The sequence below is a fragment of the Colias philodice genome, chromosome 23, assembly GCF_061535455.1.
Source record: "Colias philodice isolate Cphi_HAF_F1 chromosome 23, ilColPhil1 Martin Lab GWU primary, whole genome shotgun sequence".
NCBI classification, from domain to species: domain Eukaryota; kingdom Metazoa; phylum Arthropoda; class Insecta; order Lepidoptera; family Pieridae; genus Colias; species Colias philodice.
Window position 1 is genome coordinate 1,727 of NC_143108.1, and position 72,089 is coordinate 73,815.

The window sequence follows — 72,089 nt, forward strand, 5'->3', positions numbered from 1 at the left end:
GTTAGTTTAGGTTAGGTTAATGTCAAAGTTAGGTTAGTTTAGGTTAGGTTAATGTCAAAGTTAGGTTAGTTTAGGTTAGGTTAATGGCAAAGGCTTAGGTTTCTGCCTGGGTAGGCCTCTTTAACAACTTAAAAAAAAAAAAAAAAAAAAAAAAAAAAAAAAACCTAACCTAACCTAACCTAACCTAACCCTGCAGAGCATATCGGACCGTCTCCCTGAACTCAGCTATGCTGTTGGCTGGGATACTCCCCCTTGACCTCAGAATACTCGAAGTCTCGAGATTATATGAGATCAAGAAGGGGGTGTCGCACCCAGCGTTGGGAGACAGGGAGGTGGAAAGAATGGCTCCGGCGATTGAGGACCCACATCCGGCAGAGCAGGAAGGGCTGGGGTTCGGGCTGGTGGACGAGGACTCGTATTCCGACGTGGCTAATAGCCACGTACATAGGATCTACACGGACGGCAGCAAGATTGAGGGTCGAGTCGGAGCCGCCCTTTCCGTATGGGAGGGGGAGGCCGAGACGAAGGCCGTCAAGCTTGCTTTGCCGCCGTATTGCACCGTCTACCAGGCCGAACTCCTAGCGCTCCAAAGAGCAGTAATAAGAGCCTGCAAGAGTGGAGTGGCGAAAGTCGGCATCTTCAGCGACTCCAGATCGGCCCTCCAGGCAGTCACACTCGGTTCCCCCCCACCCCCTTGCTGTGCAAACAAGAGCGGCCCTCCGAAAAGCTGCTTCGCAGAGGCGGGAGGTCGCTCTGTTTTGGATCAAGGCGCACGCAGGGCTAAGGGGGTACGAAAGAGTGGACCAGTTAGCCAAGGAGGCCGCTCTGGGGTCGAAGAAGAAACCCGACTACGATCTGTGTCCTGTTTCATTCGTCAAGCGTATCCTGAGACGGGATACGATCGGGGAATGGGACAGGAGATATGATGTGGGGAGACGGCTGGAGGCACGAAGCTCTTTTTCCCAAGCGCTGCTGCTGCATACAAAATAGTTCGGAAAATAGACATCACACACCACGCCACACAAGCACTGACTGGACACGGTGGATTCGCCTTCTACTTGAACAGATTCAAGCTGAAGGAGAATCCATCGTGCCTGTGTCAGCCCGGAGTCGACGAGACGGTTTCTCACCTGTTGCTCGAGTGTCCGATTTTTGCAAGAGATAGATATGTTATTGAGCAAAAATTGGGCATCGCGATGACGGGTGAGAATCTGCCTGCGGCCCTGGGGGATGATACGAGAACTGAATTCTTGGAATATTGTAAATACATTGTTGGGGTGGTTAACAAACGAAACTGTTGAAAAGTTAGGTTGGTGTAGGTGAGGTTTCTATAATAGTTAGGTTAGTTTTGGTTAGGTTTCTACAAAAGTTACTTTAGTGTACGTGAGGTTGCTGAAAAAGTTAGGTTAGTGTGGTTGAGGTTTCTATAATAGTTAGGTTTCTACAAAAGTTAGGTTAGTTTAGGTGAGGTTGCTGAAAAAGCTAGGTTAGTGTAGGTGATGTTTCTAATATAGTTAGGTTTGTTTTGGTTAGGTTAATGTGAAAGTTAGGTTAGTTTGGGTTAGGTTTCTATTAAAGTTAGGTTAGGTTAGGTTAGGTTTCTGTATTAGTTAGGTTAGTTTAGGTTAGATTAATGTCAAAGTTAGGTTAGTTCAGGTTAGGTTAATGTCAAAGTTAGGTTAGTTTAGGTTAGGTTAATGTCAAAGTTAGGTTAGTTTATGTTAGGTTAATGTCAAAGTTAGGTTAGTTTGGGTTAGGTTTTTTTAAAGGTTAGGTTAGTTTAGGTTAGGTTAATGTCAAAGTTAGGTTAGTTTAGGTTAGGTTAATGTCAAAGTTAGGTTAGTTTAGGTTAGGTTAATGGCAAAGGCTTAGGTTTCTGCCCTGGGTAGGCCTCTTTAACAACTTAAAAAAAAAAAAAAAAAAAAAAAAAAAAAAAACCTAACCTAACCTAACCTAACCTAACCCTGCAGAGCATATCGGACCGTCTCCCTGAACTCAGCTATGCTGTTGGCTGGGATACTCCCCCTTGACCTCAGAATACTCGAAGTCTCGAGATTATATGAGATCAAGAAGGGGGTGTCGCACCCAGCGTTGGGAGACAGGGAGGTGGAAAGAATGGCTCCGGCGATTGAGGACCCACATCCGGCAGAGCAGGAAGGGCTGGGGTTCGGGCTGGTGGACGAGGACTCGTATTCCGACGTGGCTAATAGCCACGTACATAGGATCTACACGGACGGCAGCAAGATTGAGGGTCGAGTCGGAGCCGCCCTTTCCGTATGGGAGGGGGAGGCCGAGACGAAGGCCGTCAAGCTTGCTTTGCCGCCGTATTGCACCGTCTACCAGGCCGAACTCCTAGCGCTCCAAAGAGCAGTAATAAGAGCCTGCAAGAGTGGAGTGGCGAAAGTCGGCATCTTCAGCGACTCCAGATCGGCCCTCCAGGCAGTCACACTCGGTTCCCCCCACCCCCTTGCTGTGCAAACAAGAGCGGCCCTCCGAAAAGCTGCTTCGCAGAGGCGGGAGGTCGCTCTGTTTTGGATCAAGGCGCACGCAGGGCTAAGGGGGTACGAAAGAGTGGACCAGTTAGCCAAGGAGGCCGCTCTGGGGTCGAAGAAGAAACCCGACTACGATCTGTGTCCTGTTTCATTCGTCAAGCGTATCCTGAGACGGGATACGATCGGGAATGGGACAGGAGATATGATGTGGGGGAGACGGCTGGAGGCACGAAGCTCTTTTTCCCAAGCGCTGCTGCTGCATACAAAATAGTTCGGAAAATAGACATCACACACCACGCCACACAAGCACTGACTGGACACGGTGGATTCGCCTTCTACTTGAACAGATTCAAGCTGAAGGAGAATCCATCGTGCCTGTGTCAGCCCGGAGTCGACGAGACGGTTTCTCACCTGTTGCTCGAGTGTCCGATTTTTGCAAGAGATAGATATGTTATTGAGCAAAAATTGGGCATCGCGATGACGGGTGAGAATCTGCCTGCGGCCCTGGGGGATGATACGAGAACTGAATTCTTGGAATATTGTAAATACATTGTTGGGGTGGTTAACAAACGAAACTGTTGAAAAGTTAGGTTGGTGTAGGTGAGGTTTCTATAATAGTTAGGTTAGTTTTGGTTAGGTTTCTACAAAAGTTACTTTAGTGTACGTGAGGTTGCTGAAAAAGTTAGGTTAGTGTGGTTGAGGTTTCTATAATAGTTAGGTTTCTACAAAAGTTAGGTTAGTTTAGGTGAGGTTGCTGAAAAAGCTAGGTTAGTGTAGGTGATGTTTCTAATATAGTTAGGTTTGTTTTGGTTAGGTTAATGTGAAAGTTAGGTTAGTTTGGGTTAGGTTTCTATTAAAGTTAGGTTAGGTTAGGTTAGGTTTCTGTAATAGTTAGGTTAGTTTAGGTTAGATTAATGTCAAAGTTAGGTTAGTTCAGGTTAGGTTAATGTCAAAGTTAGGTTAGTTTAGGTTAGGTTAATGTCAAAGTTAGGTTAGTTTATGTTAGGTTAATGTCAAAGTTAGGTTAGTTTGGGTTAGGTTTTTTTAAAGGTTAGGTTAGTTTAGGTTAGGTTAATGTCAAAGTTAGGTTAGTTTAGGTTAGGTTAATGTCAAAGTTAGGTTAGTTTAGGTTAGGTTAATGGCAAAGGCTTAGGTTTCTGCCCTGGGTAGGCCTCTTTAACAACTTAAAAAAAAAAAAAAAAAAAAAAAAAAAAAACCTAACCTAACCTAACCTAACCTAACCCTGCAGAGCATATCGGACCGTCTCCCTGAACTCAGCTATGCTGTTGGCTGGGATACTCCCCCTTGACCTCAGAATACTCGAAGTCTCGAGATTATATGAGATCAAGAAGGGGGTGTCGCACCCAGCGTTGGGAGACAGGGAGGTGGAAAGAATGGCTCCGGCGATTGAGGACCCACATCCGGCAGAGCAGGAAGGGCTGGGGTTCGGGCTGGTGGACGAGGACTCGTATTCCGACGTGGCTAATAGCCACGTACATAGGATCTACACGGACGGCAGCAAGATTGAGGGTCGAGTCGGAGCCGCCCTTTCCGTATGGGAGGGGGAGGCCGAGACGAAGGCCGCAAGCTTGCTTTGCCGCCGTATTGCACCGTCTACCAGGCCGAACTCCTAGCGCTCCAAAGAGCAGTAATAAGAGCCTGCAAGAGTGGAGTGGCGAAAGTCGGCATCTTCAGCGACTCCAGATCGGCCCTCCAGGCAGTCACACTCGGTTCCCCCCACCCCCTTGCTGTGCAAACAAGAGCGGCCCTCCGAAAAGCTGCTTCGCAGAGGCGGGAGGTCGCTCTGTTTTGGATCAAGGCGCACGCAGGGCTAAGGGGGTACGAAAGAGTGGACCAGTTAGCCAAGGAGGCCGCTCTGGGGTCGAAGAAGAAACCCGACTACGATCTGTGTCCTGTTTCATTCGTCAAGCGTATCCTGAGACGGGATACGATCGGGGAATGGGACAGGAGATATGATGTGGGGGAGACGGCTGGAGGCACGAAGCTCTTTTTCCCAAGCGCTGCTGCTGCATACAAAATAGTTCGGAAAATAGACATCACACACCACGCCACACAAGCACTGACTGGACACGGTGGATTCGCCTTCTACTTGAACAGATTCAAGCTGAAGGAGAATCCATCGTGCCTGTGTCAGCCCGGAGTCGACGAGACGGTTTCTCACCTGTTGCTCGAGTGTCCGATTTTTGCAAGAGATAGATATGTTATTGAGCAAAAATTGGGCATCGCGATGACGGGTGAGAATCTGCCTGCGGCCCTGGGGGATGATACGAGAACTGAATTCTTGGAATATTGTAAATACATTGTTGGGGTGGTTAACAAACGAAACTGTTGAAAAGTTAGGTTGGTGTAGGTGAGGTTTCTATAATAGTTAGGTTAGTTTTGGTTAGGTTTCTACAAAAGTTACTTTAGTGTACGTGAGGTTGCTGAAAAAGTTAGGTTAGTGTGGTTGAGGTTTCTATAATAGTTAGGTTTCTACAAAAGTTAGGTTAGTTTAGGTGAGGTTGCTGAAAAAGCTAGGTTAGTGTAGGTGATGTTTCTAATATAGTTAGGTTTGTTTTGGTTAGGTTAATGTGAAAGTTAGGTTAGTTTGGGTTAGGTTTCTATTAAAGTTAGGTTAGGTTAGGTTAGGTTTCTGTAATAGTTAGGTTAGTTTAGGTTAGATTAATGTCAAAGTTAGGTTAGTTCAGGTTAGGTTAATGTCAAAGTTAGGTTAGTTTAGGTTAGGTTAATGTCAAAGTTAGGTTAGTTTATGTTAGGTTAATGTCAAAGTTAGGTTAGTTTGGGTTAGGTTTTTTTAAAGGTTAGGTTAGTTTAGGTTAGGTTAATGTCAAAGTTAGGTTAGTTTAGGTTAGGTTAATGTCAAAGTTAGGTTAGTTTAGGTTAGGTTAATGGCAAAGGCTTAGGTTTCTGCCCTGGGTAGGCCTCTTTAACAACTTAAAAAAAAAAAAAAAAAAAAAAAAAAAAAAAAACCTAACCTAACCTAACCTAACCTAACCCTGCAGAGCATATCGGACCGTCTCCCTGAACTCAGCTATGCTGTTGGCTGGGATACTCCCCCTTGACCTCAGAATACTCGAAGTCTCGAGATTATATGAGATCAAGAAGGGGGTGTCGCACCCAGCGTTGGGAGACAGGGAGGTGGAAAGAATGGCTCCGGCGATTGAGGACCCACATCCGGCAGAGCAGGAAGGGCTGGGGTTCGGGCTGGTGGACGAGGACTCGTATTCCGACGTGGCTAATAGCCACGTACATAGGATCTACACGGACGGCAGCAAGATTGAGGGTCGAGTCGGAGCCGCCCTTTCCGTATGGGAGGGGGAGGCCGAGACGAAGGCCGTCAAGCTTGCTTTGCCGCCGTATTGCACCGTCTACCAGGCCGAACTCCTAGCGCTCCAAAGAGCAGTAATAAGAGCCTGCAAGAGTGGAGTGGCGAAAGTCGGCATCTTCAGCGACTCCAGATCGGCCCTCCAGGCAGTCACACTCGGTTCCCCCACCCCCTTGCTGTGCAAACAAGAGCGGCCCTCCGAAAAGCTGCTTCGCAGAGGCGGGAGGTCGCTCTGTTTTGGATCAAGGCGCACGCAGGGCTAAGGGGGTACGAAAGAGTGGACCAGTTAGCCAAGGAGGCCGCTCTGGGGTCGAAGAAGAAACCCGACTACGATCTGTGTCCTGTTTCATTCGTCAAGCGTATCCTGAGACGGGATACGATCGGGGAATGGGACAGGAGATATGATGTGGGGGAGACGGCTGGAGGCACGAAGCTCTTTTTCCCAAGCGCTGCTGCTGCATACAAAATAGTTCGGAAAATAGACATCACACACCACGCCACACAAGCACTGACTGGACACGGTGGATTCGCCTTCTACTTGAACAGATTCAAGCTGAAGGAGAATCCATCGTGCCTGTGTCAGCCCGGAGTCGACGAGACGGTTTCTCACCTGTTGCTCGAGTGTCCGATTTTTGCAAGAGATAGATATGTTATTGAGCAAAAATTGGGCATCGCGATGACGGGTGAGAATCTGCCTGCGGCCCTGGGGGATGATACGAGAACTGAATTCTTGGAATATTGTAAATACATTGTTGGGGTGGTTAACAAACGAAACTGTTGAAAAGTTAGGTTGGTGTAGGTGAGGTTTCTATAATAGTTAGGGTGTTGTTTTGGTTAGGTTTCTACAAAAGTTACTTTAGTGTACGTGAGGTTGCTGAAAAAGTTAGGTTAGTGTGGTTGAGGTTTCTATAATAGTTAGGTTTCTACAAAAGTTAGGTTAGTTTAGGTGAGGTTGCTGAAAAAGCTAGGTTAGTGTAGGTGATGTTTCTAATATAGTTAGGTTTGTTTTGGTTAGGTTAATGTGAAAGTTAGGTTAGTTTGGGTTAGGTTTCTATTAAAGTTAGGTTAGGTTAGGTTAGGTTTCTGTAATAGTTAGGTTAGTTTAGGTTAGATTAATGTCAAAGTTAGGTTAGTTCAGGTTAGGTTAATGTCAAAGTTAGGTTAGTTTAGGTTAGGTTAATGTCAAAGTTAGGTTAGTTTATGTTAGGTTAATGTCAAAGTTAGGTTAGTTTGGGTTAGGTTTTTTTAAAGGTTAGGTTAGTTTAGGTTAGGTTAATGTCAAAGTTAGGTTAGTTTAGGTTAGGTTAATGTCAAAGTTAGGTTAGTTTAGGTTAGGTTAATGGCAAAGGCTTAGGTTTCTGCCCTGGGTAGGCCTCTTTAACAACTTAAAAAAAAAAAAAAAAAAAAAAAAAAAAAAACCTAACCTAACCTAACCTAACCTAACCCTGCAGAGCATATCGGACCGTCTCCCTGAACTCAGCTATGCTGTTGGCTGGGATACTCCCCCTTGACCTCAGAATACTCGAAGTCTCGAGATTATATGAGATCAAGAAGGGGGTGTCGCACCCAGCGTTGGGAGACAGGGAGGTGGAAAGAATGGCTCCGGCGATTGAGGACCCACATCCGGCAGAGCAGGAAGGGCTGGGGTTCGGGCTGGTGGACGAGGACTCGTATTCCGACGTGGCTAATAGCCACGTACATAGGATCTACACGGACGGCAGCAAGATTGAGGGTCGAGTCGGAGCCGCCCTTTCCGTATGGGAGGGGGAGGCCGAGACGAAGGCCGTCAAGCTTGCTTTGCCGCCGTATTGCACCGTCTACCAGGCCGAACTCCTAGCGCTCCAAAGAGCAGTAATAAGAGCCTGCAAGAGTGGAGTGGCGAAAGTCGGCATCTTCAGCGACTCCAGATCGGCCCTCCAGGCAGTCACACTCGGTTCCCCCCACCCCCTTGCTGTGCAAACAAGAGCGGCCCTCCGAAAAGCTGCTTCGCAGAGGCGGGAGGTCGCTCTGTTTTGGATCAAGGCGCACGCAGGGCTAAGGGGGTACGAAAGAGTGGACCAGTTAGCCAAGGAGGCCGCTCTGGGGTCGAAGAAGAAACCCGACTACGATCTGTGTCCTGTTTCATTCGTCAAGCGTATCCTGAGACGGGATACGATCGGGGAATGGGACAGGAGATATGATGTGGGGGAGACGGCTGGAGGCACGAAGCTCTTTTTCCCAAGCGCTGCTGCTGCATACAAAATAGTTCGGAAAATAGACATCACACACCACGCCACACAAGCACTGACTGGACACGGTGGATTCGCCTTCTACTTGAACAGATTCAAGCTGAAGGAGAATCCATCGTGCCTGTGTCAGCCCGGAGTCGACGAGACGGTTTCTCACCTGTTGCTCGAGTGTCCGATTTTTGCAAGAGATAGATATGTTATTGAGCAAAAATTGGGCATCGCGATGACGGGTGAGAATCTGCCTGCGGCCCTGGGGGATGATACGAGAACTGAATTCTTGGAATATTGTAAATACATTGTTGGGGTGGTTAACAAACGAAACTGTTGAAAAGTTAGGTTGGTGTAGGTGAGGTTTCTATAATAGTTAGGTTAGTTTTGGTTAGGTTTCTACAAAAGTTACTTTAGTGTACGTGAGGTTGCTGAAAAAGTTAGGTTAGTGTGGTTGAGGTTTCTATAATAGTTAGGTTTCTACAAAAGTTAGGTTAGTTTAGGTGAGGTTGCTGAAAAAGCTAGGTTAGTGTAGGTGATGTTTCTAATATAGTTAGGTTTGTTTTGGTTAGGTTAATGTGAAAGTTAGGTTAGTTTGGGTTAGGTTTCTATTAAAGTTAGGTTAGGTTAGGTTAGGTTTCTGTAATAGTTAGGTTAGTTTAGGTTAGATTAATGTCAAAGTTAGGTTAGTTCAGGTTAGGTTAATGTCAAAGTTAGGTTAGTTTAGGTTAGGTTAATGTCAAAGTTAGGTTAGTTTATGTTAGGTTAATGTCAAAGTTAGGTTAGTTTGGGTTAGGTTTTTTTAAAGGTTAGGTTAGTTTAGGTTAGGTTAATGTCAAAGTTAGGTTAGTTTAGGTTAGGTTAATGTCAAAGTTAGGTTAGTTTAGGTTAGGTTAATGGCAAAGGCTTAGGTTTCTGCCCTGGGTAGGCCTCTTTAACAACTTAAAAAAAAAAAAAAAAAAAAAAAAAAAAAAAACCTAACCTAACCTAACCTAACCTAACCCTGCAGAGCATATCGGACCGTCTCCCTGAACTCAGCTATGCTGTTGGCTGGGATACTCCCCCTTGACCTCAGAATACTCGAAGTCTCGAGATTATATGAGATCAAGAAGGGGGTGTCGCACCCAGCGTTGGGAGACAGGGAGGTGGAAAGAATGGCTCCGGCGATTGAGGACCCACATCCGGCAGAGCAGGAAGGGCTGGGGTTCGGGCTGGTGGACGAGGACTCGTATTCCGACGTGGCTAATAGCCACGTACATAGGATCTACACGGACGGCAGCAAGATTGAGGGTCGAGTCGGAGCCGCCCTTTCCGTATGGGAGGGGGAGGCCGAGACGAAGGCCGTCAAGCTTGCTTTGCCGCCGTATTGCACCGTCTACCAGGCCGAACTCCTAGCGCTCCAAAGAGCAGTAATAAGAGCCTGCAAGAGTGGAGTGGCGAAAGTCGGCATCTTCAGCGACTCCAGATCGGCCCTCCAGGCAGTCACACTCGGTTCCCCCCACCCCCTTGCTGTGCAAACAAGAGCGGCCCTCCGAAAAGCTGCTTCGCAGAGGCGGGAGGTCGCTCTGTTTTGGATCAAGGCGCACGCAGGGCTAAGGGGGTACGAAAGAGTGGACCAGTTAGCCAAGGAGGCCGCTCTGGGGTCGAAGAAGAAACCCGACTACGATCTGTGTCCTGTTTCATTCGTCAAGCGTATCCTGAGACGGGATACGATCGGGGAATGGGACAGGAGATATGATGTGGGGGAGACGGCTGGAGGCACGAAGCTCTTTTTCCCAAGCGCTGCTGCTGCATACAAAATAGTTCGGAAAATAGACATCACACACCACGCCACACAAGCACTGACTGGACACGGTGGATTCGCCTTCTACTTGAACAGATTCAAGCTGAAGGAGAATCCATCGTGCCTGTGTCAGCCCGGAGTCGACGAGACGGTTTCTCACCTGTTGCTCGAGTGTCCGATTTTTGCAAGAGATAGATATGTTATTGAGCAAAAATTGGGCATCGCGATGACGGGTGAGAATCTGCCTGCGGCCCTGGGGGATGATACGAGAACTGAATTCTTGGAATATTGTAAATACATTGTTGGGGTGGTTAACAAACGAAACTGTTGAAAAGTTAGGTTGGTGTAGGTGAGGTTTCTATAATAGTTAGGTTAGTTTTGGTTAGGTTTCTACAAAAGTTACTTTAGTGTACGTGAGGTTGCTGAAAAAGTTAGGTTAGTGTGGTTGAGGTTTCTATAATAGTTAGGTTTCTACAAAAGTTAGGTTAGTTTAGGTGAGGTTGCTGAAAAAGCTAGGTTAGTGTAGGTGATGTTTCTAATATAGTTAGGTTTGTTTTGGTTAGGTTAATGTGAAAGTTAGGTTAGTTTGGGTTAGGTTTCTATTAAAGTTAGGTTAGGTTAGGTTAGGTTTCTGTAATAGTTAGGTTAGTTTAGGTTAGATTAATGTCAAAGTTAGGTTAGTTCAGGTTAGGTTAATGTCAAAGTTAGGTTAGTTTAGGTTAGGTTAATGTCAAAGTTAGGTTAGTTTATGTTAGGTTAATGTCAAAGTTAGGTTAGTTTGGGTTAGGTTTTTTTAAAGGTTAGGTTAGTTTAGGTTAGGTTAATGTCAAAGTTAGGTTAGTTTAGGTTAGGTTAATGTCAAAGTTAGGTTAGTTTAGGTTAGGTTAATGGCAAAGGCTTAGGTTTCTGCCCTGGGTAGGCCTCTTTAACAACTTAAAAAAAAAAAAAAAAAAAAAAAAAAAAAAAACCTAACCTAACCTAACCTAACCTAACCCTGCAGAGCATATCGGACCGTCTCCCTGAACTCAGCTATGCTGTTGGCTGGGATACTCCCCCTTGACCTCAGAATACTCGAAGTCTCGAGATTATATGAGATCAAGAAGGGGGTGTCGCACCCAGCGTTGGGAGACAGGGAGGTGGAAAGAATGGCTCCGGCGATTGAGGACCCACATCCGGCAGAGCAGGAAGGGCTGGGGTTCGGGCTGGTGGACGAGGACTCGTATTCCGACGTGGCTAATAGCCACGTACATAGGATCTACACGGACGGCAGCAAGATTGAGGGTCGAGTCGGAGCCGCCCTTTCCGTATGGGAGGGGGAGGCCGAGACGAAGGCCGTCAAGCTTGCTTTGCCGCCGTATTGCACCGTCTACCAGGCCGAACTCCTAGCGCTCCAAAGAGCAGTAATAAGAGCCTGCAAGAGTGGAGTGGCGAAAGTCGGCATCTTCAGCGACTCCAGATCGGCCCTCCAGGCAGTCACACTCGGTTCCCCCCACCCCCTTGCTGTGCAAACAAGAGCGGCCCTCCGAAAAGCTGCTTCGCAGAGGCGGGAGGTCGCTCTGTTTTGGATCAAGGCGCACGCAGGGCTAAGGGGGTACGAAAGAGTGGACCAGTTAGCCAAGGAGGCCGCTCTGGGGTCGAAGAAGAAACCCGACTACGATCTGTGTCCTGTTTCATTCGTCAAGCGTATCCTGAGACGGGATACGATCGGGGAATGGGACAGGAGATATGATGTGGGGGAGACGGCTGGAGGCACGAAGCTCTTTTTCCCAAGCGCTGCTGCTGCATACAAAATAGTTCGGAAAATAGACATCACACACCACGCCACACAAGCACTGACTGGACACGGTGGATTCGCCTTCTACTTGAACAGATTCAAGCTGAAGGAGAATCCATCGTGCCTGTGTCAGCCCGGAGTCGACGAGACGGTTTCTCACCTGTTGCTCGAGTGTCCGATTTTTGCAAGAGATAGATATGTTATTGAGCAAAAATTGGGCATCGCGATGACGGGTGAGAATCTGCCTGCGGCCCTGGGGGATGATACGAGAACTGAATTCTTGGAATATTGTAAATACATTGTTGGGGTGGTTAACAAACGAAACTGTTGAAAAGTTAGGTTGGTGTAGGTGAGGTTTCTATAATAGTTAGGTTAGTTTTGGTTAGGTTTCTACAAAAGTTACTTTAGTGTACGTGAGGTTGCTGAAAAAGTTAGGTTAGTGTGGTTGAGGTTTCTATAATAGTTAGGTTTCTACAAAAGTTAGGTTAGTTTAGGTGAGGTTGCTGAAAAAGCTAGGTTAGTGTAGGTGATGTTTCTAATATAGTTAGGTTTGTTTTGGTTAGGTTAATGTGAAAGTTAGGTTAGTTTGGGTTAGGTTTCTATTAAAGTTAGGTTAGGTTAGGTTAGGTTTCTGTAATAGTTAGGTTAGTTTAGGTTAGATTAATGTCAAAGTTAGGTTAGTTCAGGTTAGGTTAATGTCAAAGTTAGGTTAGTTTAGGTTAGGTTAATGTCAAAGTTAGGTTAGTTTATGTTAGGTTAATGTCAAAGTTAGGTTAGTTTGGGTTAGGTTTTTTTAAAGGTTAGGTTAGTTTAGGTTAGGTTAATGTCAAAGTTAGGTTAGTTTAGGTTAGGTTAATGTCAAAGTTAGGTTAGTTTAGGTTAGGTTAATGGCAAAGGCTTAGGTTTCTGCCCTGGGTAGGCCTCTTTAACAACTTAAAAAAAAAAAAAAAAAAAAAAAAAAAAAAAACCTAACCTAACCTAACCTAACCTAACCCTGCAGAGCATATCGGACCGTCTCCCTGAACTCAGCTATGCTGTTGGCTGGGATACTCCCCCTTGACCTCAGAATACTCGAAGTCTCGAGATTATATGAGATCAAGAAGGGGGTGTCGCACCCAGCGTTGGGAGACAGGGAGGTGGAAAGAATGGCTCCGGCGATTGAGGACCCACATCCGGCAGAGCAGGAAGGGCTGGGGTTCGGGCTGGTGGACGAGGACTCGTATTCCGACGTGGCTAATAGCCACGTACATAGGATCTACACGGACGGCAGCAAGATTGAGGGTCGAGTCGGAGCCGCCCTTTCCGTATGGGAGGGGGAGGCCGAGACGAAGGCCGTCAAGCTTGCTTTGCCGCCGTATTGCACCGTCTACCAGGCCGAACTCCTAGCGCTCCAAAGAGCAGTAATAAGAGCCTGCAAGAGTGGAGTGGCGAAAGTCGGCATCTTCAGCGACTCCAGATCGGCCCTCCAGGCAGTCACACTCGGTTCCCCCCACCCCCTTGCTGTGCAAACAAGAGCGGCCCTCCGAAAAGCTGCTTCGCAGAGGCGGGAGGTCGCTCTGTTTTGGATCAAGGCGCACGCAGGGCTAAGGGGGTACGAAAGAGTGGACCAGTTAGCCAAGGAGGCCGCTCTGGGGTCGAAGAAGAAACCCGACTACGATCTGTGTCCTGTTTCATTCGTCAAGCGTATCCTGAGACGGGATACGATCGGGGAATGGGACAGGAGATATGATGTGGGGGAGACGGCTGGAGGCACGAAGCTCTTTTTCCCAAGCGCTGCTGCTGCATACAAAATAGTTCGGAAAATAGACATCACACACCACGCCACACAAGCACTGACTGGACACGGTGGATTCGCCTTCTACTTGAACAGATTCAAGCTGAAGGAGAATCCATCGTGCCTGTGTCAGCCCGGAGTCGACGAGACGGTTTCTCACCTGTTGCTCGAGTGTCCGATTTTTGCAAGAGATAGATATGTTATTGAGCAAAAATTGGGCATCGCGATGACGGGTGAGAATCTGCCTGCGGCCCTGGGGGATGATACGAGAACTGAATTCTTGGAATATTGTAAATACATTGTTGGGGTGGTTAACAAACGAAACTGTTGAAAAGTTAGGTTGGTGTAGGTGAGGTTTCTATAATAGTTAGGTTAGTTTTGGTTAGGTTTCTACAAAAGTTACTTTAGTGTACGTGAGGTTGCTGAAAAAGTTAGGTTAGTGTGGTTGAGGTTTCTATAATAGTTAGGTTTCTACAAAAGTTAGGTTAGTTTAGGTGAGGTTGCTGAAAAAGCTAGGTTAGTGTAGGTGATGTTTCTAATATAGTTAGGTTTGTTTTGGTTAGGTTAATGTGAAAGTTAGGTTAGTTTGGGTTAGGTTTCTATTAAAGTTAGGTTAGGTTAGGTTAGGTTTCTGTAATAGTTAGGTTAGTTTAGGTTAGATTAATGTCAAAGTTAGGTTAGTTCAGGTTAGGTTAATGTCAAAGTTAGGTTAGTTTAGGTTAGGTTAATGTCAAAGTTAGGTTAGTTTATGTTAGGTTAATGTCAAAGTTAGGTTAGTTTGGGTTAGGTTTTTTTAAAGGTTAGGTTAGTTTAGGTTAGGTTAATGTCAAAGTTAGGTTAGTTTAGGTTAGGTTAATGTCAAAGTTAGGTTAGTTTAGGTTAGGTTAATGGCAAAGGCTTAGGTTTCTGCCCTGGGTAGGCCTCTTTAACAACTTAAAAAAAAAAAAAAAAAAAAAAAAAAAAAAACCTAACCTAACCTAACCTAACCTAACCCTGCAGAGCATATCGGACCGTCTCCCTGAACTCAGCTATGCTGTTGGCTGGGATACTCCCCCTTGACCTCAGAATACTCGAAGTCTCGAGATTATATGAGATCAAGAAGGGGGTGTCGCACCCAGCGTTGGGAGACAGGGAGGTGGAAAGAATGGCTCCGGCGATTGAGGACCCACATCCGGCAGAGCAGGAAGGGCTGGGGTTCGGGCTGGTGGACGAGGACTCGTATTCCGACGTGGCTAATAGCCACGTACATAGGATCTACACGGACGGCAGCAAGATTGAGGGTCGAGTCGGAGCCGCCCTTTCCGTATGGGAGGGGGAGGCCGAGACGAAGGCCGTCAAGCTTGCTTTGCCGCCGTATTGCACCGTCTACCAGGCCGAACTCCTAGCGCTCCAAAGAGCAGTAATAAGAGCCTGCAAGAGTGGAGTGGCGAAAGTCGGCATCTTCAGCGACTCCAGATCGGCCCTCCAGGCAGTCACACTCGGTTCCCCCCACCCCCTTGCTGTGCAAACAAGAGCGGCCCTCCGAAAAGCTGCTTCGCAGAGGCGGGAGGTCGCTCTGTTTTGGATCAAGGCGCACGCAGGGCTAAGGGGGTACGAAAGAGTGGACCAGTTAGCCAAGGAGGCCGCTCTGGGGTCGAAGAAGAAACCCGACTACGATCTGTGTCCTGTTTCATTCGTCAAGCGTATCCTGAGACGGGATACGATCGGGGAATGGGACAGGAGATATGATGTGGGGGAGACGGCTGGAGGCACGAAGCTCTTTTTCCCAAGCGCTGCTGCTGCATACAAAATAGTTCGGAAAATAGACATCACACACCACGCCACACAAGCACTGACTGGACACGGTGGATTCGCCTTCTACTTGAACAGATTCAAGCTGAAGGAGAATCCATCGTGCCTGTGTCAGCCCGGAGTCGACGAGACGGTTTCTCACCTGTTGCTCGAGTGTCCGATTTTTGCAAGAGATAGATATGTTATTGAGCAAAAATTGGGCATCGCGATGACGGGTGAGAATCTGCCTGCGGCCCTGGGGGATGATACGAGAACTGAATTCTTGGAATATTGTAAATACATTGTTGGGGTGGTTAACAAACGAAACTGTTGAAAAGTTAGGTTGGTGTAGGTGAGGTTTCTATAATAGTTAGGTTAGTTTTGGTTAGGTTTCTACAAAAGTTACTTTAGTGTACGTGAGGTTGCTGAAAAAGTTAGGTTAGTGTGGTTGAGGTTTCTATAATAGTTAGGTTTCTACAAAAGTTAGGTTAGTTTAGGTGAGGTTGCTGAAAAAGCTAGGTTAGTGTAGGTGATGTTTCTAATATAGTTAGGTTTGTTTTGGTTAGGTTAATGTGAAAGTTAGGTTAGTTTGGGTTAGGTTTCTATTAAAGTTAGGTTAGGTTAGGTTAGGTTTCTGTAATAGTTAGGTTAGTTTAGGTTAGATTAATGTCAAAGTTAGGTTAGTTCAGGTTAGGTTAATGTCAAAGTTAGGTTAGTTTAGGTTAGGTTAATGTCAAAGTTAGGTTAGTTTATGTTAGGTTAATGTCAAAGTTAGGTTAGTTTGGGTTAGGTTTTTTTAAAGGTTAGGTTAGTTTAGGTTAGGTTAATGTCAAAGTTAGGTTAGTTTAGGTTAGGTTAATGTCAAAGTTAGGTTAGTTTAGGTTAGGTTAATGGCAAAGGCTTAGGTTTCTGCCCTGGGTAGGCCTCTTTAACAACTTAAAAAAAAAAAAAAAAAAAAAAAAAAAAAAACCTAACCTAACCTAACCTAACCTAACCCTGCAGAGCATATCGGACCGTCTCCCTGAACTCAGCTATGCTGTTGGCTGGGATACTCCCCCTTGACCTCAGAATACTCGAAGTCTCGAGATTATATGAGATCAAGAAGGGGGTGTCGCACCCAGCGTTGGGAGACAGGGAGGTGGAAAGAATGGCTCCGGCGATTGAGGACCCACATCCGGCAGAGCAGGAAGGGCTGGGGTTCGGGCTGGTGGACGAGGACTCGTATTCCGACGTGGCTAATAGCCACGTACATAGGATCTACACGGACGGCAGCAAGATTGAGGGTCGAGTCGGAGCCGCCCTTTCCGTATGGGAGGGGGAGGCCGAGACGAAGGCCGTCAAGCTTGCTTTGCCGCCGTATTGCACCGTCTACCAGGCCGAACTCCTAGCGCTCCAAAGAGCAGTAATAAGAGCCTGCAAGAGTGGAGTGGCGAAAGTCGGCATCTTCAGCGACTCCAGATCGGCCCTCCAGGCAGTCACACTCGGTTCCCCCCACCCCCTTGCTGTGCAAACAAGAGCGGCCCTCCGAAAAGCTGCTTCGCAGAGGCGGGAGGTCGCTCTGTTTTGGATCAAGGCGCACGCAGGGCTAAGGGGGTACGAAAGAGTGGACCAGTTAGCCAAGGAGGCCGCTCTGGGGTCGAAGAAGAAACCCGACTACGATCTGTGTCCTGTTTCATTCGTCAAGCGTATCCTGAGACGGGATACGATCGGGGAATGGGACAGGAGATATGATGTGGGGGAGACGGCTGGAGGCACGAAGCTCTTTTTCCCAAGCGCTGCTGCTGCATACAAAATAGTTCGGAAAATAGACATCACACACCACGCCACACAAGCACTGACTGGACACGGTGGATTCGCCTTCTACTTGAACAGATTCAAGCTGAAGGAGAATCCATCGTGCCTGTGTCAGCCCGGAGTCGACGAGACGGTTTCTCACCTGTTGCTCGAGTGTCCGATTTTTGCAAGAGATAGATATGTTATTGAGCAAAAATTGGGCATCGCGATGACGGGTGAGAATCTGCCTGCGGCCCTGGGGGATGATACGAGAACTGAATTCTTGGAATATTGTAAATACATTGTTGGGGTGGTTAACAAACGAAACTGTTGAAAAGTTAGGTTGGTGTAGGTGAGGTTTCTATAATAGTTAGGTTAGTTTTGGTTAGGTTTCTACAAAAGTTACTTTAGTGTACGTGAGGTTGCTGAAAAAGTTAGGTTAGTGTGGTTGAGGTTTCTATAATAGTTAGGTTTCTACAAAAGTTAGGTTAGTTTAGGTGAGGTTGCTGAAAAAGCTAGGTTAGTGTAGGTGATGTTTCTAATATAGTTAGGTTTGTTTTGGTTAGGTTAATGTGAAAGTTAGGTTAGTTTGGGTTAGGTTTCTATTAAAGTTAGGTTAGGTTAGGTTAGGTTTCTGTAATAGTTAGGTTAGTTTAGGTTAGATTAATGTCAAAGTTAGGTTAGTTCAGGTTAGGTTAATGTCAAAGTTAGGTTAGTTTAGGTTAGGTTAATGTCAAAGTTAGGTTAGTTTATGTTAGGTTAATGTCAAAGTTAGGTTAGTTTGGGTTAGGTTTTTTTAAAGGTTAGGTTAGTTTAGGTTAGGTTAATGTCAAAGTTAGGTTAGTTTAGGTTAGGTTAATGTCAAAGTTAGGTTAGTTTAGGTTAGGTTAATGGCAAAGGCTTAGGTTTCTGCCCTGGGTAGGCCTCTTTAACAACTTAAAAAAAAAAAAAAAAAAAAAAAAAAAAAAACCTAACCTAACCTAACCTAACCTAACCCTGCAGAGCATATCGGACCGTCTCCCTGAACTCAGCTATGCTGTTGGCTGGGATACTCCCCCTTGACCTCAGAATACTCGAAGTCTCGAGATTATATGAGATCAAGAAGGGGGTGTCGCACCCAGCGTTGGGAGACAGGGATGGAAAGAATGGCTCCGGCGATTGAGGACCCACATCCGGCAGAGCAGGAAGGGCTGGGGTTCGGGCTGGTGGACGAGGACTCGTATTCCGACGTGGCTAATAGCCACGTACATAGGATCTACACGGACGGCAGCAAGATTGAGGGTCGAGTCGGAGCCGCCCTTTCCGTATGGGAGGGGGAGGCCGAGACGAAGGCCGTCAAGCTTGCTTTGCCGCCGTATTGCACCGTCTACCAGGCCGAACTCCTAGCGCTCCAAAGAGCAGTAATAAGAGCCTGCAAGAGTGGAGTGGCGAAAGTCGGCATCTTCAGCGACTCCAGATCGGCCCTCCAGGCAGTCACACTCGGTTCCCCCCACCCCCTTGCTGTGCAAACAAGAGCGGCCCTCCGAAAAGCTGCTTCGCAGAGGCGGGAGGTCGCTCTGTTTTGGATCAAGGCGCACGCAGGGCTAAGGGGGTACGAAAGAGTGGACCAGTTAGCCAAGGAGGCCGCTCTGGGGTCGAAGAAGAAACCCGACTACGATCTGTGTCCTGTTTCATTCGTCAAGCGTATCCTGAGACGGGATACGATCGGGGAATGGGACAGGAGATATGATGTGGGGGAGACGGCTGGAGGCACGAAGCTCTTTTTCCCAAGCGCTGCTGCTGCATACAAAATAGTTCGGAAAATAGACATCACACACCACGCCACACAAGCACTGACTGGACACGGTGGATTCGCCTTCTACTTGAACAGATTCAAGCTGAAGGAGAATCCATCGTGCCTGTGTCAGCCCGGAGTCGACGAGACGGTTTCTCACCTGTTGCTCGAGTGTCCGATTTTTGCAAGAGATAGATATGTTATTGAGCAAAAATTGGGCATCGCGATGACGGGTGAGAATCTGCCTGCGGCCCTGGGGGATGATACGAGAACTGAATTCTTGGAATATTGTAAATACATTGTTGGGGTGGTTAACAAACGAAACTGTTGAAAAGTTAGGTTGGTGTAGGTGAGGTTTCTATAATAGTTAGGTTAGTTTTGGTTAGGTTTCTACAAAAGTTACTTTAGTGTACGTGAGGTTGCTGAAAAAGTTAGGTTAGTGTGGTTGAGGTTTCTATAATAGTTAGGTTTCTACAAAAGTTAGGTTAGTTTAGGTGAGGTTGCTGAAAAAGCTAGGTTAGTGTAGGTGATGTTTCTAATATAGTTAGGTTTGTTTTGGTTAGGTTAATGTGAAAGTTAGGTTAGTTTGGGTTAGGTTTCTATTAAAGTTAGGTTAGGTTAGGTTAGGTTTCTGTAATAGTTAGGTTAGTTTAGGTTAGATTAATGTCAAAGTTAGGTTAGTTCAGGTTAGGTTAATGTCAAAGTTAGGTTAGTTTAGGTTAGGTTAATGTCAAAGTTAGGTTAGTTTATGTTAGGTTAATGTCAAAGTTAGGTTAGTTTGGGTTAGGTTTTTTTAAAGGTTAGGTTAGTTTAGGTTAGGTTAATGTCAAAGTTAGGTTAGTTTAGGTTAGGTTAATGTCAAAGTTAGGTTAGTTTAGGTTAGGTTAATGGCAAAGGCTTAGGTTTCTGCCCTGGGTAGGCCTCTTTAACAACTTAAAAAAAAAAAAAAAAAAAAAAAAAAAAAAAACCTAACCTAACCTAACCTAACCTAACCCTGCAGAGCATATCGGACCGTCTCCCTGAACTCAGCTATGCTGTTGGCTGGGATACTCCCCCTTGACCTCAGAATACTCGAAGTCTCGAGATTATATGAGATCAAGAAGGGGGTGTCGCACCCAGCGTTGGGAGACAGGGAGGTGGAAAGAATGGCTCCGGCGATTGAGGACCCACATCCGGCAGAGCAGGAAGGGCTGGGGTTCGGGCTGGTGGACGAGGACTCGTATTCCGACGTGGCTAATAGCCACGTACATAGGATCTACACGGACGGCAGCAAGATTGAGGGTCGAGTCGGAGCCGCCCTTTCCGTATGGGAGGGGGAGGCCGAGACGAAGGCCGTCAAGCTTGCTTTGCCGCCGTATTGCACCGTCTACCAGGCCGAACTCCTAGCGCTCCAAAGAGCAGTAATAAGAGCCTGCAAGAGTGGAGTGGCGAAAGTCGGCATCTTCAGCGACTCCAGATCGGCCCTCCAGGCAGTCACACTCGGTTCCCCCCACCCCCTTGCTGTGCAAACAAGAGCGGCCCTCCGAAAAGCTGCTTCGCAGAGGCGGGAGGTCGCTCTGTTTTGGATCAAGGCGCACGCAGGGCTAAGGGGGTACGAAAGAGTGGACCAGTTAGCCAAGGAGGCCGCTCTGGGGTCGAAGAAGAAACCCGACTACGATCTGTGTCCTGTTTCATTCGTCAAGCGTATCCTGAGACGGGATACGATCGGGGAATGGGACAGGAGATATGATGTGGGGGAGACGGCTGGAGGCACGAAGCTCTTTTTCCCAAGCGCTGCTGCTGCATACAAAATAGTTCGGAAAATAGACATCACACACCACGCCACACAAGCACTGACTGGACACGGTGGATTCGCCTTCTACTTGAACAGATTCAAGCTGAAGGAGAATCCATCGTGCCTGTGTCAGCCCGGAGTCGACGAGACGGTTTCTCACCTGTTGCTCGAGTGTCCGATTTTTGCAAGAGATAGATATGTTATTGAGCAAAAATTGGGCATCGCGATGACGGGTGAGAATCTGCCTGCGGCCCTGGGGGATGATACGAGAACTGAATTCTTGGAATATTGTAAATACATTGTTGGGGTGGTTAACAAACGAAACTGTTGAAAAGTTAGGTTGGTGTAGGTGAGGTTTCTATAATAGTTAGGTTAGTTTTGGTTAGGTTTCTACAAAAGTTACTTTAGTGTACGTGAGGTTGCTGAAAAAGTTAGGTTAGTGTGGTTGAGGTTTCTATAATAGTTAGGTTTCTACAAAAGTTAGGTTAGTTTAGGTGAGGTTGCTGAAAAAGCTAGGTTAGTGTAGGTGATGTTTCTAATATAGTTAGGTTTGTTTTGGTTAGGTTAATGTGAAAGTTAGGTTAGTTTGGGTTAGGTTTCTATTAAAGTTAGGTTAGGTTAGGTTAGGTTTCTGTAATAGTTAGGTTAGTTTAGGTTAGATTAATGTCAAAGTTAGGTTAGTTCAGGTTAGGTTAATGTCAAAGTTAGGTTAGTTTAGGTTAGGTTAATGTCAAAGTTAGGTTAGTTTATGTTAGGTTAATGTCAAAGTTAGGTTAGTTTGGGTTAGGTTTTTTTAAAGGTTAGGTTAGTTTAGGTTAGGTTAATGTCAAAGTTAGGTTAGTTTAGGTTAGGTTAATGTCAAAGTTAGGTTAGTTTAGGTTAGGTTAATGGCAAAGGCTTAGGTTTCTGCCCTGGGTAGGCCTCTTTAACAACTTAAAAAAAAAAAAAAAAAAAAAAAAAAAAAAAACCTAACCTAACCTAACCTAACCTAACCCTGCAGAGCATATCGGACCGTCTCCCTGAACTCAGCTATGCTGTTGGCTGGGATACTCCCCCTTGACCTCAGAATACTCGAAGTCTCGAGATTATATGAGATCAAGAAGGGGGTGTCGCACCCAGCGTTGGGAGACAGGGAGGTGGAAAGAATGGCTCCGGCGATTGAGGACCCACATCCGGCAGAGCAGGAAGGGCTGGGGTTCGGGCTGGTGGACGAGGACTCGTATTCCGACGTGGCTAATAGCCACGTACATAGGATCTACACGGACGGCAGCAAGATTGAGGGTCGAGTCGGAGCCGCCCTTTCCGTATGGGAGGGGGAGGCCGAGACGAAGGCCGTCAAGCTTGCTTTGCCGCCGTATTGCACCGTCTACCAGGCCGAACTCCTAGCGCTCCAAAGAGCAGTAATAAGAGCCTGCAAGAGTGGAGTGGCGAAAGTCGGCATCTTCAGCGACTCCAGATCGGCCCTCCAGGCAGTCACACTCGGTTCCCCCCACCCCCTTGCTGTGCAAACAAGAGCGGCCCTCCGAAAAGCTGCTTCGCAGAGGCGGGAGGTCGCTCTGTTTTGGATCAAGGCGCACGCAGGGCTAAGGGGGTACGAAAGAGTGGACCAGTTAGCCAAGGAGGCCGCTCTGGGGTCGAAGAAGAAACCCGACTACGATCTGTGTCCTGTTTCATTCGTCAAGCGTATCCTGAGACGGGATACGATCGGGGAATGGGACAGGAGATATGATGTGGGGGAGACGGCTGGAGGCACGAAGCTCTTTTTCCCAAGCGCTGCTGCTGCATACAAAATAGTTCGGAAAATAGACATCACACACCACGCCACACAAGCACTGACTGGACACGGTGGATTCGCCTTCTACTTGAACAGATTCAAGCTGAAGGAGAATCCATCGTGCCTGTGTCAGCCCGGAGTCGACGAGACGGTTTCTCACCTGTTGCTCGAGTGTCCGATTTTTGCAAGAGATAGATATGTTATTGAGCAAAAATTGGGCATCGCGATGACGGGTGAGAATCTGCCTGCGGCCCTGGGGGATGATACGAGAACTGAATTCTTGGAATATTGTAAATACATTGTTGGGGTGGTTAACAAACGAAACTGTTGAAAAGTTAGGTTGGTGTAGGTGAGGTTTCTATAATAGTTAGGTTAGTTTTGGTTAGGTTTCTACAAAAGTTACTTTAGTGTACGTGAGGTTGCTGAAAAAGTTAGGTTAGTGTGGTTGAGGTTTCTATAATAGTTAGGTTTCTACAAAAGTTAGGTTAGTTTAGGTGAGGTTGCTGAAAAAGCTAGGTTAGTGTAGGTGATGTTTCTAATATAGTTAGGTTTGTTTTGGTTAGGTTAATGTGAAAGTTAGGTTAGTTTGGGTTAGGTTTCTATTAAAGTTAGGTTAGGTTAGGTTAGGTTTCTGTAATAGTTAGGTTAGTTTAGGTTAGATTAATGTCAAAGTTAGGTTAGTTCAGGTTAGGTTAATGTCAAAGTTAGGTTAGTTTAGGTTAGGTTAATGTCAAAGTTAGGTTAGTTTATGTTAGGTTAATGTCAAAGTTAGGTTAGTTTGGGTTAGGTTTTTTTAAAGGTTAGGTTAGTTTAGGTTAGGTTAATGTCAAAGTTAGGTTAGTTTAGGTTAGGTTAATGTCAAAGTTAGGTTAGTTTAGGTTAGGTTAATGGCAAAGGCTTAGGTTTCTGCCCTGGGTAGGCCTCTTTAACAACTTAAAAAAAAAAAAAAAAAAAAAAAAAAAAAAAACCTAACCTAACCTAACCTAACCTAACCCTGCAGAGCATATCGGACCGTCTCCCTGAACTCAGCTATGCTGTTGGCTGGGATACTCCCCCTTGACCTCAGAATACTCGAAGTCTCGAGATTATATGAGATCAAGAAGGGGGTGTCGCACCCAGCGTTGGGAGACAGGGAGGTGGAAAGAATGGCTCCGGCGATTGAGGACCCACATCCGGCAGAGCAGGAAGGGCTGGGGTTCGGGCTGGTGGACGAGGACTCGTATTCCGACGTGGCTAATAGCCACGTACATAGGATCTACACGGACGGCAGCAAGATTGAGGGTCGAGTCGGAGCCGCCCTTTCCGTATGGGAGGGGGAGGCCGAGACGAAGGCCGTCAAGCTTGCTTTGCCGCCGTATTGCACCGTCTACCAGGCCGAACTCCTAGCGCTCCAAAGAGCAGTAATAAGAGCCTGCAAGAGTGGAGTGGCGAAAGTCGGCATCTTCAGCGACTCCAGATCGGCCCTCCAGGCAGTCACACTCGGTTCCCCCCACCCCCTTGCTGTGCAAACAAGAGCGGCCCTCCGAAAAGCTGCTTCGCAGAGGCGGGAGGTCGCTCTGTTTTGGATCAAGGCGCACGCAGGGCTAAGGGGGTACGAAAGAGTGGACCAGTTAGCCAAGGAGGCCGCTCTGGGGTCGAAGAAGAAACCCGACTACGATCTGTGTCCTGTTTCATTCGTCAAGCGTATCCTGAGACGGGATACGATCGGGGAATGGGACAGGAGATATGATGTGGGGGAGACGGCTGGAGGCACGAAGCTCTTTTTCCCAAGCGCTGCTGCTGCATACAAAATAGTTCGGAAAATAGACATCACACACCACGCCACACAAGCACTGACTGGACACGGTGGATTCGCCTTCTACTTGAACAGATTCAAGCTGAAGGAGAATCCATCGTGCCTGTGTCAGCCCGGAGTCGACGAGACGGTTTCTCACCTGTTGCTCGAGTGTCCGATTTTTGCAAGAGATAGATATGTTATTGAGCAAAAATTGGGCATCGCGATGACGGGTGAGAATCTGCCTGCGGCCCTGGGGGATGATACGAGAACTGAATTCTTGGAATATTGTAAATACATTGTTGGGGTGGTTAACAAACGAAACTGTTGAAAAGTTAGGTTGGTGTAGGTGAGGTTTCTATAATAGTTAGGTTAGTTTTGGTTAGGTTTCTACAAAAGTTACTTTAGTGTACGTGAGGTTGCTGAAAAAGTTAGGTTAGTGTGGTTGAGGTTTCTATAATAGTTAGGTTTCTACAAAAGTTAGGTTAGTTTAGGTGAGGTTGCTGAAAAAGCTAGGTTAGTGTAGGTGATGTTTCTAATATAGTTAGGTTTGTTTTGGTTAGGTTAATGTGAAAGTTAGGTTAGTTTGGGTTAGGTTTCTATTAAAGTTAGGTTAGGTTAGGTTAGGTTTCTGTAATAGTTAGGTTAGTTTAGGTTAGATTAATGTCAAAGTTAGGTTAGTTCAGGTTAGGTTAATGTCAAAGTTAGGTTAGTTTAGGTTAGGTTAATGTCAAAGTTAGGTTAGTTTATGTTAGGTTAATGTCAAAGTTAGGTTAGTTTGGGTTAGGTTTTTTTAAAGGTTAGGTTAGTTTAGGTTAGGTTAATGTCAAAGTTAGGTTAGTTTAGGTTAGGTTAATGTCAAAGTTAGGTTAGTTTAGGTTAGGTTAATGGCAAAGGCTTAGGTTTCTGCCCTGGGTAGGCCTCTTTAACAACTTAAAAAAAAAAAAAAAAAAAAAAAAAAAAAACAGTAACTTAAAATATTTCTGTAGCCCTTTGTAGAAGTCCAAATTCAAAAATTTTCAAATATTATTTATCAGTTATCATTTTTTTATTTAAAAAAAAAATTAAAAAAAAATAGGTATAAAATTGTGCAAACCGAGTTGATGTGCCTAAGAGATGTGGACTGGGAGGGTGGGTGGGCGCTGCGTTTCGTTTTTCGCCGATTTCTCCTAAACCGGTGGGCGGATTTTTACAAATTTGGTATCAAATGAAAAGACTTTTTGGGCCGCATCCCTGGACATTAAATTGAATGGGGTGCATAGCCCAGTTCAATAGATATGAGAGGTGGCTCCCAACGTGATTTTCCTCGTTTTCTCCTAAACATGTAAGCAAATCCTCCTGAAATTTTTATCAAACGATAGATCTCGTTATTGCGCATCCGTAGACACCAAAATCGATAATATTTATTTACTGGTTGATTAATTATTCGAGGGAGAGATTTAGCGCTTTTGGAAGTGATTTTCCCCTACTACTCCTCAGCGGGTTGATAAATTTTCACAATATTAGTTTCAAATAAAAGTTCTTATTGTTGCGCATCTATACATACCAAATTTAATGAAATTGAACAAACGATTAATAAAATATTCGACATAAGATTTTAACACTAATCCGCACTATAAAACTCGGTTTAACAATAATTATTATTATGTAGTTATTTTGTTATTTACTTTTATTGTTATTTAAAGACACCCTGTCTTACACCATCTTTGAAGTATTTTGGGTAAAAACAACAAAAACTTAACGTACACAAATATAATAAAATAAAATAATGCTGTTTTAAATTTGTTATATTATGTAGTTAAATGTATTATATTATAATATAGAAATGTAAAAAAAAATAAGTTTTAACTACATTTTATAACTACTATCCTCCGCAAGCAGTCATTTACAAGAATAAAGAATAATAATAATTAATTTTTAAATATTATAATATGTCTTAAGTGTACCTTAAAGATAAAAAAAACACTACGAATCCACACATTACATCTAAATAGGTTATATAAATTATAATATCATTTGATGTCGATAATTCGCAGATAAACTAAAAAATAATAATTAGCATGCCCACCCGGGCTCGAACCTCGGACCTTTTGGGTGTGCTTTAATCACAGAGTGCTGCTGCGTTTATTAAAGTTTTTCATCCGTCGCATAGATGGCCTTGTTTCCAAATATAAACATTTTCATTATATCTATCGGTAATCATAATAATACGCATAAATAGATAAAAATTAATTTAATGTAGAATTTATTTTAATCATCATTTCTATAGTACTGTCCTAAAAATGGCATAATGGAGTGTTCGCGACAGATCGTTCGATATAATTAATATTACTTGAGTAAGGTGATAATAGATGGCGGTAATTTATTTTTATTATTTCTGTATCGCACTATGATTATTTTTTCTCGAGTCCATATATTGTATGGTCAGTGTAGCTACAATTACCCTTCATGGGTTGGTCTTATGGTTTTTCGGATGTTCGGTTGTTCGGTTCTTTGGTTCTTTGGTTCTTTGGTTTAGTTGTTACTTGTTAGTTGTTACTTGTATTGGTTGCTCGGTCTAAATTTTAGAGTTCAGACTTCAGACCGAGCAATGAGCAATCCAGCCATCCAAGAACATTGGATGGACACTAAGAGCACAGACTAATAATAATATACTACGTATTACGTATCTAATAGTATTTTATTTTAGACTCTAAAATAAAATAGCGTCCATCGCAAAGTTATGTTTCAATTTATTTGTAAGATAAAAGAATGTTCCCAATTGCCCACAACATGAGAACAAAACTACCTTCCCATAGATCCTCTTTTTTATGGGTTGTTGAATAGATTGGTGGGGTAAAGCAGTTCTTAGTAAGATTAGGATTTGGATGGGTAGGAATAGCGGCAAAGTTTTGAAGTAGATTAGTAGGAAGACTATTATGATGTTAGTCGATCTGTATGAGTATGACAAATATGGGGTCATTAAAACAATCCAAGATTGCGCTGACGAAAATTTTACATCTTTTCGTCATGGGTGTCATTTCCATGGTTTTTGTGGTAACTTTAAACTAATTAGAGGTCAAAATCAAAATCCAAGATGGCGCCGACGAAAATTTTACATCTTTTCGTAATGGGTGTCCTTTTCATGGTTTTTGAGAGGGCTATTAACAAATCCCCAATGTTACCGTCGATAATTTGGTATATTTTTCTTACAACCGTTTACATATTTTTCAAGATGGCGGCCGTGGGACAAGGGTGGCGACCGAACCCCACAAACTTGGTTTTAGCTTCACACTGACCCCCCTCCACACCAAAAAAAAAAGACGGGTTGCACTCCGGGAGTGCCGGCAGAAGTGAAAACTTGATTATTAACGTTCAGCATGTTTGATATTTTGGAATGGTATCCCCCTTACGCATGGAATATAAGGGCAAAAAAAAAATCCGTCTTACGCTTTTTCGATCAGGCCACGTGTCCTGACGCGAGTTTAAGATTTTATACCCAACGCCGCTAAAGAAGTTTTCACTTCAAAAATAAAATTACGTCCACTAAAAAAACGCAAGGTAAAGGCCTACGTCCAAAAATGTAACATTTCAATGGACTAATAATAAGCAAATTCAATAAAATCGAACAAACAGTTAATAAAATATACCTACGAGATAAGTTTTTAACGCAAATCCGCACTATAAAACTCGGTTGAACAATAATTACTATGTATGTACATTGTTATATTATTATTTACTTCTATTTTTACTTAAGACACCCTGTCTAACACTGTCTTTAAATTTGGTAATCTGAGTAAAAGCAACAAATACTTCACGTATACAAATAAAATAAAATAAAATTATGCTGTCTTAAAATAATTGTTATACTTACCAAGTTGTAAAATATATTATTATAATCTTATTAGGTATAATATACAAATGTATGAAAAGAACGATGTATCTGATGCTGTACATTATAAAACTACTCCTATAAATTTTAAAAGAATAGAAATAATACTAATTAATTATTACCTACATAATGTGTGATGTGAACACAAAAATACAGCTAAAAAGAGCATGCAAAAATAATATAATATCACCTGATGTGTATAAAGTGCAGATAAACTAAAAATTAAATTACATAATTATTTCTTGTACAGCCGGTCTCGAACCCCGGACCTGTAGGTTCACGTCCGAAGCTATGGTCAGGGTCACAAAGCCAAAGAATACAAATAAGTACATACTATGCACAAAGCCACCACTGCACGATCGAAGTTGCCAGCTGTAACAATTTCTCATCCATCGCATAGATGGCAGGCACCATTTTAAAGCGGTTTATTCGCGGGATTTTTATTTTATTTTATTTCGTGTCTTACAAACGTTATTGCATAATTTTGATTCGGAATCGGTTTGTATTGTCTGACACACATTATGGTGCTGGTATCTTCTACTGGTAGTTATCGAATCGCATCATTTGTTGGAAAGCAAATACATGACATATTTATACTTTACTAGGTACTCGTTTCAGAAAATTATCATTAAGTAGGTACCTATATTATTGAGTCGATACATATCAAACTCCGGTAAGTCCATCCTAATTCCTAACAGAAATGTGGGAATCGAGGTATTTCTAATAACTTAAAAAAACAACATGTTAGGACCTTTATAATTTATGACGGATATACTTTAATACATTTGAATTGTTTTTACGAAGAAAAAGAAAATAATGTATTACTTGCTGATTATGCCACAAAATTAGACTTAAGTCTGGACATACAGGCGTTTGATATGTACCAGCAAAACTTACCGGGATTTGAAAAGCATCGTCTTGGACTTACGGGAATTTGAAATATCTCTTATGGACTTGCAGGGATTTGATACAACTCAGTTTGGGGACGTATTCAGGGTGGTGGATATGGGTAAATAGTTTGTAGCGTTGTTAGTATTAGATATTTAAATAAAACATGTAAATTAAAAGATAAAAATTATTATTATTATTAACCTTTATCATATCACTGCAGGGCAAAGAGAGAGATCAAAAAATCAAAACGGTTGAAAAAATCTCAGTACGGCCCTGAGCTTCATGGCTAGGAATAACTACTGTGCGTCTAGTTTCATTTATCTTTTAGCTTTTTTCTGAGCTTTGTCCGTTTTAGCTATTGGTATTGTTTTTTTCCTTGCTTTGTCTGAAACCACATCCTCTATAGTTAAACTGTTTTCTTCCGTCATTTATCAATAAAAACGATTTAAAAGCGTTGGTCACACGTGTTAGCTTCAACAAGATTAAGAGAAATGGCAGCCATCTTAGTGCCATACTGCGCTCTGATTGGTCGAAATGGACTTGCCTGAGTTAGATAAACCACTGTCAACGGATATACCGGAGTTTGGAAAAAAATATTTACTTTAAATCTTATTTTAATAGAGATGCGATTGACTTACCTTAATTTGAAAAGTAGTGACTGGTGTAGTTTTACAATTGTAAAATAATTGGCGCCATTGTTATCTCAATTTTGGCGGGGAGTGGACTTATCGGAGTTTGATATTATGTATCGACTCATTTATTATAATAGTTGCACAATAGTAGGCTATTTTTGTCAATTCCAATAAATAAATCAAAATAACAAAATCACAATCACTTTATAATAAAGACCACCCATTAGAAAAGGAGGGGAATATGATAAGATATTTGTTAAAAAAAAAATGATCTTCTTTGAAAAATATGATGAAACAAATACTACACGACACAAAGAAAGATTGCGCTCACCTAAGATCCGCCTTGCACTGTATAGAAATAATGCGTATTGCATGGCGATAACTATTTATAACCACTTACCCATAAACGTTAAAGAATTGAAACTGAATTTTTTCAAAAATAAACTGTATAGACTGCTACAAGCTAAAAATTATTATAGTGTTAAGGAATATTTAAATGATCGTGACATTAATGTATGAATCCTAATTGAATTTAATTGTAATTTTATGTGTAATTGTTGTTATAATTGTTTATTAATGTATTTTGTGGGTAATTCTGTAATTGTCTATTAATGTATTTTATAACTTGACTGTATTAATTTGTAAATTTTTGCACGCCATTTAAAATGGCAGTATATGCGATAAAAAAAAAATTTTGTGTAACACCCTTATGAACCATATACGAGCAAATAAATATATTTGAATTTGAATTTGAATTTAAGAATGAAGGAAAAATAAATTACGGTCCAATTTCGGGAAGTGGGAGGGGGGTAAAAGTGGTTTATCTCTAAAAAAGTTAATTGGCTAAGTTGTAGGTAATATAAAGAGCTACAATTTTTGTATTTACAATTCTTTCACATAAGCTCATTTGTACATTAGCCCAAAGGAAACAAAGCCTTCGCCTTCTGCCAGTGCGGCAGGTAGGGCCGGTTGACGTTGCTGTCGGAGATGGTGCCCAAGCGCACGCCCCACTGCGGGTACGCGTACTCGTAGTACTGGCCCGGCTGGATGTTGCCCACCTTGTATATCCAGCCGACGTAGTACCGCAGGTCGGTGAAGGCGAACACCCGGTCCTCGTTCACTCGGATCTCGAAACAGCCCACTCCCACGAGGTACTCGCCGCTGAGCAGGGCGCCGCCGTTCTGAACTCCGGCCAAGTGGTTCACGTTACGTATGCAGATGAATTTGCCCCACCATTTCGGCAGGTACTTTGAACAATCGACTATCTCCGAGCGCTTCGCGGTGGTGTAAAATATCTTATAGTTCTCTTTGATGTGGAGTAAGTACTCGTAGCCGGAGCCGGCGAAGAGGAGGTCGTTCGTGAGGTTCGAGTGCTTGCCGGTCAGGAGCGCGCGGTAGGCGTACATGTAGGACGTCGGCGGCGTGTAGTACACGTAGATCTGGTCGAGGCTGACGAGTACGGTGACGTCGTGGCGCGGCACGTGGTCACCGTGCGGCCCGTGCTGGTGCTCGGGGCTGGCGCTCTTGGGCAGCACGCGCCACACGCGCCACACGCGGTAGCGGTACGGCGTCGTGTGCTTGCCCGCTCGGCCCAGCGCCCAGATGCGCAGGTCGCGTTGCCGGTGCATGTACGGGTCCAGGTAATTCGCAGACGATATCAGCACCCGCTTGTTCATTATGCACGCCGTGGAGAGGGGCAGAAAATCTGAAAATCGAAGTGTACGTCCAGCTCCGAATTTTCGTGAAGTATATTTATTATTATTAATCAATATTATTTAATTGTTGTTATTGGTAATAGAACAAAAACTGTAGGTACCTATGGAGATGCCCGCGATGACGTTTAGGCGGCGGCGGTTGGCCTGGTCGGTCCAGTCGAACTGCGGGTACCAGGACTTGACCCGCGTGGGCTCGGCGCGCTGCCAGCGGAAGAAGCTCATCCTGCTGATGGTGTCCTCGCGGTTGGGAGCCGGCGTCGTCGTGGCCAGGTCCCAGAACGCCTCCGCCACGCGGAGCGACAGCGTCACGCTATAACCGAAATCTGCTTCAGATCATCTCCTCGTTATATACTTCTATGCAACGTAAAACACTTTATGCAGCAATTTTACTTACAATAACATTTTAACATTACATTGCATCTTTTGACAATTAATTTTGATTTCAATACTGGTTTTTCTCAGATCATACAGCGGCATACTGACGGTGTTGGATCATATCGAATGATTCATTTTGAAGCTGTATATCGAAAACAAAAACAAAATAATAACAAAACATCCAAAACAAATGCGTGCCGATGTGTCGAGGCAATTATAATATGCAGTTCAATATTTTGTATTATCCAGTTGACTGTCCGCGCTAGCGCAGATGATGTGGCCCTCCGGGCTATCTCTCGGTAGGTGCTAAAAAAAAAAAAAAAAACTAAGTGACCTGTCCCGAATAAAAAGTATAGTTGTGATTACGATAAAAAAAGATGCAGCTAGACAGGTAATAAAATAAGACATCAATAAAGTTGAAAATATATAATACTAGCGGTCCGCCCCGGCTTCGCCCGTGGTACATATTTATGTTTTCTCTACATAAGAACCATCCTGGTACTTCAAGGAATCTAATAAAAAAAGAATTATCGAAATCGGTCCACCCGTTCTCGAGTTATGCGCTTACCAACACATTTTGCGATTCATTTTTATATTATAGATTATACTTCGAACTAACAATTTAATATAAAAAATAATGATAATTCATGGTAAGTAGGTACTTTTTTTTACCGATTTTCTGGCAACCTAAATTTATTACGACAAATAAATGCTCTCGGCTACATTTTTACTTACTTATTTACAAACTAGAGACTAGACTCTACTCCATTCACATTTATTTATTCAATTAGACTTCTTGTAGAAGCACTTTTGAATCGTCAAACATATTTTTAACATTTACCAACGATTCGTATCTATGGAGAAGAACCGGAAAGAAACTCAATAGTTCCTGTTATAAAATCATTTCAATCTTACAATTTCTTTTTACTTAATATGTAACTTATACCTAACTACATAAAATTATACCAAAGAAATGCGTGTAATTATTTATTTATTTATTTAACAGTTTTATGTACCATTACAAATTTTACAATCATATAATAATATTAAAAGAAAAGGAAAACATTCATAGGACATAAGGCAACCTTAACGCTCATCAGCGATCTCTTCCAGGCTGCCCAAGGTAAATATTTAATGGGTACACTGAAATAAAGATGTGGCAATGAAAATAAAGATAAAAGAGAAAAAAATAAAATACATATTATATGAAAAATAATAGAGGATATAATACATAGTTACTATTATTTTAAAGGAAAATCTAAATCAGAGAAATGTTTATTTACTTAAAAGAGTTTTAAAGGAACTTTTCGAGGAAGCTCGAAATAATTACTTGTATTTAAAAGCGTATACCACGACCAATAAATGAATTTTTAACTTTAGATAAAATTAATAATGGTAACGGTAAAATGGTATTTCAATTTTATTTTATTTCTGTTCCTCGTGCCATAACAGTGTCTATCTCCTACTCTTGTGTGTAAGGCAGCGTTTTCGTGTACATGTAAAATGTTATATACTGTGATAGTACCGTCAGAGATACCAACTTGATGACTCGCCAGCCGGCAACGCCGCACGCCCATCCCAATAACGCCGCACGCGCCGCACGGCAACGCCGCACGCTCATCCCGATAACACCGTGCGCGCCGCACGGCAACGCCGCACGCCCATCCCGATAACGCCGCACGCGCCGCACGGCAACGCCGCACACCCATCCCGATAGCGCCGCACACAGTCACGGCCGCACTGCGCCCGAGGCTAGCGGGCGGTGAGTGCGGCGTTGACAATTTGTACTCTACTATGTATAAATAATATTATACCTAATACGAACGATCTTCAAACCCGTCTGTAGCTTAAAAATGTGTTATTTGTGTAAACTCGACTTCAATAATTGCGAGTAAAATTACGCGCTAGACCTTCATTAGATCTGAAACAAATGCGGTTAATGGAAAAATCCAGTCAGCTTACATGAAAATTCTATTAATAAACAGTACCTACTCAGTGGCCTCAGAGTTTGAAAAGAGTGATTAAAAGGTCAAGAGTGAGAGAGGCGGTGAATAGGCCGAACGAAGGGTACCCGGGTGCCGCCAACTTGCGGTTAAGTTTTTACAAATAAATGTTTGTTATTTCTTTAATTATTTAACAACCGTATATTTTAGATAGTACTAAAATTGTAAAGTACTGTACATAATGTTTGTAGGTAAGTAAATAAATATACACAAGTACGAGTTTTCCGGCCGTGGCTTTCTTAGTCTTTTTAAACATAAATTTCCAATTACATCTATCACCTGTTTCATGCATTTTTTAATCATTTATCTTCAGCTCTCTATGCCCAATGAATGAATTAATACAATGATTTCAGTCTCATAGAAGGAAATTGGATTGAAATAAACACTCAGCAAAGTCGGAATTCCCCATTATACTGCAGCAGCCGGCGCGTGTGTTGTGAACAACTGAAACATAATTCAAACCAAAGCGTCGTTTAAAGAGCTCAACTCGTTCTGTTTGCTAAAACTAAAGGGTAAAATCGTGCTCTAGCTTTATGAAGGAAACCTGTGTGATGATAAACCGGAAAAGCGGGTTATAAACTTATAATATTTAGCGTACTTCACGGTCGTGCCGTTTTTATTTAAACCTTGAAAAATAGAAAATTCAGTTACTTATTTGAGAAATTTTAAGTAAAGTTGATATATTATAATTATTAAGCCTTCCCTCTCGGACTCCGTGCATTACGGACGTGTTTCTTTCTCTAAGTATTAATACGATTTAAGCTTAAATTGAAGTGATTTAATTAAAACGAAATAATAGGAGCTCATAAAGTTGAAGAGTTCTCATTGAGATAAACAAAACGAAGGAATATAACGCTGTTTCTTTCATTCATCCAACGGATCGTACGAATCAAATAATATACCAGGATACCATAACATACAAGCAGCTGTTAATCATCACTAATTAGTGCGCGTACGCATCGAAAACAAACAACGCATCTCAACCACGCATCTCAACCACCAGCGCAATACTAACTACGAGTACTAGGAGCGCATCGCACGCAGGAGCTGGCCGCTAAGTACGAGTCAGGGATGTAACGGAGGTAGTTTTATCGGAACCGAAATCGGAATCGGAGTTTTTAAATTTGGTTTATCGGAATGGAATCGAAATCGGAATCGAAATCGGAGGCAGGGTCAGTTTGTTTAAGGACAAATAAAACATGATTTATGACTATAAATTCTTTTCATTTTTATTTTTTATTATAAAATAAAAAACAACTGTGAAAAAAAATTGGCATAATTCCAAATGAACAAAAGATAAAATTAATGAATCTGTCAATTTCCTTAGATTTAGCATGAGAAGTGCACCATTTTGTATTCTTCAGCAAAGTTTCTTTTAAAGTCATTTGTTTTTTAGCATCCTGAAGGGGCGTCGAAGTCGAAGGCTGTACAGTACCTTTTTTTTCAGTTTCTGACTTAATGAATTCTTCATATTCAGTGGCATGGACAGACTTCAAATGACTTTTTAAGGACGTTGTCGTACCTCCCTTTCTTGAATACGTCTTCATACACAGTTTACACTTTGCCGAATCTGAATTAACTTCATCGAAGTAGTTCCAAATACAACTGGACTTAGGTTTCATTATCCCACACAAAAACAGATCACTTTCATTGATAATAAGCCGCAAAAATCAAAACAATTATCTATAACCTATAAACGTGTCTTGGGCGTAACAAATAATAACAACTAACAAGTGAAAAAATAATTGATGATAGAGTGCACGTAGTGGGGGTCGGGGGATTCCCCGCGCGACATGTATGAACCTGTTCGGCACAGGCCGTCGCGCGCCGCCCGCTTTGTTTCGTTCGACCTCCGATTAACATCCGATACAAAAGTATCGGAACCGAAGTCGGAACCGAAAGTGTAATAATAATCGGAAGTTCCGACTTAACGGAACCGGAATCGAAGCTCCGTTACATCTCTGGTACGAGTCACGAAGAACGAGACAAAATTGTGTGCGACGAAGACAAGATAGTGAGTGATTCATCCTATTCATCACCACAACGCATCTATCGCTCATGCCGATACTTTAAAAAGACGCTAAGTGATTTTCAACCTTGTATCGCGGTCATAGGTACGACTTCGTATTACAATTATTTACAGTATAGAAAATAATACATCGGAAGTAATACATAATAAAAACGATGTCTGTACGACGTTCGCCACCTGATTCTCAGCTTCAATTAAACACACCAAATACGACATTACAATACAATTCGGATTCGGCTCTCAACATTTCGTGTATACAACAATCGGAGGACAATTATTTTAATATAACAAAACGACAAAAACGTACATTTGCAGAACTTCCCATTACAACGACCGCGTCAACTTCTGAAATAAAATCCATGTTCGTCGAACTGAAAGAGCAACAAGATGCGAAATTCGAATCATTGAACCATGTTTTAACTACTATTATGTCGCAAAATCAGGAGATTCAAAAATCAGTTGAATCTATTTCCGGGCAACACCAGGACTTATTATTAAAAATACATGAATTAGAACAAGAAAATAAGGAATACAAAGATCGAGTGGCATCGCTGGAGATTAAACTGGAACAACTTGAAAAATCGGCCCATTGTACTACACTGGAAGTGAGAAATTTACACAAGCAGCCAAATGAGAATAAGAGCACTCTTACTAATATTATTTCTAACATCAGTTCGACACTGGGCCTCGAATCTCCAATTCAAAATTCAGATATACGAGAAATCTTTCGCACGAAATCAGACACCGTATTAGTGGATTTCACTTCATCTCTCCGTAAGGAATCATTCGTATCGCATTATAAAAATTACAATAAAAATAGACGCCAAAATAAAGAATCGCAATTGAACACGGAGCATATAAACCTTCAGGGTCCAGCGCGTCCTATTTTTATCTCAGAGTTTTTAACAAGTAAATTAAGAAGAATTTTTTATATAGCCCGCGAAAATGTAAAAAATAAAAAGCTGTTTGCGGCCTGGACCTCATACGGAAAGATCTATATTAAAAGGGAACAAAGCTCAACACCCGTACGTATTTTAAATGAAAATGATATTTTATGTCAACTATCAGCATGACTATATTATGTACTACCTCTAACCATCCACTTAATTATATTGTTGCATATTACAAATAAGTTTACACATTATATCTCTTGTTACTTTTATATCAAATGTTTACTTTATTTTATACCTATTTGCGGACCACACATCATAACTACACACAATAAAACAATTAACAATCAATTTACTTACTACACAAAATACACGAAAATCAAATACACATACACATACAATATTATATACACACTCCCGACCGTGCCGAATAAATATTTGTTTACGAATTCTAGCCTCGACATTATTACCAATCTTATTTTTCTGTTTCGCTTGTTATCCAAAAAACATGGAGCTGCCACTTGTGTTTCTGATCAGAGTCTTAATCATTATTTTAATTATGTTCCTATACTTTATGTGTCACGGTGTTGCCGTCGACACCTAATTTTATTACATTTGTACATAAAATAATGCCCATGGTTGAAACATTGAACTCTGATCTAGATAACATTCAGGTGGCTAATTCTATAGTATGCGACATAGAAAATATAGATAAACATATCATAAACTCCAATAGTAAATATAACTTAAATCTCTTGTCACAAAACATTCGCAGCATAAATTGTAACATGCCGAATCTTAATACTTTTCTCCATAGATCTAAAGTTTCATGGGACATCTTAGTGCTGTCAGAATGTTGGCTTTCAGCAAATAGAAACATCCCTAATCTCGACACTTATCAATGTATATCAACATCTTCGCATAACACACAAAACGAAGGAGTAGTTATCTACTACAACCAAAATCTTATAGTAACGCATGAGGAACCATGTATTAGTGATGCTAACTGTTTATTAATATCCATCAACTTAGAAACATGTATTATAGCAATATATCGCCCGCCAAGCCAAACGAACACAACAAATTTCATAAACTCTTTAGATAAACTTCTCTCAAAACTAAATTCGTATAAAACTATTATATTATGCGGTGATATTAATATTGATATTTCAACAAACACATCTGATAAACGGGCTTATGACTATCTTAATTTGCTAGCAAGCCATCGCATTCTACCCGCTCACACTGAGCCTACTCACGGAAGAACTTGCCTTGATCATGCTATGATCAGAACTAACCTAAACGCTACTTGCTTTATTATCGAATCGTCTATCACGGACCATGAGTGTGTTGCTGTAAACCTTAAGCAAAATAAATCATCCTTCAAAAAACATAATATATCGTATCGCGTTGATTTTTCTGGTCTCGACTCAGAATTATCTAACACCAATTTCCATTATATCTCTGAATATAATGACGCTAACATAGCGACTGATAAATTTGTAAGTCATCTCACTAATATTATCATCAATAATACCCGCTCAATTAAAACTCCATTAAGGCAAAGAGTACGTAAACCGTGGATCACTAAGACACTTTTGCGCATTATGCGAAATCGAGACAATTTATATAAAAAACTAAAGCGAAACCCAACCAACGAAATTCTAAAAATAACTTTTAATCGCTACAGAAACTTCTGTAATTCTCAACTAAAGAAAGCAAAGCGTACTTTTGAAAGGCAAGAGGTGCAGAGATATAAAGGTAATAATAAAAAAATATGGGATTCAATTAAACAAATTAGTAATTGTAAAAAAGGTTCTGAAAATAACTTAAATTTAGCGTCCACAATTCACACAATCCAAAATGCCAATGATTTTAATAGTTTCTTCACTAACGTTGGTACAAAATTAGCTGAGGAGATTATCAGATCGAATCAAAATTCACAGCTAGAAGTTGACTCATTTTTCCAGATCAGTCCATCCTCTCTTGACTCTTTCGTACTGATTCCTACTGATAAAGACGAAATCCAAGCTCTTATTCATAGTTTGAACAATGATTCATTATCCGGCGAAGACTTAATTTCGGGTAAAATTATAAAGAAATATAGTAACTTGTTAATTCCACCAATATTACATATCTGCAATTTGAGTATGGAAACCGGTATATTTCCGAAAGCTTTTAAAATAGCTCTGATAACTCCAATACATAAGGGAGGTGATAGAGACTGTGTGAATAATTATCGGCCCATATCTATACTGCCAACGTTATCCAAAATCTTAGAACGGATAGTTAACAAAAGATTAATCAGTTTTCTGGAGACGAACAATCAACTTTCTGTCAATCAATATGGGTTTAGACGTGGTAAATCTACAAGTGATGCCGTCCATGAACTTATCAACTCAACCATCACAAATTTGGATACTCATAAAAAATGTTTAACAATCTTTCTCGATTTAGCCAAAGCATTTGACACGGTCTCTATCCCTCACTTGTTATATAAACTGGAGCGTAGTGGTGTGCGTGGTATCCCACTAAAACTAATGAGTGACTATTTGACTGATAGAAGGCAACGAGTCAGGCTTAATAATGATGTAATCAGTGGCGAACTATCAGTAAAATATGGCATTCCTCAAGGAAGTATCCTCGGGCCAACGCTTTTCTTGATTTACATCAATGGGCTGTGCAACCTCAATCTATCCAAGGGCAAAGTCATTACCTTTGCCGATGACACTGCCCTTTTCTTTGTTGGTAATTCATGGGAGGAGGTATTCGAATATGCTCAACAAGGATTTAACAGTGTCTGTAAATGGCTTCAATACAATATCCTTACGTTAAACGTCACAAAAACCAAATATATGGTCTTTGCTCATAGATCCAAACTACTTCCATCGACATCTTTTACTATTACAGCCCACTCATGTTCTTCAACTATCTCAAATTGTCAATGTCCATCACTCGAGAGGGCTGAAACAATAAAGTATCTTGGCATAACCATTGATCAGGTACTATCATTCAAACCACATATAAACATACTAGTGAGCCGATTGCGTAAGTTAATTTTCATTTTTAAGGGTATAAGGCACATTGGTGATAAACAAGTGATCAAAATGGTATACTTCGCTTTAGGTAGTTCTATAATAAATTATTGCATCACATCTTGGGGCGGTAGTGCCAAAACTTACCTGTTAGAAATTGAGCGAGCTCAACGCTCAATTCTCAAAGTTGGGGCTGGTCTTCCATACCGTTTCCCTACTACCGAGCTGTACAAAACGTGGGACGTATTGACTGTTAGGCAATCGTTTATACTTCAAACTATAATTAAACAGCATACTCAACTAGATTTTGACGAAAACTTACAATATAGCCAACGCCGTAAAGACAAAATATGCCCAACCTCATAATTCAAAAGTTTTCATTCGCACAATTTTTTCTGCTTCATGGGACCTTTTCTTTATAACCGATTGAATAAAACGTTAAACATATATCCCCAAAATAAATATAATTGTAAATCAACTGTAACTAATTATTTAAAATCCCTAGACTACCAACAAACTGAAGATCTTTTAATTACCAAAACCTAATTTTCTCTTCCTCACTGTATCCTTCTGGTTCTGACCCACACACTTACACACATAAGCAAATATCCACGCTCAGACGCACACACACACACACACACACACACACACACGCCGACACTTAAACACACACGCTGACACACACAGGCACACACCCATACAAACTTACATATACACGCGCACAAATACATACAAACACACACACGCAGACATTCACTAACACATTGGTCACGCATAGATCTATATTTTAAGAGCCTTTTTAAGTATTAGTATTAGTATTAAGTTCTGTTCTTTTTTGTTTTTCTCTTCCCATTATACTTTATTATTTAGTTCTTGAAACTATTAGTGTATTTAGTAGTGCTATCCGCGAGGGGGGCTAGTGATCTGTACTACAGGTCTTTCACAGACCTATTTCAGACACTAGTCCTTCACAACGAAAATGCTACATAATTACATATTTAGTTCGTTTGTAATAGCTTTAAGTTGTGAAGGCAAATAAATTCAAAAAAAAAAATTCAAAATTCAAAAATTCTTTATTTGGAACATAATAACAAATTGTACATAAACTTAAATTACGATGACATCCGTAAAAGCATAAGAGCTGTGGCACGGATGCCAACGCCCACCTCCATACATAAAATAAGTTCCATCTTAATAATGTAACAAGTTTAACAATAATATGCAAATTAAGTCGGTTAAAAATAGAAAAAAAAAAAAAAAAAAAAGTAGTACAAAATTCTAGACAGCAGGTGTGTTTGTGAGACTGAAGGTGTGTATTCGTGAGTGCATGAGTATATGAGTGTGTGAGTATGTGAGTGTGTGTGCAGTGTGTGTGTGTGAGTATGTGCCAGTGTGTATGGGTTTTTCCAAGTTTTAGACTGTAAATTTAATAATTTCTTCAGTTTCTTCATACGAACGGGACAAAAGCCAATCAAGGACTATATTTTTAAGTTTAAAATTACAGAGTGGGTAGATATTTAAAACCTGATTGAGTTTATTATAGATTAAGGAACTAATAAATGGATAGTGGCGACCAGCTACCGCGGTTCTGCGACGTTCAATAGTACACACCCTGTCATATCTACGCCTGGAATTTATAAGGTTGGGGTCATAAGAAGTATCCAAGTGTTTTCTCATAACAATTTTTAGTATATATAATTGACGTACCGACGGCACTTGGCATAGGGCATACAATTCGCTAGTTGGAAAGCGGAGAGGTTTGTTGGTGATTGTCTTAAGTACAGCCCGTTGGGCTCGTTCCAAGCGAATCATCAGAGATTTAACACAACCTCCCCAGGAGGTTAGACAGTAAGAAGTAACGGACTGAATCAGTGCGTAATAGACCGTTTTAAATAACGGAAGTCTATCACTCCTCTAAGGCATTTGAAAACATATGTTAATTTTCTGACTTTAGAACAAACGGTATCGATCTGTTGCTTCCACGACAATGTTGGATCTATTGAAACTCCCAAATATTTTAAACTAGTGGCTCTCTCCAGATGTGTACAACTACATTGAACAAAAGGGTCAGTTTTGAGACAGTCATGGGCGCAAATGGTGAATGTTAGTGGGGGCATGGACGAAATTTTGGGCGCAAAAGTTATAAATTTACTTTTCGCAATATTGAGGGTAAGAAGATTTTGTTGCAGCCAATATTGGACAAGTTTTAAGGCGTTTTCAGCAACACTACGTACCTCATTCCATGTCTGAGCATAAAGAATCAGAGTAGTATCGTCAGCATACGAAATTATTTTACAATTATTGAGAGAGAGGTCACATAAATCATTAATGTAGAGTAAAAACAGGGTAGGTCCTAAGACACTGCCTTGAGGAACGCCGAATGAAACTGAAACATACTCACTCTTGATGTTATTAATAACGACACATTGTGTACGGTCAGAAAGGTAACTTCTAAATATATCCAGAACAGAGCCTCTGATACCACAACGTTCCAATTTGGATAGAAGAATAGAAATAGAGACAGTGTCGAATGCTTTAGAGAGGTCCAGAAAGAGAGCTACAGTTTTCAGTTGATGCTCAAAATTGTTAATAATGCAATTAGTTAATGACAGTAATGCATCTTCTGTAGATAGGCCCCGTCTAAAGCCAAACTGGTTTTTTGAAAAGACATTATTAGAATTAAGAAATGTAAGAAGCCTGTTATTTAGGACTTTTTCAAAGATTTTGGATAAAGCTGTAAGCACAGATATCGGACGATAATTTGCGACACTATCTCTATTTCCACTCTTATAAATCGGATGGACAACAGCTCTTTTAAAAACAATTGGAAACACGCCTTTTGATATGCAGAGGTTTAGGACATAACAGATAATAGGGGCGAGAACTTGTCTTGCAGATTTAATGACGGACGCGGGAATACCATCCCAGCCAACTGCACATTTGTCTTTAAGGTTGTTAATAATTGTAAGGATTTCTTCGTTTTCAATGTTCAGAGGTACCATTGAATTTACAGGAGTATTTAAAGAGATTTGAGGAAAGATGTTTGGGTTATTATAATTATTTGAAGTAGCCGATCGAGAATTATCAATAATTTTATGAGCCATATCTTTACCCACATTCGCAAAGTAATTATTGACTGAATTGACGGATAGACTGGGACAACTACACGAATTTAATAAATCACTTGCATTAGAATCCTTTCTTTTTTGTCCGGATATTTCCTTTATGACATTCCACGCAGCCCTGGGGTTCTTTCTGATTTTCTGGAACCTACTTTGTTCGTATTCTCGTTTAATTTTCTTTAAAAGCTTATTACAGAAAGTGCGGTAACGGATGAATATCAATTTGTTGAGAATATTTTCTGGGTGTTTCTTAAATTTGCGATAAAGTTTATCTCTGTGGCGAATACATTTCAGAAGACCGGGTGTAATCCAGGGTTTTATTATGCGTTTTCTACAAGGGATTGTGCGGCTATGAGAAGTAATTATAGAGGATAAGGTGTTAACTAGGTTGGTTGCTGACTCATCTGGATCAGTAGAATCTAAGACAGAGGAAAAATCGGTATTTTCAAGCACGTTCACAACCGAGGGAATATCAATATGAGTATGAACGGAATAATTATTCTTAGATGGTTTTGCAATTTCCGCATGTATAAAGCATAAAACCGGGTTATGGTCAGTAAACGTAGCATCAAGGACTAAAGTAGTAGCTTTGTATGGCGTACGAAGCATTACATGATCAAGACAATTGCCTTCGCGAGTTGGGAAAAGATGAGCAGGCAATAAAGCGTGTGAGGCCAATAAATTAAGATACTCATCGGTGGAAGGATCTGCGTTATTTGCAATTATATTAATATTGATATCACCGATGACCAGAATACTTTTGTTTGATTTGATAGAAAGGAGCACGTTATCTAGACTCGTAATAAAGGGATCAAGGTTCCTAAAAGATGGTGATCGATATAACGCTACTACAGCAAGAGAATTAGGAAATTCCAAAATAATACAATTAGCATCATTTAGTGGAGGTAAGGTTACTTTGCAACTTAAACCAGCTCGAACATAGGTGACCACGCCTTCATTTTGAGTAGTAAAATTAGATTGATGGTATTCGTATCCTGGAAGAATTGGAATGAATGGAGCCTTGCTTAACCAGCATTCTGATAGAACAAGAATATCAAGCTGATATCCGAGTCTATGCAGTAAAGTTTGAAAAAGGTTGAAATTACAGTTAATGCTTCGGATATTAACATGTAAGACTTTAAAGTCTCCAAAATTTTTAACATAAGAAATGCTATCCTCTGGTTGGCAAAGATAAGAATCAGACACCGAAATATTATCTATATCGTCATTAATAGTATTCAAGTCATTCATTTTATAGATAGAATAGAACAAGGGAATACTAACTGTGATGAAGAACTAAAGAAAACAAATCTAAAATCCGGAATAGTTGAGAAAGAAGTAAATATTTTGGAAAAGTGTATGATATGTGTAAATGTGGTGTGTGCTAGGTGTGTAAAATATTGTATGTAAAATTCATTATTACAATCAGAAACAATTATAAATGTAAAATAGATAAACAAATTTTTTATATAATATATATCACTAAGAAGAAACACTATGGAAACACATATTAATAGTCATATTAGAGTGTCCTGTTTCACCTTTGCAATATCCAATTCGGTATTAATTCTTATCAATGGCCCGTTTTCCTTTTTACGAAGAAAGATCTTTCCGTGCGACACCCAACAAAACTTAAAATTATGTGTGTTTGCAAGGTCACGCGATAAGAAAAACAATCTTTTCATTTTGGCCGAAAGATTTTCCGAAATAAAAATATTTTTTGATGGGCCCTTAATATGTAGATGTTCAGTAGAGAGCTTAGACGGTCCTTTATTAAAATTTCGGTACATACTGATAATTTTTTCTTTTAGCAGACAGCTAGTCAGATCAACAATAATTGTCTTTGAAGTGGGCTCCTTGGATTTAATTCTAAAAATGTCTTTCACTTCATGGGGCTGTACAGCAACATTTAATAATTTAGATGTTTTTAAGAATGTATCCAGGAGAGAGGATTTTGTTTCTGAGGTACAATTCGGGATATTTCTGATTTCAATGCATGTTGATCTAGACGCGCGCTCAGAAATCTCTAGCCTGTCTTCCAGTGTTTTAATGTATTTAGCGTCCGCATCCCGCGCTAATTCCAAATCATTTATTTTAGAGGATAAAGAATCACATTTTTCCGCTAAGAATTCAAACGACGTCCGCATAGTCTCAACCGAGTCACACAACTTTTCAAAACTTTTATTTTGCTCCTCTTTAAAATTTAAAAACATTTGCTTGATTTCAAGCATAAAACAGTCGAGCTTATCTTCGTCACATTCAGTGAACTTCCTTTTACGGAATGTGACATTAGTTTTTTTTGTCAAACTAGGCTCAGATGAGCAATGGTGTAAAGTTTGTTGAATAATCGGTACAGTAAGCACGCTGGTGGGCGCGTAGGCTTGGTCGCTAACATCCGATTCCACAGCCGGTGCGGGGGTGGAGGGGGGAGTGCGCTTGAGGGGCATGATTGTAGTATAACGTAGAAGCAGAGGGTAGTTTTAACGGTCAAACGGCAATCGCTAGGAGATTATGCAATGTAAGTCGAACAGCAGCGACGGAGTTCAAGTTATACTTGACGCGATCGACAGATTCATACAAAATTGCTTTCCGTCCAATATAAGTTGACCTCTAATGTTTCTTTCAAACTAATTACGAGCGTGTACTGATTTCTTCTTTTTATATTGTACGGGTCTGGGTTTATGATATTAATAGATCACTCACATGTATTCAGAAGATTTATATATTTCTGGTTCATTTAATTATAATAAAATTAAATTATTCACTTTATAACACGATAAATTATCGGATTAAACTTGGATTGAAGCAAAACACGTCTAAACTGCACAACGGTCCGGAGGGAAGGAAATGAACTTTTTATTTTTTTTTTTTTTTTATTATCTTAATAATACTATAAACGCGGAAGCTTGTATGTTTGTTTCTTTGTTACTCCTTCATGCAAATACTGCCCAACCGATTTTCATGAAATTTGTCTTTTTTCCTTTGACTACGCGGGCGAAGCTGTTTTCAAAAAGCTAGTAATATGTACTTCTAAATCGACCTTCTATAATAATTATAATTACGAAGACATGAAAGTACTGAACAAGAAATGGATACACTGGAGCTACGACGCGAGCGCGCGCTTATGGTTCATTATTATAATTGACAATCCCGTAGCACTGTGGGCCTGTGGTGTGTGGGCACCGAGCTGCTCCGTGGAGTGGAGCTCGCGGAGAGCCTGCTCCGGATGCGAGCCGCTTGAAGTGCACCCACCCATCATGCACTCAATAATAAATCTGAAGTGGACCTATTTAATGTTAATATGTATCGTTTGTCTCAAATTGTACCTTATTTTTAAGTCAGACTTTGTAATAATTGTTATCTTTGTGCGTGTTGGTATGTTTTGCACTGTAAGTCAAAGATGAATAAATAAATAAATAAGAAATCTCGCACACTACAAAAACACACTCACAAGGGCTTCACTAGGATCATCACATTAGACAGAAGAGTGTTTGCACTAGCAAAATAGCAGCTGTAGGTATATCTTCGACATTGATTCACCGCGCACCGTTGCGATTGATCAGGGAAGAACAAAAGGCAATGCGGGTCATCTAATTGTGCTTTGAGCAATGCGCGAGTGCTGTAAGAGAATCCGGGTTCATTAGTCGAGACGGGTCATATATGAACAAAGATGTTTGCTCTGTGTCTGGGTGTTAATTATTATCTATATAAGTATTTATTTAAAATTATATATGTATGTTTATCAGCCATCTGGTTTCCTAACACAAGCGAAAGCTTAGTATGGGATCAGATCGTGCCGTGTGTGAATATAGTCCCGAAATATTTATTTATTTATTTATATAAGATGAACAGAAGTATTATTACGGAACCATTTCAGTCCCACTAAATTATAAACACTTTATTTTTATTTCTAAAGCTTTGGAAAGCCTGCTGTTTAATGCCCCGGTGCTTGTCACACCACTAAGCCACGATATTGGCAAGTGAGAAGTAACCGTTTACACTTTACACGTAGGAGCTAGACGCACTAGACCAAAGTGGAGGTATTAGTTACCAGCCATTCGAAATGCTTTTTGTTTTCACTTGCCGATACAACTTGTCACTAACTTGTCAGCAAGCGACAACTTTGCGATGCTATTCGCATCTTGTAGTATTCACCAAAACTAATCCTAAGTAGTACTTGTACATCTTGAATCTCACTGTTTAAACATTGGGACTTTATTTACAAGCACTAAGCACTTATAGTGGAGTCAATTTAATAGGCAACATTATACGTCTAACAATTTTACCTACCTTCGCAGAAAGGTGCTTAAAAACTTGATTAAAGTGAATTAATCGTTACGGACTTGTATATATAATGTCAATTTTAAAAATCGTCAGGCAAATCCCTGTCCCAGTAATATAATATTATTTTCTTTCGTAAATTTAAGTATCAAAATAGGACAAATATCTATACAATTAAAAAAATTGCATTTATTCAGGTGTACTTTATAGTTCACTTTATAGGTAACTAGATTTCCGCCCGCGGCTTCGCCCGCGTTTTTAAAGGAAAACCCGCATAGTTCCTGTGCCCGTGGGATTTCCGGGATAAAACCTACCCTATGTGTTAATCCAAGTTACCTTCTATATGTGTACTAAATTGCATTGTAATTGGTTCAGTAGTATTTGCGTGAAAGAGTAACAAACACACACACACACACACACATCCTCACAAACTTTCGCATTTATAATATTAGTAGGATTAAAACTGCTTTTTACATTATCTCTCTGATTATTTTTTTCAATTTATCTATCAAATTAAATACTTAATATAATAAAATATAAAATAAATAATAATATTACCTTCACAATCGCCTAACAACGGTTTAGAGCAATCTTCCGTATCCTCTCCCATCTCACGGAACCGTTGTATTATCGATGCCTCCTAAGTATAATGAGTCAACTGACATTTTAGTAATTTTACAGGAGAGTGATTTGAAGGCAAATCGTTTATATTTTAATGAAATCAAATTAATTCGAAACAAAGTAAATGTTTTTTTAATAAAAATTGTAAGCCCTTCCTTTGGTATAAAATGATTTTGCTGATTTTTGTTTTTAAATGGCTTTTTTTGTAGATGGCTGGGTATACACCGGCGGGACTCAATAGTGAAATGGTTTAACTACCAGTTATATTTATGTACGTTGTTCATCAAAATCTATCGTTAACACCAAAATCACATGAAATAATGATTGTCATTTTATTAATTTAATTTTACTTTTGTTTGTTTTCGGGTTTGTTTATCTCAATAAATAATAAAATGCTGAAATTATGTCACTTGACTCATTATACTAGGAAAGTAATTAGCAAAGTTAACATTTGAAACCTCAACGTATACTGGACCAATGTAATTTACTGAGGTTTATTTTTAGGAATCTTTTTTTGTAATACCTTTTGATGTGTGGGATTAATAAAAGCTAGGAAGAAGAACATGAATAAGAAACCAATAACAACTCATTTTGAAGAATCACAATGTATTTTTAGCCATAATTAAGTAGGAATATCTTTTTAACATAATAGCTTTACTAAACGCTACAACGTGAACAAATCGCTATTAAAAAATATCAATTGGTAACTTACGTTTAACAATAATGAAAATTATAGAAATTAATAACGTAGTAATCCAGACATTTCTAGTGCTTAACAAATTAAAAATCAGTCGTTAGATCCATTAGAATCTATTCTAAAAGCTACAAGTAAAAACAAATCAACATTTAACAAATTTACAATGTTCCATCATCAAAGAGAAATAAATTAATAACGTAACAGTCTAAGGCATTTCTAATACACAAAAATATAAATTTTAACAAATTATAGTCATATATCTATAATCATAAGTCAGAATCGCTGTCGTTAGCTGCATTAGAGTTCGTTGAAATCAAATTATTATAAAATAAATGATACTCTTTAGGAATTACCAGTGTCTTACAAAGATCCATCAAATCTTTGTGCTTATTTTGGTCAACAGGAATGGGTATCTGATAAGCTAAAGAAATATTATTATCTACGTCAATATTTAACTCTTTTCTATTTCGTGTAGCTTTTGATATCTTTACACAATCTATCTACTTGTAACAACATCTTGGTATCTCGTTTTACAAAACAGCCTATATGGATAATCCGCTTAAACTAGTTCTTCTGTTACTTTATTCCAAGGCATTTTTGATCCATCATTGGTAGTTGTCCAGTTGTTTATAAGTTATAGCTTTGATTTAAAGTGAGTGAGACACTTTAGTAACTTTGTATGGCTTTTCATCGGATTTGGCAAAACTAAAAGCTGTAGCTGTCTTTCGTCTGTCTTTCAATTATAGCGTGCATACTGTCGCCTTCATTTGGACCCACTAATAGAAAGCTATGACTAATATATAACAAACTTTGAACTAGCTAGTTCAAAGTTTGTTATAGATATATTATACATATTATAATACATTAAGAATATAATTCTGTTTCTATTTTGGCCTCCACAGTTGTCTGACCTGAACCGGTAATCTTTGACACCATTACCCACCGTGTCTTCTATAAACTTGAAAACACAGCTGGAAATTTCATTAGCGCCTCTCTTTGCTGTCTGTTGTCATAAAAAACAATAACCATAATATCATTCATTCATGTCATCAATCATCATAATATCATCGATTCCTGTGTAAATTTTTAAAATTTTCGCGCCCTGTTTGACTGCATTCTGTTAATATTATTAATTTAACATGTTAAAGAACAATTATTATCTAAAATGGCGTGCTTACTTGCCGCCATTCATAGTCTACTGAGCCGATATAAACTTGTATATCGATACAAGTTTATTGTGTACCCCCTCACGCCCCGCGTACACTGGTACAATGTCATTTAGATCAGTTTACGATGTACGATTTTAACTGATGTTGAAATTGATTTAGTATACGTGAAATTATCTCGGTAATTATTGTACTTTTTTAATTTTTTTTAACACGAACGTTTAGATCACGATTTATCATGTTCGTTTTTATAAAAATATGAAAATACCTAAATTTGTTAGTTGACTCAGTATACTTAGGAGGCATCGTTATGTTCTCTTCTGAATTATTTCTGAGAAACGAAATATAAAGTTATTTATTATGCATACCATGTTTAAATATAAATTTATAGTTGAATCGTTTCTATCGCCTTAAATACGTATTTTATCATACTTTATCTATAATATTATTTTTTATTGACTTATCGCAATTTTCCTGACTTATCGTAATTTTCCCGACTTATGGATTTTTCCTGGCGTAAATAAATTTTCCTGTCTTATAGAAATTTTCCTGACGTATAGAAATTTTCCTGCCTTATAAACATTTTCCTGACTTATACAAATTTTTCTTATCTATATAAATTTTCCTGACGTATAGAAATTTTCCTCGTTTATAGAAATTTTCCTGGTGTATAGAAATTTTCCTGGCGTATAGAAATTTTCCTGCCTTATAAACATTTTCCTGACGGATACAAATTTTCCTTATCTATATAAATTTTCCTGACGTATAGAAATTTTCCTGACGTATAGAAATTTTCCTGACGTACTTATAGAAATTTTCCTCGTTTATAGAAATTTTCCTGGCGTATAGAAATTTTCCTTTCTTATGGAAATTTTCCAGCTTATAGAAATTTTCCCGACACAGAAATTTTCCCGACATAGAAATTTTCCTGACATACTTATAAATTTTTCCTGACTTATCGTAATTTTTCTGTCAATCGAAATTTCCATAACGGTATTGTTAAAATCATTTTTCTAATCTTCCTAAAATTGGAAATTTTTACGACTGATTAAAGTAAACCACCCACCTATTCCCACCCACATCCCGTACGCTATGCTCTCTATCCACAGGCCGCGCGTGCGCAGAATGGCTCAGTATCTGCATAGCTAGCGAACGTATAAACTCGCCTGGTCATTTGGCGCTTTCACCAGGGCCCTGGAATTATGGAATTATTATTAATTTCATGAACAATATCATCATCATCATTTTTATTGAAAACAATATTCATATATTTTTCTTTGCCCGCGGATTCCCTTGATGTTAAATTCGCATTAGTATGAGTCGTTTCACCGCTGTTAAAAGTTACCCATGGCCATGTCACATTAAAACGAATAAACACACTTTCGCATTTATAATATTACTAGAGGTCCGCCCCGGCTTCGCCCGTGATTCATATTTCGCAATAAAATGTAGCCTATGTCCTTTCTCGGGTATCAAAATATCTCCATACCAAATTTCATGCAAATTGGTTCAGTAGTTTAGGCGTGATTGAGTAACAGACAGACAGACAGAGTTACTTTCGCATTTATAATATTAGTATGGATTAAAAGAATAATAAATTTATTACTTTGTGGTGATATTTGTTCACAAGTTATCATTGCATTTGATTCTAGATAATATCAGCTTTCTATTTTTCCCCTTCGATCCCGTGTAAACCGGCCATAAAACATAGTCTTAAAGCGCGTCACACACGGTGAAGATACTATAATATTTAATACCCACAAAATTTCGGGTCATTTGTAACAGGATGGCGGTTCTAAAGGGGTCTTAGTACGCAATGACAAAAAGAAAAATGATGGTCAGAACGCTGATACCGGATACCTTAAGATACTGTAATATAAAATATTACAGTATCTTAAGATAAAATATTATAGTATCTTCACCGTGTGTGACGCGCTTTAGAGTTACATGTAACAAATAATGGCTACGAATTAAGACAGAACTTATTAAATACTGTTCGATACTGTATGTGTATTAAGTTAAAGAAATAATACTTTATCGTCTGTGTGTTGATATTTTCAGCAAAGGAGAAGTCTTTTTGCACGGAAAAGAGCAAGTTCCCGTGGAGTTTCTCGCAGTTGTCGGTGGAAGTTTGTTTGTGGTCCGGCGGAAAGAAATACCAGGCAAAGTGCTTTCAAACTTCTCTACGTAAATATGCATGAATAAATTCCAAAGTTTGAATTATAAATGACAAATAATAACGAATAAATAATTTTAAGATTTAACAATTTTGTCAACGTTAGGTGCCATTCGATAATAAATTTCAGATTTTCGTTTCCTTGCTATTGTTTTAATATTAAGAACATCCATAGATCCAGCCATAAAAACAGTATTTAAAATAATTGCAATAGTATCGATATCATAAACCATTAGAACAATATGATGAAAATGGAAAGAATGATAAATGAAGTTTCACATGCAACATTTTTTTCTATTAATTAGCGGGTCACCAGGGGGCAGATTGTTCTCACTCACATTCTCACTCTATTTTATTGACTTCATCTGCTTGTAAGTGTGACGTCGCGCAAGCGAATGCGACGGCCTGCAGTCTCCTTTACATATTTTACACCAAACTTTAGTTACAATCTCCACTGGAGCGGGAAAATATTATTTAAAATGTTAATCTCTCACGTACCCAGTTGCTCTAGTATTTATTGGTTACGGAACTATCTCTTGTTATCTTTTGATTCAAATTATTTCCGATAGCTGAAATACGAAAAATTAGTCATGCATTCAAATAATCTAAATAGTTTCATATCGTGATTAATTCTTGAAAGTATAAATTTTATTTGTGTGTATTTATAGCTCACAAAATTTTTAAATTATTGCCGGTAAACTGGTCTCTGATATAATTTAGTTTTTATACTGTGATCTGCATGATGAAAATTAAGGCGCAGCAGTTTCTTCCCATAATAGATAATGTATTATGTCTGACTGTCGATCAAACGTTTTCGTGTGCTGTAAAGAGGCGGTTGCAGTTAGGCAGACTTCAATCATGGCTGGTTATAGGTCAGCAGTCGCGCAAGTGATGCAGTTGATATTGCTTTGATCCAGCTCGCAGACCACTGGATTGTTTCGAACTAATTAAACATTGACGTGTGCCGTTTGGGAACTGTTGTCAAACTTTAAGTACTTACCATAAACCACGTCATTGAAATTTTTATGGACTTTTAATGTTAAATAATAATTATATGTTTATGCGCTGTCTTTGTGTCGTAGGTAATATGTGTATCTCAAGTCTGATAAACAAGGTACCTATCAGAATGAATTTTTCTATCGTTTCATAATATTATAATGTTTATGTCTAACTTTCTATATATTACTTTTCATTATCAGAATAACTTTTCTCTTCTCCCATATGTCTCACATCAAACAAAAATCACAATATCAGTTATACGTGACAAGTTAATCCAATTTGCAAGAGTGTAATTTCTTTTCTTGCTGGAAATGTATCTCCCGGGTAATGGGCAAAGTTGGGAAAACTTGCCGATCCTGCCCGGGCTGGACTAATGAGTATAATAATTATTGTCTTGAATAATTACGGGCTCTATTAACTGTCTCAGCTTACATTGCGAAGCGTCCATCATGTTCTTAGAAAAACTACATTATAGTTCGTTATTTAGTTTTATAAAATGAAATACTAACTACGATAAATATCAAAAATATACAGGCACAGATTGTATATTTTTATTTTTTGTACATAGTACAAAAAATTTAAACGTTTAAAGGTCAGAAAAATATTTTTTTTGTGTAATTCGTTAGATATTAATAAATAAGCGAATCGAAAATAATTGGTAAGTACATACTTCAAGAGCCTTCAACCTTTCATATTTTCCAAAAGTACAGATTGAATCACTTCAGAGCCTCTGCTATGAAATATTACAAAAGTATTTTTGTGAGCCTTTCTTGCGGCCGAGTTCCACAAAAACGTGTAAAATAGAAGTCACTTTGGTATTCCGGCCAGTGCGGCCGCTAATGGGGGTGTAGTGTACGAATACTTATAATAATATCTAAGTATTCTGAAGGAGTAGGATCTTGTATTTTTCTTTTCTTTACCTATTTTATCCGAAGCCCTTTCAAGAGAGCTATAAGAGGTTATCCCGTTATATACAAATAACTTTACGAATTTCATTGAATAGAAATAACAGCACTTGACGGTTTTTCAAGCTTTATAGTAAATTAAGTGCTAAAAGTTGTTTGTGTATTACATAATAGACGTGGGAACCGAGCGCGTGGTTGTGGTGGCGTTTTTAATTAATAATTGTAATTAATGAGTATTGCATTGGTGTGTATACTGCAGACTACTCAGTAGGTACTCGTATTACCTACATGTCACATCATGATTCGTGTAACTCTTTTGACTTATATTGTTTAGTGTATGTACGTGTATTTATGGAGTAAAATGAACTATTTATTAGTTTAAAGGTACACAATAGAGAGATAATATAAATAATAATTAGTTATCATAGATTTTTAAAGACATAGCGAATTTTGGATGGTGATTCGGATTAGGTAGTTTAAATAACAATCAAATACCTCAGCTATATTATAGGTTTTTAAGCTTCATGCTTCTAAATTTTAATATTTAAAGATAATAAATAATTAGTATCTCAATCAGTAATTTCCCAACAAAGGTAGGCTTTACGGCGAAGAATTCTTTCTAAGGTTTCTAAATTCCATATAAAAGGGAACCCATACTATATTGTTCAATCAATAATTGTCTTCCGCTTATGTGTAGACAAAATTAATAATTATAATCCATTCAATAATTCCCAACGCATATAACATTATGTTAGTTTACGTCGTACGTATAGACTAGAGTAGATAATTTTTGAAACAAAAAAAAATCGCAGTCGGATGAAACCCATTAGAAAAGGAGGGGAATATGATAAAAATGTAAGGAAAAATAAATTACGGTCAATCCGAGTTCGGGAAGCGGGAGGGGGGAGCTTTTAAGAGAAAAAAATGGTTTCTCTCGATTTCCGACAAAACTACAAGTCCTATAGAAAAAAGTTCAATGTCAAAGTTGTAGGTAATTAAAAGTTCTACAACTTTTGTATTCACAATTGTTTCACATAACCTAAAAATTTAGGTGAAAAATTCAAAAAACCAAGTTTTTGGTCTTTTATTTCTATCTACTTCAAAATTTATTTTTTTTCTACGAAATTTGGTGGAAACTTACTTTATTATGTCCCAAATACACTGTAATTTATTTGATTGAAAATATTTATTTTTTCGCCTTATTTTGAATTAATACCAAAAAAAAACCTAATTTTCAATCGAAAAGTCACCCGTCAAAATATCAGCTTTTTTCAAAAACTTGGGGTGCCTTTTATTCATTGAAATCTCTACTTTCATATGGTGTAAAAAAAATAAACACCACCATAGTAAATGTTCCCAGGAAATGCATACAAACAGTTTGAAAATTAGCTTTTACTAAATCAGGCACACTTTTCGAACTACCTGAAATGTTTTTATCGACATCATTTTGCTTTTGAATATGCTGTAAAATATTAAACTTAGAACAGATAATTATTTTTCTTTTGAAATATTACCGAAAAGCCGATACAAGAGAAGATATAGAGTTCAAGAAGTGTGCCTGATTTAGTAAAAGCTCATTATCACACTGTTTGTATGCATTTCCTGAGAACATTTACTATGGTGGTGTTTATTTTTTTTTACACCATATGAAAGTAGAGATTTCAATGAATAAAAGGCACCCCAAGTTTTTGAAAAAAGCTGATATTTTGACGGGTGACTTTTCGATTGAAAATTAGGTTGTTTTTTTGGTATTAATTCAAAATAAGGCGAAAAAATAAATATTTTCAATCAAATAAATTACAGTGTATTTGAGACATAATAAAGTAAGTTTCCACCAAATTTCGTAGAAAAAAAATAAATTTTGAAGTAGATAGAAATAAAAGACCAAAAACTTGGTTTTTTGAATTTTTCACCTAAATTTTTAGGTTATGTGAAAAAATTGTGAATACAAAAGTTGTAGAACTTTCAATTACCTACAACTTTGCCATTGAACTTTTTTCTATAGGACTTGTAATTTTGTCGGAAATCGAGAGAAACCATTTTTTTCTCTTAAAAGCTCCCCCCTCCCGCTTCCCGAACTCGGATTGACCGTAATTTATTTTTCCTTACATTTTTATCATATTCCCCTCCTTTTCTAATGGGTTTCATCCGACTGCGATTTTTTTTATCTTTTCATTATTTTTAAAGGCTTCTACCCCAGTCTAGTACGCTTGGTATGTCTTAAAACTTAATGAAAGTTTTTTGGCTTTTGATACATTTTTCAGAAAATCGATCATTATTACACTGATATTATAATAAATCGAAGCATAAAATATGAAAGCAGTTCAATTGCGAGGTTTTAAAATTTACTCAAATAATTTAGAACGATTTCCTCCGAGAAGGAAATAAATCGTATTCCATCGAAGGAAATTATTCGAGCTGAGGTCCCAAACACAAAGCAGCGCCAGTTAAGACATTGGAATCATATTTGCCTCAAAAATACATTCGACTCGGATCTCTTGTTCAGAGCTGCGCTTGTAAAGTTGATTCTTTAATGAGGTTATAATTGTATAATGGCTTTATCCGTTTTATATGCACTTGCTATAAGATCCTTTCGTTCTTTCTAGACTGAAGTATCTCGTTAAGGTTTTTAAAATCAGGTTTTGATTATAGATTGTACTATAGTATACTTTTACTCAAATTTTTATTTGAGTAAATGAATATAATTATTATATTATATGAATGACATGAAAATAAATGAAATTTTATATTTGTTTCATTGATTTGATTTTGAATATAATATGGTATACATTGATCAACGTGTATAATTATCAAAAGTGGTTGTTGTATTGCAGTGTGTCGTTATGGGGCTTGTCGACCTTCCTGTGATGGCCTTCCATATCCGATAGTTTATATCCAAAATTATTGATTTTTCTATTAGTTACGGCAATTATAGAGCTGTTTACAAAACTTACATACAATATAGATAGTTTCATTAGAATGCTAACGTAAGAAAACAGCTATATTTTTATTTAACAAGCTTCGTAGCAAAATGGTTAGCTTAAACTTGTTTACACTTTTTTTTTGTTTATATTTTTTGAGTAGCAACAGACCGTAAAATATATGCAATATACACGCACGCAAAGAAATGATGATGATTCAATTATATAATAATAATTATTAATAAATAATGACCCTGATTCATTAGATACATTATAACGTTTTATTCGTTTTTCAGACAGAATCTGATAACAACGCTCAAGCCTTCTGAAAATCGTTTGTAAATAATTAGAACGGCGAATCACACCGAAAGATTATTATTCAAAATAAAATTTAACAATTCCAGAACTTCTAAAAGGGATGAGATAATATTATAAAAGGAACATTCGTTTGAAGTTATATTTAGAATCGCAAAATGAATGACGACTGAAATCTCAAACGCACGACAAATAATTAATTCGAGCGCCGAATCAAAAAGCGGGCTTTTGGTTTCAATTTAACCATCAAGTTGTCTGTAATTAATTGCTATATTACCAATTAGAAAGCTTTTCGGTCATGTATAAGGGTATAATCACAGATTAGAGAATAGTTACTTCGTGTATAATTGTCAGAGCTGAGTAACTTATTTCATACATCAAAAGAAACGATGGACGGCCGCCTGACTTGAAAGGACCAGAAAAATATATAAATGAATAATTTTCACCGTAGTTGAATAGGACAACATAGTTGTTATCTATGCATAATATATTTATTACCAATCAATAATATTATAATGAAAATGAATGGCCACAGCAGCTGGCTAGATACTAATAATAATTCTAAATTTAAATGTGTTCCTGTAAAACTGTAAATGCAATATTGTTCTCATTTTGAACAGGATGGATATTAAAATGAATTCACATTATGATACTGCTTGACACGGCGCGGCCATAAGTAGTGCTAAAGATAATTGAAATCGCGATATCGATAGTAATTAAGTGCGTGTAACAGAACATATTGTGGCGTCAGACGAGCCACGAGCCTCGAGCAACTTATTGGAAAATTAAATAATTGATTGCTTCCAGTCGCCGCGGCTGGCGGCTGCAATTTTCCGACTTGCAAAATTTCACAATGCTCCAACAATGGGCTGATAGTATATTGTGTAGCGTCGCAATTTCATAAGGTAATGTGAAAGTGAATAAGGACATCAGTTGATAATATTATAATGTTTTAAATGTGTTCAATATTATAATCTCATATACATATTAGTTTAAGGAAAATTTAATAAACTTTGTTTCCTCTAAAACAAAACACAATCTGGACAGCACGAAATACGTAATAGATACTCTATTATAATATAAAATGTCAAAAATTGATAAGAAAAGAGAGTAGCCAGTAACTTTTACACTGCGAGTATACTTTGATGTATCTAAATATTTAGGAAGCTACAACTCGACACATTTACATTTTACCAGCTGGTGACATGTCTGTTCGCCTTTCCTTGTCACAAAATGAATATGAAATTCCTTTAGCAAGCTATTGTTAGATCACAAAGATTCGGCGGTGGTATTGATGTCTGTCAGAGCTCGCGTTACAGGAGCCACATCAAAGGGCGCGCGGGCGGTGACAGGGGAAGCTATCGCTAACGACAGCATTCGATACTTTTCCGCAAATATATAAAATGCTATCAATGGTATTTGTGTTTTACTTTTCGTGGAATGAATTATTGATATTATTGTTTTTGCCTCTTTTCAGAAGTAATATTTATATATTTTAAATAGAAAGGATTCCTGTAATCGAATCAGATGACATCATACACAATCAAAAATCGCATTAGACGAATACAAAAATATAGAATGAAAGTTTCGTTTATTACGAGAGAATATGTTGGGTTGTTTCTTCAAATGATTTTAATCACGTAGACCAAAGTCCAAATGGGTCCCGAATATAAATAGTATTTTATATCGAGCTTTGAACAAACGTCGTAAAATTTTGATAGAAACTCGCCGTAATTGAGTCACGATTCCAATTATCCCGGCTTCCCTTCCTTTCGTATCATTCTACTTCAATAGAATTTGAATAAGTTCAGCTATTCGCATCCGTCACAACTCACAATGTACAAGGTCATCTTTCTATTATACACTTTTATTAGGAACCCGTGTTTCGAATTAGGTGCTACAACTTTCGGTTTCAAATAAAATAAAGATTAAGTAAAGCAACAAATTAGTAACAGATTAACCTGCATTCACCCAAATTAAAGCTGCATCATACTCAATTAATCATACATCATATTTAATGACCTGGTACCGATTTCTAAGGAACGATTCGAGCAAAAAAATCATTTGCGGATTTTAAACGCGATTAATCCCGATTTTTTATCCCGACGTCTCGCACAGTTTGGAGAGAGCGTGGCCACGGGGAGGCTAAACACCCGATGGCAAACTGTAAGTACATCAAAAAACTATTATACCAATATAGCACATAGGTAATATATTTTGATCATAACAGAAAATCGGTAAAGTCGAATTGAATTCCATAAAGTTGAAAACTGTCAGTCCCCGGCGCACTCCACTGCTCCAACTATCGACAGATCCGCCGCGTCCGCAACTCATCTTAAACTTTATTCCCAGAAACTATTTTCAAGTAATATGAAGCTTAATTAAATATTAACAATATTTTTGAAGGTAACATCAGAATTTTATAAGTGGTTAAAATTATTTTATCGTTAAGACATGTACTAGTAAATGTCGCAGCCATTTGGTTTAATATGTTATTTGATGGAATGACTAGCGCGTTATATTTTATTTGAATGTCTAAATAATGGTAATGCATATCCATATTGTGCCGTCTTCTTAACTAATTCATCACAAAGCCTGCAGCCCGCAGTAAAGATGTGGTAGAGAGGCCGCAGACTCGTGAAAGTATCAATAAATCCGAGCTGTTCGAACACACGACAAACTTTATACATTTTGTAGGAAAATAAGCAGCAAAGTGCCTTCCGACAATGTTAGTATCAAACTTTGTTTTCAACTCGCGATCGTTTTCTTGTGAAATTTTAAGTTTATTTTTAATATGAGAAGTTTGCTTTAATAAAAATATTTTATTATGTGAGGAACGTTTTTGGAGTTCAGCTGTAGTGTATTTTATGTAAAAGATAGCAGCAGTGTAAACTTTTGAAATATTAAAAGCTCACAAATTTAAGCTTTCCAGTGAGTAGTTGTTATGTATTATGTTATCATTACCTACTCCTAAAGATGTATTCATAAGATCGCATCAGGCGTTTCTTTCAAAACCTTGTGTCCAAAGCAAACGAACTGACATAAACGAACTACATATTATATAATACTAGTTATAAATGCTATAACATAATATCCTGAATTCAAAATGAGTAATATTTTTGAAAACATGATATATTCGTCATTCCCATTATTATAATAATGAAGGCATTATAAAAATATTCGAAACTTCGTGTGAGGCAGTGGATGCACATTGCACAATGTCGGTCGAACAGCGCCGCTCGTTATCCGCGAGGTGGCGCTGTGTTGCTCTTACAGGAACGGATTTAACCGTTTTGGAGGCTTAACATTTAAACCTGAAAATGTAAGGAGCTGTATTTGTATGCTCACAGCATTGATATGTAATCTAATATTGAGAGACTGTTGATAAAAGTAGTACTTAGTATTTAAATAGTAGATAGGTAATAGGTAGCAGCAATGGTAGCAGCAGTTTTCGTGTAGCAAAAAAAAATCTAGTAAACTATAAGTATGATCATATATTTGGGTCGCAAAAAGAGTTAAATGTTTCGTCGTCGAGTGCTGAGAAATCATTGTGTTTTTTGCTAAACGTTTGAAATGTATTTTCCAGTGTCTTCAGTTTTGAAAGAATAATATTTTATATGACATATTTATTGCTGTAGCTTTGTGGCCCCAGCTCGCGCTCGTCGCAGCGACGGCAAAGCCTTCAAGAAACTTGTAATGATGTCTCATTACTTTGTTTCAGACTAACTCTACAGATCTTTCATATGGCATATAAAGATGTATGACTCAATTTGAACCGTATATTCGATACTTAAGGTTCAAAATGTTGGAAAATGTAAACTGTGAGGAATGAGTAGGTTTAGCTTAATGAGCGTGACTTATCACATGATATTAAACGGTTGGCTGTTTAATTTAAATGTTTCATACAGTACGAATGTCTCGTCTATTTTCTTATTCAACTTGTTTCTATCAGGGTTATCAAAGAAACATAGCAAATGAAATTAGATAATTACTTTACGATTTCATTCAAATATTTTATGAGTCTATTGTATTAATATGGTCTATGAGAGTTTGATATTGCAAATATAATTTAATTATATTATATTTGCAATATCAAACTGTTGTATTATATGGAATTAAATAATTACTGTATTTAATAAACGATCGAACGGTTTTTCTTTTTACATAAACGCCAGCCATCCAAGTAGGTACCTAAATACTTTCTAAAATAGTAAAAGGGTTTTTCTAGGTGATATATGCAAGCAAATTTAGGCGAAGTTTTCCGTACATAAAAAATTACAATAATTTATGAAAACAACAAAAAATACATACCTATAGCAAATATTAATGAGTAAAGAAAGCGTATTTACAAAAGATATCATAATGAAAATCGATCTCCAATCCAATACTAATCTAAAACACAAACAATAATTTGTCCAAGTGCGTCTCTGGTTGTGAATCTAGTTACTTTGTTACGGAGGTTCAGTAAAGTTTCATTTATAAACTAATTCAAACTAGCCTCTTGCCCGCGAACTGTAGCATTTTGTCAGTTGACATAATATTATCTCAAGCAAGCATATTATATCCTCCTAAAATAAGATTTAGTAGATATTATGAATTAGCATTGCAAAAATTTATGCTTGTATTTGAAAATTGTTCAAACAGCGTCTACGTATAAAGTGTTTCTCTCATCCGCAAATTGAGGTACGAGCTGCTACCTACAGCTTACCTACAGATTAAACAAAATGTCTATTGAGTATGAAACATAACAGCGCTCTAGTGTTTTCTTAAGTTGTAAAAATGTGTTTCATTTCTACTCACATCCACATTATCAATATTTTCTTTCTATATTAATATAATATAGTGACGGGTTTAATTTATTATTGTACAAAATATTTAAACCACTTAAATTTCAAGGGTTTTCTTTTCCATTGGAACAACAGAACCCTGCTAGCAAATTCCTGGCACAAGAGATAGCAACTGAGCAAGATTAATGTTCAGTAAACATCAAATATTGAAACGGCGCGAATCAAATAAAATATGAGCAGCGTGACGCGGGGCTCGTGACGCGGGACATCGTTTGTTTCGAGCTGACGGAATCACGCGAATGAGCGCGACAGCGTCGCTGCGAAGTATAACGTACATTGGTAGTTGTGAAATCATTTAAATTTTGCCGATAATCAGATATCACAAACTATCCGATCCGAGAATCAGTTCATTTAAAATTATCTTAAGGTTTCAAAAATATCTAAATAGTTATGCGATATCAGCTTCATAAAAAATTAAGATACCTTTCTTCTGAATTCTGAAGTTTTCATTCAATAAAATACCTACATGATCTGCGTCGTACCATGGGTCGTACCAAAGATTACTACATAGACTTTACGGCATCGTTTTAATAATTTATAATAATTTATTTATTAATAGAACATCAGAGGGCCACTTGTAAGTTTTAAATCGTCCCAAATAAAAACTCAGAACTTTCAATTTTTGAAGTGAAAACTTCTTTAGCGGCGTTGAGCACTTTTTCTGTAATGGGTATGAAATCTTAAACTCGCGTCAGGACACGTGACCTGATCGAAAAAGCGTAAGACGGATGGATATATCAAACATGCTCAACGTTAATAATCAAGTTTTCACTTCTGCCGGCACTCCCGGAGTGCAACCCGTCTTTTTTAGTTCAACTAGAGGTAGGTACAAGTTTTTGTAGAGTCTAAGTTCTATTCCAATTTTCTGGTTAAATTTATATCAAGTCTTTGGAATCTAAATCTTCAAATTTGTCGCTGTTTCTGGTCTGTATCGGTCAAAGGTTTCAACTTTCAACAAAAATGTTGTAATTCTGCAGTGTAACCGTTGAGTAGTGTCGCGAATCGAGGACAGGCGATATTATTAACACGTTAGCAGACGTCCCGCTTTGCCCCACTTACATTCAATCAATACTTCATTTTATTGATGAATGAACTTATAACTTTTGGCTTAAGTTGATAATTCAGTTTTTTTGCAACAGCCTACAAGTGCATATAGGTAGTGAATTTACGTAAGTCACAATATTGTGTGAAGTATGAAGTTTCAGTTATAGTTAAAAGTTTACTAATTATTTTTAATCGACATAATATCCTGTGTCAGTTCGTAGAGCGTGTTTGGTGATTTCATCATTTATTTAGAAATAGAACTAGTATTAATAAATGACGTCAACACAAACGAGAATATTGAATAAAATACGAAATGTAATACACAGACAAAGAGTGACCATTTAGTTTTAAAACACGGGCGCCATTATTTGAAGTTGTAAGTCGTCTAATGATCCCGTAATCACCATTTGGTTGTGAACAACTGCGAGAGTCACTTCCTCATTGTGTCCGACTCTATTGTTTTAATAATGTTTCTCACAAAAGGACTTCTACGTTTGTATGAAGCTGCCTCATTATACGTCATTTTAAGAGCTTCGAACTTGCTAGCCCGGCTCGTGGTCACTTGATCGGCTTTTGATTATTGACAGTAGAGTTCGTAGTAGACTAATTGTTACTTTTCTAGGTGTGATTTCTAATAGGTACCTTATTACCCGGACTCGGACAAAAACTTTCACCTCTTTAAAGAAAGTAGCCCATATGCGACCCGGTTCTCCGACTGTTTTTATTCCAAATTGATTTATTAGTATGGATACTACATGTCGGTGAACGCTGAATGTCTCCAGACTGAAATACTGCCGCATTTATCACATGCTGCATAATTTATACACTCGCGAGTGCCTGACGCCTGTAAGTAAGTGTTACAAACGACGGATTCGATAAATCCTGCTTTATTGCCGTTGATAAGTCTTTCTTTCAATATTAAGTATAAATTTGAAAGTAAAAATATTATGTATTTCTCATGTAAGCAAAAAATAATGCGTGCGATATCGAAATTAGATGCCGTGATTAGTTTTCATAACATAATGGTAAATGCAGACTTTAACTCTCCCTGATTTTTATATAAAGTTTATTCCAGTATCGATGGAAAGTAACAAAGATACATCTTTGTGTCCATAAATATCCATACTATAGGTTTATAGTATTAGTAGATACTAGCACTAACTGCCGTAACAGACGGCTATTGAGATTTTTCAATTCGACCGGGTCTCGAAGTTAAGACCACTCCAAAACTTTTCCAACTTGTCACTGCGTCAACAGGAATAGTAGCTAATAACGAGATGATAAGCGTAAGATGAGCGCTGAGAGATGAATATTTAGCCGAGACTGTAGGAGATTTGCATCTAATTGAACGTCTTGAGATGCAATTCTGTTTCTGTGAGCATCTGCACTCTGCAGAGTGTTCATTATAGAGATTATGTGCCTGTTAAGAGTGATATATTTGGGTATTCATTATTGTCTTCGTCCGCGGTTTAACACATATTATGCACTCTACTTTATTGTACAAAAGTCTTACCATACAATTTTATCCACTATGTTAGACTTTCAAGTTTCTTATATTGCAAGAAATATCTACCTGTATAGAAAAATACCTGCGTATTGCCAGAGTATTGCGCTCTTTTAATGTTCTGAGTTTTTGCTTTTCAATATGCGGATGAAATATCATTAATGTTCACAAAATACCAGTTAACCTAATATCGCTGAAAACTAAAAAACTATGAGGTGTTTCTCAACTTCTTTGACAGAAAGTTATATTAAAGACATTACCGTAGTAAATTAGTTATGTGAATAAAGTATGTGTACTTCGGTGACACTTTGCGGTCAAAGTACAGCGTACAGCTTCCGCCATTATTAATTATTGTTATTAATTGTTGCATAGAATATTCTTTAATTATTATTTTTAATCATAAGCAGTAAAACGTATTTTTTTGTTAATAGATGCAAAATAGCATTTACTTTCATCTGAAATTTTTATTTCTTGGTAGTTACAAACATACGCATAAAATAAATCAAAACATGAACAAAACCTATAAACTGTTAAATTAATATAAATCAAGTGGTAAATAATACAATTAATGATTGCTAAATATTATTTATAGCTCTCACCAAACATATTTTACGCAATTATTACTGCAAGTGTTATTTGTTTTTGATTAACAGTAGATATTCACAACGTTTGCACATTAAATCATATAAAGCATAATTTTGCTATTTGTAATTAATTGCAGAACACAGTTGCGTATACGAATAGCTCGAACAATATAAATACCTAGGTATACTAAAAATACGGAGTCTACTTTTAGGTAAGATTTTTTTTAAATAAGACGAAGATTGAAACGAAATACCTATTATGTAAATGCAGTTGAACATAATATCGATAGAGAAGCTAATCCGTTATTTAGTTCCATGCAGCTTCAAGTGGGTCAATGCACATAGATTAAAGAGTTCGCAGTGCTCTGCATTCTTTAAATTTGTTATTAATTTATAATATTATGTATATTGTATTTGACAAATTGCTTTCTTAGTAATTAAATACCATTGTAGGAAAAATATTATGTAATTATGTTGGTGCAGGCATGAAAACAAAAATAACAACAAAGCAATAGCAATGCTTAAAAGAAATTGTTCCTGTGTCATTAAAGTTATTAATTACTTTTGTTTGCTGTATAATTCAAATTTCACTATTTAGGGCTGATTTTTCAATGATTGGATAAAACTTATTCGTCGAATAATGTATAAAACTACCATTTTAAAAACGTATTCTAATTGCCCGTATTTGACAGTTTACGTGACATTTTAATATTTTCGGACGGATAAGTTTTATCCAAGCATTGAAAAATCGGCCCTTACACGATTTTATGTGGGTTAGAGAGCCGTGTTGTATTATCGCTGTATTCGACTACGTTTCATAAATAGTTGCAAATAAAATAATTTGGTAGTCTAAGTCGATTATAAATATTTAAAAATAGGCACTAGAAGAGATGAAGCTACGACCAAAACATTAAAAATATGATAAAAAAGCTAGTATAGTAATTAAATAGCATGCAATACAATCTTTTTTATTGCAATCCCAGAAATGAAGCAGGCGTTTCACTTGACGGTAGGTGATAGTCGTTGACCATGACAATTCACAGCATTAAGAACACTGCAGGCGTATTACCGGGTGTAAGGCTTAAATAATAATCATAATTGTATTTAACCAATACCTACCATTCATTTAATGTTCATTCAGTTACAGTTTTTCAGCAACGCCTCTACGCCATTAGTCTATGTCATGGTGAATCAATAGCAGGTGAACGACCGCAGCGTGCGGAACCAAGGGCGCCCCCCTCCCGCGCTCCCCCCCACCCCGCGCCCCTCGCCGCTCCGCCATGGCAGCCAAGGTTGGCGTCTGGCGCCACGGCGGCTGCGGACCTTGGCCAGGGATGCTGGCTGCTCTTGGAATGGAACCAACGGCTTTATTGCACGCGCTATTTTTAGTTATTGAGGTTCGGATGTTGTTCGGTGGTTTGACATATTTGTGGAGATTACTTTTACTTTTTAAATTTTATTAAGTATTCCATCAACAATTTAGCAATCCACCCTTTTATAATAATGAAATGAATTTATTTGTCCAGTAAGTTGTTCCATGAATTATATAGTTCTTATCAATTGTTGGTAAAAAATTATCTTCATTCGTAAGTTCAGCTATCTTACGTATAAAATGTATTCTAATTGCAGAACATCTCGCAAAATACGTGCTTTAAAAGCAACATTTGTAAAGAGCGTACAGTAATTAGTTACTTTGTTTCAGGAAATTGAAAGTTTCGATTCCTGGAGAGGAAAGAGGTTCTCCCCCCCCTCGTAACAAGTTCACTCAGTGTGCGAGAGGTGACATTCTGTTTATGTGTACACAATCCAATGAACAAGAACACACTGTTAATGTTGTTTAGATTTACACAATATTATGTATTCATTAGTTTTATTTAAGTAGCCAACTGTAAAGATTCGTGTTAATCGGTTATTAGTAATATTAAAATACCAGCAGCTGTACGCCGTGGTTTTACCTGCATTCGCATCTCCGCTCCTATTGGTCTTAGCGTGATGATATATTATAGCCTATAATATTATGTTGATACGACCTGTTAGTAATATTCATGCAAAATTTGATGTAAATCCATGATTTAGGTACTTTTTGAGTTTATCCCTGACATAACTACATACAGACAAGCAGGCAAAAATTCTAAAAGCTATATTTTTGGCTTCGATATAATTGTAGATCACGCCCCAAGTATTATTAAAAAAAATATGTAGAGTTACAACTTGGCTACGATATTATTATACGTATAGATAGACAAATATATTTACTGTCAAAAAGCTCTGTTAGCTTGAAGTCTGCTTGAAAATTATAAGCTCTAAGAATATAGCCAGACTTGTAGAGACCTTGTCTGCAAATTTTCACAGGCGGCAGTAAAAGCTTACCACAGGCGACCCACATTAATACATAATACAAAATACATTATACACGCTAATTCATACACCAGTAAACACACACACACATACATATGCACACAAACTTTAGCACGTCTTATAATAGTAACTCCAAATTGGAATTATGTTCCGCGAACGGTTTCCGCATTTACCGTCATATATTTCCAAATAAAAAGAAAGCAAATTCATGTTGAGAAGGATCGATCCAAGAGGCTTAGGAATATAATTCGTGTAGCGATAGCAACAAAATCGCAACCCAACTCGACACACGCTCTGGGTAGTGGGTACCTACAGACGTGTGTAGAAATAAGAAATAACGTACAGTTATTGATAAATAGTTTTGTGCGTGTCAGATACACGTTCCGTTCGATGTGTTGTTGGATGTGTTATATTTTTTTTTTTTTTTTTTTTTTATTGGTAATAGGGAAGCGCTTGACCACAATCTCGCCTGATGTTAAGCTGAGATGTGGTCTAAGATGGAACGCGCTTCCCTAGAAGGTACCTGTTCACTCTACGCTTGAAGACCCCCATATTGTACTCGTCGGGGAACACAGACTCAGGAAGCATGTTCCAGTCCCTCGCGGTTCGAATAAAGAATGTGGAACCGAACCGCTTAGTCCGGGTACATGGAACGTCCACCATATGGCGATGCCTAGAATCTGTGCGCCTCGACGATCGATGGAAGAACGGGGATGGCGGAACGAGATCGTGCAGTTCCGCAGCGCACTCTCCAAAGTGTATCCGATAGAAGACCGATAAGCTGGCCACTCTGCGGCGGTGACCGAGGCTTTGGAGCTTTTTGCCTACTAGGTCATCGTCATTTATGAGCCTCTTGGCACGCCTCTCTATCGCCTCAAGCGCCTCCAGCTGGTACTTGGCGGATCCGTCCCAGAGGTGAGAGCAGTATTCCATGCATGTTATATAAATTAAACGACCTTTATAATATCTAGTTATTAAATTATTAAAAGGACATTCAGAATGATGTAGAAAGACGGAAATAATGATTTGTCTGTTGTACGGTGTACCACTAACCGCACGCTTAATCTTTGCAAACTAATTAGTAAGTAGATACAGCACCACATACCACATCATCACAGATTACTAAAAAGTTCCTACTACGTAACCTATATTTGAAATTCAAATCCATAAACATCTACACACACGGAAAAGTTTATCTCAAAAGCTACTCGAAAACTATAACTTATTCCCATAAAAATGGAGTTCAAACTAAGTTGCAGCTCGGAGCTAGCAGCAGAACTCCAGAGAATAGCACTAGTATTTCAATTGGTAATTTTTCCAGCAAGGGGTAGTGCGGGTCGAGGGCCCTTCATCCTTCTCGTAGTAATCCTTTCTCAGGTTTTTGAAACGTTATTCATGTTATAAAACCTTCCTCATTGTCCTAATTCTGAAAGGCTAAGAGACGACCATTTTTTTAATACTAAATATATTTTTTGTAGTTCTATTTATACTACTAAAACTAAGTACTAAAAGCTTACAGTCGAGAACTTAAAATTTTGTAAAAGTGACACATAAAAAACTGCAATCATCAGATTTTGATAAGTAAATAGCGCAAGGCTGATTGAGCTAAATAAATTTGAATTCCAATTAGAGATTTGAATTGATATCAGCCTTGACCGTAGGTCAGCAGTTAATATTATAAAAAAATATATTAAAATATTAAAATATGTATTTGCACCACAAAACTCTATCCAAAAGTCTAAAGACGATAACTACTAAAGTTATTACGTCTTTAGTATTTGCTTTTAGGTTTAACATATTACTTATAGATAACTTTAAATACACATTGTTCTTATTGATATCCACAATAATTATATGCATATGAAATGTCATATGATCCCGTATGTAGAGGGTTTGACTTACACAACCCGATGACCTTTGGCGGGATAATCGTGAAATGTTATGGATTTATGCGGGAAGTGCCCAAAGTTGTGTTCGGGGAACTTTGGTTACGGCACAGATAATATACCACGCTATAGTTACGGCTTTGTTTACTGTGTGCTTGAGTGTGTAGCTGGAATAGATTAAGAGGGAATTCTGATGGTAGATTTTTAGAGTGATACATTTTAGAGCTTTTAGATTCGAGTTTTGATTAAAAGGAAAGAATGTTAAAAAAAATGCAATTGTAAAAATTTGTCGACGTTTAAGGACATCAGAAAGATTTAGATCAATTAATACCTACCTACATTAATTATTACCTACTTACATTAATTATTATTAATGGTACTTTAACAGCATTTAAAACTTTCCCTTTTCGTACCTACTACCTATATAAATAGATAGACACTTTTCAATATACATTTCAAAGCTCTACATGACAGTAAACACAAATAAAATGCAGCATTATAAATGAACTATATCTGCCAAATATCAGTCGATTGATTGCAGCGTGCAATTTGGCAGCGTGGCCGCGCCCGGCGCCTCCGCGTCTGCCGCCGCAAGGTCACGGCTTCCAATGTGAGATACTGCGAGATATGAACATTGAACAATTCTATAGTACATATTATACTGTTATATGTTCTGTCTATATGTTCTGGTTTTCTGTCAGTTATGGTGGGAATGAAAAATTCCTTTTTTATTAATACATTTCTGGAGCAATTATGAAACAAATTTTTAAATATAAAGCTTACTTATAAAATTATAAATTTACACAACATACAAATTTTTTCGAAGAAAAAGCTTAAAGGAAGCATAATATCAAAAAAGGGTTTCGGATTTTTTTCTAGTGCAAAATAGTTACATGACAATAACTATCTAACCACCTAACTATAGCTCATTATTTCCAGGTCAGGAAAAAAGGAAATCAATTTATTTTTTTTCTTATCCAAAAGCTAACCCAAGGGTAACTTTTATCATCATAAGTTCCTTTTTACAAATTACTGACATCAATTTTTCGAGTCTTTTGTGTAGCATTCAATAAAAAGGTCGCGGGTCGAAAATAATAAAAGAGAGATTTCCGATCATTTTATTGAACGTTTCGATTTAAGAAAAATAATTTTATCGAAATTGTTCACGCAAAATCTTTACTTAAAACGATAATATTTTTCTTGCAACAAGAACTGATAAAATCAGATATTGTTTTGATTACTTCTGAGGTTTAAAAATCCTTTATCTTCATTTATTTTAACGATTTAATCCAAATCCGCACATCCTTCGTTATATATCAGCTTAATAAAATATAAATGGTACAAAATAACTGAACATCATAGAACATCATAGAATATCTAGTCCAGTGAAAGAGCTTAATTCCGCTAATACCTTCAATTTTATAATTAAAGAGACCATACTATTGCCGCGGAGGAAGGGCTGGCTCTAATCTTAATGAATCCGAAGCTTCGGTTTCAATTAATGCACCTTACACGTGCCGCTTGGATGCTGTATACGTGTATCTATCTATCTATCTATAATCAGGAACGGCTGATCCGTTTTCAATAGCTCGGCTTAGTTGAGATACTGCGAAACCATTTCAACACCTCGAGGTGTGTGGTGTGTAGTGAGAATGTATTAGGTAGGTATTATGAAAATTGAATGAAAATATAGCTTATTTAAGGACAACTTTTTTGACTTGCATTATATTAAACTTTAAAGAATTATACTATTAGAATGAATTATGTATTAGAAAGCTTTATTCAAATAGCAATTGTGTGGCATCTAATACAAGATTTTCGTATTTTTCTTTTGTTAACAAGAGAATCTCTACTTAATAAATATTTAATAAGTACACTTCTGGAATGCCAAAAGGCCATATTAACGAACAGACAAGCTTACTTAAGACATAAAGCTACCCGTGACTCATAGTCCCGGATTAATTACCCCGAGACAGGGGAGTGGGCAAGAGGAGGTAATCCGCAGCTTTAGCTTACTTAAAAATACGATGTCTTCGATATTATTGGTGGTTATTTGGCGGATAAAAATCTGTTGAATAACTTCACAGCTTAATAACTACATGAAAGGTTTTTCTTTAAGAGTTATTTTATTTTTTGTTTTGTTGATTTAACATTGATTCAATTTTATTTAAAAGTGAAACATGGAAAATTCAGCATTAAAGTATTTCTCCTGTACATACGATACAAAGAATCAAAATTTTATATAACGTACATAATAATGAACAATACTCTTAATTAATATCTGAATTGTTTAAATTATATTTCGTTCCAGCCCAGTATAAAGGCTGTATTTGCTTACACATTTGTGTGGGCGGCGAGTGTGGCCAGCTACTGATAAGCGATGTTCCTGTAACGTAGCGGAAGGCGGTTAATGTTAACACGCTGTATTTTATCGTGTTTTTAACGATGGGTGAGATTTTGGAAGTCAAGAGTATTTTGAATATGTTGCACCAAGTTGTTGCTAAATATGAAATATTTAAACCTGTATTGATATTCAATAATGGTGACGTAATTATTACTTTTATACTAGTAATAAAGTTATGAAGCTACGAATGTGTGTTTTAATTGATACATTCTATATTATTTTTCTAAAAGATTAATTTAAGGAGAGAGTATTTTTCTGTTTAGTCTTTTCATGATATGTTTTCCTTTAATCCATACATATATAATTCGAATCATAATGTTTAAAAATAATAAACATAATCTCTTATATATAAAGCAAGTGAGTATTTAACGAAGTTTTTACATAAAAGAGGAATAAAGTAAAAATGTTCAACTCCCGCACTCTTTTTATTGTGTGGGGTTTAGCCACATTAGCAAACAAATATCGGTTAATAGCACCGTCACTCGAGTCTCACAGAGTTTTAAAGCTATCGAAAAGTTTTTATTTATATTTTAATCATTTCAACCGAAAACATTAAATTAACATTAAATTATTTTTTGAATCAAATTACAACATCGATTACACGTATTTAAATACATTTATTTAAATCAGGATAGAGCTACGCTTAGTATTCTATAAAATACATTATAATTTCTAACCAACTTTCGCGCTTAATATAAACCCAAGTCGTTCGTCTAATTCACTGAATGTCGCAAGTCGATTGAAGCAAACTGCTTTGCAAAGAGGAATTTTTAAAAGTCAATCTCCATTGTACC

At 38.6% G+C, this 72,089-nt stretch overlaps 2 protein-coding genes across 2 annotated transcripts; one reads left to right on the forward strand and one right to left on the reverse strand.

Annotated features, from left to right (window-relative positions):
- Positions 1 to 30,332: 30,332 nt before the first annotated feature.
- LOC149477816 (uncharacterized) lies at positions 30,333 to 33,217 on the reverse strand. Its single transcript, XM_089709653.1, has 3 exons — positions 33,034 to 33,217; positions 31,235 to 31,456; positions 30,333 to 31,123 (listed from the first exon to the last, which is right to left on the reverse strand). The coding sequence occupies exons 1-3, from the start codon at positions 33,215 to 33,217 to the stop codon at positions 30,333 to 30,335; spliced, it is 1,197 nt and encodes a 398-aa protein (XP_089565779.1).
- A 1,006-nt stretch (positions 33,218 to 34,223) lies between these two features.
- LOC149477817 (uncharacterized) lies at positions 34,224 to 40,039 on the forward strand. Its single transcript, XM_089709704.1, has 2 exons — positions 34,224 to 34,584; positions 35,491 to 40,039. Exon 2 carries the CDS (start codon positions 35,696 to 35,698, stop codon positions 36,611 to 36,613), a length of 918 nt encoding a protein of 305 aa, XP_089565830.1. The 5' UTR covers positions 34,224 to 34,584; positions 35,491 to 35,695; the 3' UTR covers positions 36,614 to 40,039.
- Positions 40,040 to 72,089: the final 32,050 nt, after the last annotated feature.

Bases quoted from the DNA above. Each gene is read 5' to 3' on its own strand.
- LOC149477817 (XM_089709704.1), top strand. From the start codon at position 35,696: ATGTCTGTACGACGTTCGCCACCTGATTCTCAGCTTCAATTAAACACA.
- LOC149477816 (XM_089709653.1), bottom strand. From the start codon at position 33,217: ATGGGTGTGCGGCGTTGCCGTGCGGCGCGTGCGGCGTTATCGGGATGG. The intron at 31,457-33,033 runs GTACTATCACAG...GATCTGAAGCAG, and splicing joins TCAAGTTGGTATCTCTGACG to ATTTCGGTTATAGCGTGACG. The intron at 31,124-31,234 runs GTACCTACAGTT...TTCGATTTTCAG, and splicing joins CATCGCGGGCATCTCCATAG to ATTTTCTGCCCCTCTCCACG.